We start from the raw sequence: 72,089 nt of genomic DNA on the forward strand, positions 1-72,089 counted from the left end.
CGCCACCCTAAATAGGACATAACAGATAGAGAAAACGAATTAATTAATTAATCAGTTAATTAAATTTATTTTTGTTTACAATGCAATTTATTCAATCTTATATTTTTCTGTCAACTCACGAGTGCCATTTATTTGTGATAATTTTATTTTCTCACATTACTTAAGAACTTTGTCTCCATGATAACGGTGTTCTTTCAAACAAATTGAAACCACCCGTCTGTGCTGAAAACGCCCCACTGCAGCCTACTCGAACAGGACAAAGAGTCAATCACGGAGCGCTTTGATTCACATGTTCAGTCTGAATGAGCCGCTCCGGAGCGAATCGTTGTTGCTCCAGCATGCAGTTGCAGCGTCATTGTGAGAGAGAGTGAAGTTGAACTTTCTGCTCATAAATAACACATTATAAGGGCGAAGCACAAATCCGAAGCACCTGCTTCACGTATTCAGAGCGCAGAGAAGCAGAACCATGCCCGTATTTACAGGTACGCCTTGTTTTTACTTAAGATTTTAAACTTTAGATATCATCCTGCTCGTCTTTTTGATTCATTCCGATGCTAACAATGCTAATGGCTAACAGCAAATCCATGTGACAAAATTCACAGATTTAATCTTTTATTACTAAGTGAAGGTGTGTATCTTGAAAAAATAGCTTATAATATGATGTTAAGCACTAAATATGTGATTAGTAACATAAATAAACTGCACTCCAGCCTAAAGTATCTTCTTATGGCCTGATATTCATGAACACCCTTTATTCCAGGTTTAATATTAATATTGTCGCGACACTGGTTATTTGACATTTTCTTTTGTCTGTGTTTACATACTAAGGATACGCTATTTGTATACTTTGTGCATAGCCAACAGTGAAACCCGTTATTGCTGAGAAGTCAGATATTTGGCCTTCTTGCTGAGGAGTATAAATATATATATTTCTCCGATTTTTTTCTTGATTTTTTTTTGTAGTTCATTTGAAATATAGCGATATATATAATTGTTCCCCTAGTCCACGACCTCTTCGTGTTATATAGACTAATATGATATTTCACCTACGTTTTAGCTTCTGTATTATGACAACTACTACCTGTTAATAATTATAATAAGTAATTGGAAATGAAAAACGAATGTATTTATAAACGCATACTCGTTTAAACTCTCGCTAAATGTAATATTTTTTTAATGTCATTATTTAGACTTTTTCCTAGTATGTACTGTTAATATAGCCATAATATAACGGACATATGTAAAAACATAAAATGATACACAACATTAATAATGCTAATACTGAACTGTGATTTGTTGATTGCCTTGAACATTCATTTAACTGGTATATTATAAAAATAAATATTCCTAGTGTTATAACTGATCAAAATGTATGTTTGTAAATCTACACAAATATAGAAATTGCCTCACACACTCCAGAACGTTAGGACTAAGAGATTTCTTTTACCACTGTTATATCATCACATCATACATACATACATCACATAAATTACACTTTCTAATCATCTGAGAACTGAGAATACTACTTTTTATTTATTTAGTGTTTTTTTTTTTTGGCCATTTTTGTTTGATGCAAGACTTCAGCTGGTCAGCAGTGTGTGGTCACCATTGTCTTATTTTCTTCTTCATGCTGTGCCATTGGAGAGAGATCTGGACTCCAGGCAGACCTGTTTCTATAACTGTCCATTCTCTCTTCTACATTGACCATACAGGAGGACTATGTAGTTCTACAAATGCAGAACTACATTATAGTCCATCCGTTGCTCAACCTTTATTTATTTTTAATAAACCTACCTTTTTTTTTTTGCTCTTTTTTTTTTTATCTTGATCTTCAATGGTCAGGACCACCAGTGGACAACTACAGAGCAGGTTGGCTGGCCATTTTCAGTGTTGCAGTGATATTGGTGGTGTGTTAGTGTGTGTTGCACTGGTACAAAGTCAGTCTCACACAGAAGGGCTGCTAGAATTCTTAAAGCCCTCAATGTCACTGGGTTACCAACTCAGTCCAAATAGTCCACCAACTCAAGATATCCATCCAACACTGATGAAAGCCTAGATAATTACAAACACATACTGAGCAGCAACAGATGAGTTACTGTCTCTGACTTTACATCTACAAGGTGGACCAACAGTGTCTAAAGTACATCAGGTCCGGATATATATTAAAGTTACCACATGAAGATGTAGACACATATATTCTCTGTCATATGCAGTCTCACAACAGTAAATGTTCTGTATACATACTTTAGGCATGAATTTACTGTGAATCCTCTGGAACATGTCCGGACATTATCCAGACTTTGTGCTAGGGGCCTGGCAGAATAAAGCATCTAATAATGTCTGGGACAAATTGACTAGACATTTACATTCCCATAAACAGCTCCTTGAGGTACTGGTTTACCATACATGTCTGAATGGGACTTTAATAGAGCGAATAGAGTGTACATAGTGTTTAGAAACCATTTTGTGCTTATTTTTTAGTGAATGTGAAATGGGGAAAGGAGAAGTTTGATGCGGTGGAGTTGAACACAGAAGAGCCGCCCATGGTGTTCAAAGCCCAGCTTTTTGCTCTAACAGGTGTTCAGCCAGAGAGACAGAAAGTGATGATTAAAGGAGGAACATTGAAGGTAAAAATTCACCCTCTGTATGATATGGATAACAGTATAACAATTATACTTTTACATCAATATGCCATGTGCTATGTTAAAGCCATATTAGCCAGTCTGCCTGCAATGAGCATGTGTTGCTTCAAGTTCTTGTTGTAAAATAAATGAAAACCACCCAATTCAAATTGTTTTATTCATTTTTGTCTCATTCTCATTTGAGCAACTGATCATGTATCCTCTTGGTTTTTTGGAATGGAAATCTACACTCAATTTCCCTCCCTCTTTGATGGAAATATTAAGATCACGTAGTTACAGATTGGCCTATGTTTTTGTGATCTAAATTTACATTGGTTGAATGAAGATCTGGGAAAACACACCTGTTAACTGAGTAGTATATCGGAACATTAGAGTAAAATTCGTTTATAATGCTTCCACTTTCTCTTGGATTTCTATTTTTTTTCCCCGAGATGATGTTGGGCATAGGTTTGCTGTGATTATCAAGGCTTGTGGACAGTAGGGCAAGGTTGCTGAAATGGACTGAACTTATATTCTATATTTTAACAGATATAGGTGTGATTTGCCAGACAGGGATTAATAAACTAATAATGAGTCTGCCCCCCAATGGTTTCCTCTTGAATACAGTAGAAACAAAACCTCGCTCTGTCTTCTGTCCAGAGATGGAACATTTCAGCTTTTAAAAAAAATCAATACAGAATAATATTTCACTTGACAGGAAAATTATTATTTTTTTTAATAAATCATATAGTTTAACAAAGGACAAGGAAAATGATGAATACATTAATACTGTTTCTGTGATCAGTCAGTCTCAGAATCAAGATTCTATCCATTCCATATTGCCTCTCACTTTGGTGTGTATTGATGTTCATCTTTATTTCCTTTAGGATGATGAGTGGGGAAATATCAAATTGAAAAATGTGAGTATGTCTTTATTTATTATTTATACCGACATTTGTGATTGAGTTTGTATTATAGGGCAGTAGGACAAATTTCCCTGGTTTGTAGCTCATAGCATTGGTGATCTGTTTGTAAAAGCAGAATCATGATCTAAGAATCATACTCTCTTCCTATAAACCAGTGGTTCTCAAACTTTTTCTATCATTCCCTATCTGAGACGAAGGGGAATTTCCGAGCCCCAACTGTCCTGTATTGCCCCCCAAAAATGGTAATATAATACACATGCAGCTTTACATTTCTCTAATTTATTCAAGTAACATTAACTTCTATCTCTAAATCAGTAGCTTAAAATTATAACACCAGATACATGAACATGAATGTTCACAAATTCAAAAATACAGAAAATTGGCCTAATATTTAAACCGTATTTCACAGTTGAAAAGTTTCTCACTTTTCAATCTGTGCAAAAATGAGCAAAGGCATGTGCTGGGCGTAGGAGTGAATTCGATACTGGTGAGGGACACCTGCTGAGTCAAAACCCAACCCATACCCAAAATATTACCTATAAGCTGATTCCTATGTAGATAAGGCTTTAAAATACTGCATTTATAATGATGTGGAACAGCATTTGATTAACATTTACATTAGAGACGCTGTGTCCCAAACAACACAATTTACATACTACACTACAGAAAGCACTGCTAAGGGTGGTAGCTATATAAGTATTTTCATACTATTCACAGCAGCAGTGCCCAGTTTGGGACAAGGCCAGAGACTAACGTCAACTTGCTGCATGTTTAGAGCGCTTTCTCACGACCTGAACACAACTAATATTAACGTTAACTAACTCTCAGATCCCCAAAAACACATGTTGGTAGGTGGATTGGCGACTCAAAAGTGTCCATAGGTGTGAGTGTGTGAGTGAATGTGTATATGTGTGTGTGTTGCCCTGTGAAGGACTGGCGCCCCCTCCAGGGTGTATTCCCGCCTTGCGCCCAATGATTCCAGGTAGGCTCTGGACCCACCGCGACCCTGAATTGGATAAGCGGTTACAGATAATGAATGAATGAACTCTCAGATCCTCCTCTGTTTCCCTAACAGTTATATACAAGCCTCTTTTATAACTATAATTATCCATCTGTTATCCGTTGTGCTCTCGTTACTGACCTCAAGCCCAGAGCTGGTAAAAGCTAATTTTATAAACCAGACTCTGATGGTGAATAGGGGTCCAGTGAAGATAATGATTTGAGCAGCTTTATATTTCAACAGGTGCCTTAATGAAGGCTTAAAGACAGGCTCATTATTAAAGAAATTGTCATTTCTTCAGGTTCTTTGTGCCTCACCTGCAATACTTACACACCCCACTAGTGGGCCATGCCCCACACTTTGAGAAATGCTGCCTTAATCTAATATTAATGTGTTATATATGTAGATTTTTTTAATGGTCAAACTGGCAAAAAAAAAAGTTTTCCCTCTGACGAGTTTCACCACATTGCCTATGCTAAATTGGCACATAAGTAAACTGGTTAGACTGTTTCATGCATTAAACATTCAAACTAATATCTGTGTAATAGTCTTTACAATCCCAATTTCCAGAAATGTTGAGGCACTTCCTAAAATGCAATAAAATTAAAAACTGTAATTGGTTAAATTGCTTTTACCTGCTGTGTTTTTACTGACAAACATAATTGTACTTTGTAAATATAAAAAAACCTCAATAGAATGTAATGCCTACTAGGGCTGCAACTAATGATTATTTTGATAATCGATTAATCTGTCGATTTATTTTTTTTCGATGAATCGATTATTAATCGGATAAAAAAGGAAGACAAGCCAAATTTGGTTTCCTGTCTGTTACTAGCATATTCAGGATACCATCAGTGAGAACAGCTGCTTGCTGTAGTGTGCAGATCTTCTTCAAAACATAGTCAGCAATGCTGGGCTGTTTTTATCTGAGGTGAGATAGAAAGTGTAGATATGAACATACACCTTTTTTAAGTTAATAACTACTGATCTAAAATGCAGACAACAATGCAGGCGAATTGAAATTACATAAATGGATATTGGGTGATGCTGCCATGTACTGAGAATAAAAGGGAAATTCAACTAACACATATGATTAGATATTGTTAAGATATTTAAGATTTTAGAGAACTAATGTTGTAATTGTATAAGGAAAACACAACCTACCATTATTAAAAATAAGCGTTTACATGAAGAATTAACCCAACCGTTACATTAATTATATATTTATCAATATTTAACAGTGTATGTAATGTAATATACACTTGGCTGTGATACTCAAACACTAACACGCAATGCCAGTCAGAAAAGACCTTGAAAAAGGCTTTAAATATATTATTTTAAAAAATGTTTGGATTTTTTTTAACTCTGAATGTAACTGCCGCCACATTTAAGGTGGAACGGAAAACTCGCTAAATACAAGAGTGATATAAATTTACTAAAAATGAGACATCTTGATTAACTACTCTAGCAGGCTCAAGTGACATTAAGTGAGAGAAAAACTAACGTCGCTTACGTTAGCTTGACTAAAACTACGGTTTGTTTTGGAACTGCTGGTCGAGCTGACACATTTAAGGTGGAAGAGAAAACTCGGGGGGATGCTAAGGCTTGTTCGCTAAACGCGAGTGTAATATCAATGTACTAAGAAAAACAAATGTTGTTTAACTAATCTAGCAGGCTCTAGTAACATTTTAGTGAGAGAAAAAGTAGAATTAACTTACTATACTTAATCTCTTTCACACATAGCTCCAACAGGCTTCATTTTCAATGTTCATGCAGTGATGTTGTGCCATGCGAGATCAGCTGTGCACATTTTGCACCTAACGCTGTTCCTTGAATGCGTTAATGTAAAGTGTTCCCATACTTTTGATGACTTGGGTCGTACATTTTTCTCTCTGATTGTGTTAACATTATCCTCTGCTGTGACCGCCTCCGCCATTTTTCAACCCCTTCTTCCAGAGTTCGTCACGTGTAGCAATTGTACCTATGTGTATAATAACTTAGACCCAACTAATCGATTATCAAATTAGTTGCCAACTATTTTAACAATCGATTTTAATCGATTAGTTGTTGCAGCCCTAATGCCTACAAAACATTCAAGTTATGTGACTGGGGCAAAATAAGAATGGAAAAACGTTATACAGTTAACATTGCTCAGGAAGGTTCCACAATTAGCAGTTTAACTAATAGCGGATATTTGCTTTTGCAAGCAAAGATGGGTCATGGTTCATCACATTGTAGCAATCTTTGTAAGAGAACTGTCAGTCAGTCAGTCCAAAGACTGTTTCTCAGTGAACAATTGCAAAGAGTTTAGGCTTTTCACCATGTACAGTTCATAATACCATGAAAAAAAGGGAGTAAGGAGAAATCTCTGCATTCTACCACAATGAACATAGTCACTAGGCCTCTGGAGTACAATGGAAAATCACTGTCACTTAACACAGTCCATCAAGAATTGCAGCCAGAAACTGTATTATGCAAAGAGTAAAGCGCATATTAATTTTGCTCAGAAACGCTGGCTAGGGTGCATCATTACCCAAGGCATGGGTGGTCTGTATTAGTGTTGCATGGTATACCGATGCTAGAAAAGTAACTCAATATTTTGTCATTTAAACAGTACAATACCCCCATATAATGCATATATGTGGAAGTACAATTGATGCATTGGTATTTTGACATCAAGCAACTCAAGTCTTGTTTACAGCATGAATGGACAAATTCCACATGAAATTCCAAAACTATTTAAAAAGAACAAATAAATGAAAAGGTTCAACATACTGGAACAGAGGCATCAATTTCTAAATTTGTTTCTATTTAACATGCAGAATTAAGTTGATTTTTTATGGTTAAATTTAACTTTGAAATCTAATTTGTTAATTCACTAAAGTTTTAATATTAATTATTATTAATATTAATTTATTAATTATTATTATTATATTTATTATATTTATTTTAAGAGAGTTTTCCTTTTTTCTGAAAATGGGATTTGTAGTTCTAAATGAAGATGATGTTATGGTTTGTGAGCATCTGTGTATTTTAAAACTGCCAAATTTATTTTTATTAAAGGTAGTTGTTTTGTTGCTGATAATAACCCTGGTGTTAACCACCTCTGTGTAGGGAATGACCTTCCTGATGATGGGTTCTGCAGATGCTTTGCCAGAGGAGCCGGCTGTAAGGCCGATGTTCGTGGAGGACATGACAGAGGAGCAGCTTGCCTCAGCCGTTAGTGATTCTGCTTTGGACCTATTATAGGATTTTTATTTTTATTTATTTATTTATTTATTTAGTGTGATATTATTGGGTTTCAAAACTGTTGGGTTTGTTTTTATGCTTTAGATGGAGTTGCCATGTGGACTGACAAACCTGGGCAACACGTGTTACATGAACGCCACAGTGCAGTGTCTCCGCTCCGTGCCTGAGCTTAAAGACTCTCTGAGGAGGTACAGCAAGCATCTCCAGCCAAATGTAAAGTTTTGGTTTAGAATAGGACACTGAATGATCACTGGACTACCTTGTGTCTACACTCATTTTCTATTTTATTCACTCCATTGAACATACTGGAGTAGTGGGTACAGTGTGTATGGGTAAGCAGTGATCGTTTAATGTAGAACTGCTCAAATAGTGTGTGTGGGGGGGATTTTGTTTTCCTATTACAAATGATTTTAAAATCATTGATGTGTAAAGCTTTGTGTTGATGTATTTTTTTTTTATATATCTTTGACTGCAGGTATTCAGGGGCACTGCGATCATCTGGAGCCAATGCACCTTCCCAGTACATCACAGCAGGTCAGCATAGTAAAAATCACTGGTATATGTAGCTTTCTTACCGATGTATTGACTAGATTTATCTACATGTCTAATGTGAATAATATGCTGTTGAAACTGCTTCATTGGTCCTTTTGGTACAGCTTTGCGTGACCTGTATGAGTCCATGGATAAAACCTCCTCTAGTATCCCTCCCATTATCCTGCTGCAATTTCTGCACATGGCCTTCCCCCAGTTTGCTGAAAAAGGAGAGCAGGGCCAGTATCTCCAACAGGTACCATTACTCTAAATCCGCTCGATGCCTCAGCATTTCCTAGGAACTTTAAGTTCATCAGGTATGTCAAGCTAAAATGATGTAGAATGTCCTGGAGGGCTTGGCCCTTCATTGTTTTGTGATATTTGTGCTGAAATGCAACTGATACAACTCATCAGTTAATTTCCAGGGTCAGCAGGTACCACAACCTAAACCATCAATCCAAGAGAGTTATCGGCTAAACTATATACCCATGACCCACCAGTTGCCTTACTTTAAATCCGAACTCTAGCATGGTCAGTAGGTTCAATAGGTAACTAAACTCTAATAATAGTAGCATCAACACTTGCAAGGAGTACAATAGGTATAATAGGTCCTCACACTCATTTGCCTTTCAGCAGGGATGGCTTAACATCTAGCCTTGTTTGTGTGGTAGTCTGAGAACCTAAATTCTAATAATAAATACATTCTTACGTATTTTTTATTTTAAAAAAATGTAAGAATGTATTTATTATGGACGATTTAATTGTCAAGTGTTTTAGGGGCCTTTGTACTTTTTTAAAGTACCTTCCATAGGTGCCTCCTGTGGTAATTTGGTTTATAAATATTTGGTTATAATAATCAGAATTTAATTTGAATAAAAGTTTAATATTTTAAGCTAACCCAGTGTATAAAAATATTAAAACTTAATTTCTGAAGATTTAGCATTCAGTAACACCATCTCTATGATTTTAGATATAATATTTTAAATAAACCTGTACAGTGGTTTAAAAGGTTTAGGGACCCCTGATAATTATCATGATTTTCCTTTATAAATCATTGATTGTTCAGATCAGCAATTTCAGTTAAATTTATCATATTGCAGAAGAACACAGTGATATTTGAGAAGCGAAATGAAGATTATAGGGTTTACAGAAAGCGTGCAATAATTGTTTAAACAAAATTAGGCAGATGCATAAATTTGGGAACTCCAACAGAAAAATTACATCAATATTTAGTAGATCCTCCTGTCGCGGAAATAACAGCCTCTAAACTCTTCCTATAGCTTCCAGTGAGAGTCTCGATTCTGGTTGAAGGCATTTTTCTTTACAAAACATCTCCAGTTCAGTCAGGTTTGATGATTTCCGAGCATGGACAGCCCACGTTAAATGTGGATTTTAGGCATGGACACCACAGACTTTCAATAATATTCAGGTCTGGGGACTGAGATGGCCGTTCCTCTGAATGAATGCCTTAGTAGATTTTGAGCCGTGTTTAGGGTCGTTGTCTTGTTGAAGTATCCAGTTCCCGGCGCAACTTCAACTTTGTCACTGATTCTTGAACATTGTTCTTAAGAATCTGCTGATACTGACTGGAATCCATGTGACCCTCAACTTTAGCAAGATTCCCAGTACCTGCACTGGCCACACAGCCCCACAGCATGATGGAACTGCCACCAAATTTTACCATGGGTAGCAAGTGTTTGTCTTGGAATGCTGTGTTTCCTCCATGCAGACTGCCCCTTATGTCCAAATAACTCAATTTTAGTTTCATCAGTCCACAGCAACTTGTTCCAAAATGAAGCTGGCTTATCCAAATGTGCTTTAGCATACCTCAAGCGACTCTGTTTGTGGTGTGTGTGCAGAAAAGGCTTCTTCTGCATTACTCTCCCATACAGCCTCTCCTTGTGCAGAGTGCACTGAATAGTTGAATGATGCACAGTGACACCATCTGCTGCAAGATGATGTTGTAGGTGTTTGGCGCTGGTCTGTGGATTGACTGTGACTGGCTTCACCATCCTTCACCTCTGCTTTTCTGAGATTTTTCTTGGCCTTCCACTTCTGGCCTTAACTAGAACTGTGCCTGTGGTCTTCCATTTCTTCACTATGTTCCTCACAGTGGAAGCTGACTGCTGAAATCTCTGAGATAGCTTTTTGTATCCTTCCCCTAAACTATGATGGAGAACAGTCTTTGTTTTCAGATCATTTGAGAGTTGTTTTGAGGCTCCTATGTTGCCACTCTTCAGAGAAGATGCAAAGAGGAAAAAAACTTGAAATTGGCTCCTTAACTCTTTCTCATCATTGGATTCACCTGTGTATGTAGGTCAAAGTTCAGTGAACTTACAAAACAATTTTGTGCTCCAATAATTAGTGCTAAAGTTACTCAAATCAATAAAACGACAAGGGTGCCCAAATTTATGCACATGCTTAATATTGATTAAGTAATTATTGCACACTTTCTATAAATCCTATAAACTCCATTTCACTTCTCAAATATCACTGTGTTTGTGTGCTGTGTGATTATATTTAGCTGAAATTGCTGATCTGAACGACCAATGATTTAAAAAGGAAAATCTTGATAATTATCAGGGGTGCCTAAACTTTTCATACCACTGTGTTTCTTGATGCGAATTGGGGGCAGCAAGGTGGTGCAATTAATAGTGTCACTGTAGCACTCATCTCCTCATTTCAAGTCACTGTCTAGGAATTGGTTTATTCTCCCTGTGTCTGCAAAATGATTTTTTTTTCCAAAATGATTGACCCCCTGTATCCAAAACTGGGTGGGTGTGGGTGGGTGTGTGTGTGTGGGTGTGTGACATGAATTACCGCCCTGTTAACAGGGGGCTCATACCTTTCACCTAGTAATTCTGGCTAGGCTCAATCCCACCATGACCAATATCAGGATAAATTGATCACACAAGATAAATGCATAAATGATGCACAATCATAAAAGAACAGCAGTAGTGAACAAAATATAAAACACTGAGGTAACAACTATAAATGGCTGGAGATTCTGTGCAGATTAGGTGATGTGAATGTGAGTATCAGTCTAAAAAAATATTAGCAGTTCTAGATCACACCATTTCTCTGTGCTCAGGATGCCAACGAGTGCTGGGTCCAAGTCATGCGGGTCCTCCAGCAAAAGTTAGAACCTCAAGAACCTGAAACCCCAATAGAGGTAAGAATGCAGACATGCAAGAGGCAGTTGTCACTGGTATGGAAAGCTCTTATTTTAATATTAGATTTGCTGGATTTTGCTTTTTGACACATTTGGTATCCAGCAAGAAATGAATTAATATACAGGGTGGGCCATTTATATGGATACACCTTAATAAAATGGGAATGGTTGGTGATATTAACTTCCTTTTTGTGGCACATTAGTATATGGGAGGGGGGACATTTTTTAAGATGGGTGGTGACCATGGTGGCCATTTTGAAGTCGGCCATTTTGGATCTAACATTTGTTTTTTCAATGGGAAGAGGGTCATGTGACCCATCAAACTTATTGGGAATTTCACAAAAAAACAATGGTTTTAACGTAACTTTATTCTTTCATGAGTTATCCACAAGTTTCTGACCACTTATAAAATGTGTTCAAAGTGCTGCCCATTGTGTTGGATTGTCAATGCAACCCTCTTCTCCCACTTTTCACACACTGATAGCAACAAGTATACATAGTATCCAGAACCCTGTATTTCCTGGCAAAGCATGAATAAATATATATGTAGCTGTATTTACTCATATATTTTGTTTTCTTGCCTTCATTGCCTCCAGACAAGTGATGGAGAGGGAGGAGCCATAGCTTCAACTACAAAGAAGAACTTCATTGATCAGTTTTTTGGAGTGGAGTTTGAGACTACGTATCCATTTGGCTTGGTTTGATCAGGGAACACAAGCAAAATACCTAAATACCCAAAGCTATGTTTTTTTTATTTGAGTTAGAGGGTAGAGTGTTAGATGGGCTAGTGCCCCCACACTCTTAAAAAATAAATGTGGGTTTTTCGAATGATGCCATAGAAGAACCACTTTTGGTTCCATATATATCCACACTGGTTTAAGAGATGTGAGTGTGAAAAACTTTCTAGAAAACTTTCTCTTTACTAGTGATGTCCCGATCAAGTTTTTTTGCCCCCAATCTGAGTAAACTTAGATCTTCCTACATAGTTACACAGTGCAAACTTAAAGTATGTGTATATATATATATATATATATATATATATATATAAAATATAGATAGATGGATAGGAGGTCCTTGGGTTACGTCAGTCCCAAGTTACGATGTTTCGTGGTTACGACATCTCCCATTTACTATATGAAGCCTTGTTTCGACTTAAGTGGTTTTGCATCGTAAACGTTGTAACATGAACTTCATGTTTGGTGTGCGCGGCGGAAGAATACACGGTTACGCAGCTCGGGACCGAGGTGTTTTTTGATAATTACTCTGTTAGGATAGGATTAGTACTTACAGTATGTTATTTACGTATGTTCGGACTTGCACCGAAAATCGGTTTACGACGCGACGTAGGAATGGATCAATATCGTAAGTTGAGGACCCTTGTATGTATGTATGTATGTATGTATATAAATGTGTGTGTGTGTGTGTGTGTGTGTATATATATATATATATATATATATATATGTGTGTGTGTATATATCTTGCTGTGTGTATTGGTGCATTGTCATCCTGATACACGGCATCGCCTTCAGGTGCAATGTTTGAACCAATGGATACACAGGCCAAACCATCACTGATCCAACTCCATGCTTCACTCTGGGCATGCAACAGTCTGGGTGGTAGGCTTCTTTGGTGCTTCTCCACACCGTAACTCTCCCGGATGTGGGGAAAACAGTAAAGAGAACAATACGTGTTTCACATTGTCCACAGCCCAAGATTTGTGCTCCTTGCACCATTGAAACTGACGTTTGGCATTGGCATGAGTGATCATTGTATCACTGTGTATATTGACCCTGTGGAGCGCCTGACGGACAGTTCTGGTGGAGAATTGAGGTGCACATTTAATTCTGCTGTGATTTGGGCAGCCGTGTTTTTTAGATACAATCTGGGTTAGCACCCGAACATCCCTTTCAGACAGCTTCCTCTTGCTTCCACAGTTAATTCTGTTGGATGTGTCTTTTCCTTCTTGGTGGTATGCTGACATTACCCTGGATACTGTGGCTCTTGATACATCACAAAGACTTGCTGTCTTGGTCACAGATGCGCCAGTAAGACGTGCACCAACAATTTGTCCTCTTTTGAACTCTGGTATGTCCCATAATGTTGTGTGCATTGCAATATTTTGAGCAAAACTGTGCTCTTACCCTGCTAATTGAACCTTCACACTCTGCTCTTACTGGTGCAATTAATGAAGATTGGCCACCAGGGGTGTGTGTGTGTGTGTGTGTGTGTGTGTGTGTGAGATCATACTTTTTGTTTATGCCTACCGCAACTGGTAAATGTAGCTCTTTGTTGTTCAGTAGCAACAGTTTGTGCGTTACAACTGCTTTACAATAAGTAGAATCATCTTACAACTTGTTCTGTGTTTGTCGTATATTATTATATATTCGTGCATTGCAAATAAAATCATCGGTCCATTGACAACACACAAAAAGGCGTTCATGCTCAGAACCTAATACATTCATTCGTCAAAAAAAAAACAATGATATTCATATTAAAATGCAACTGAAACAATGAAAACACATACTCTGTTGGCTGCATGTACTGTAACAAACTTTAATGGTTTTGTTATTTCTGTTAAGCATCTTGGAAATGGCTTCTTTGTTCAAAGAGTAACACAACAGGCAAATAACTATATCTGCATACTTCAGCTTGATCTTTAGCAAACAGAAATATACTTTTCACAAAAAATAAACAAACAAGAGATCACAGAGAGAACTGTGGAAAGCACATGCTCTGTATTGTAAGCAGCATGAATAAATGTCTCCCCTGAAACATACACCCCAAAACTTGTTCCACTTACTATCTCTACTAGAATAGTTAATGAGAGAACTAACTTATTAGTGTCAGCTACAGTCATTTTTACTGTAGTATTCAACCTTTTAAATAGTGCTTGTTAAGATCATAATCCCAGTATAAATCCATCATGTTTCTTCTAAAGTTTTGTTTTTTAAAGTCCTTTACACCTACCTGTCCAGTATGAAGTGCACAGAGGCAGAGAGTGAGGAGCCCACCAAAGGCTCTGAAAGTCATCTGCAGCTCAGCTGCTTCATCAACCAAGAGGTCAAATACCTGGCAACAGGCCTTAGATTGGTGAGTGCAACAGAAATGTCGTATTTTAAGGCTGTTTGAAAACGGCAAAATTTTGTTTATCCTTAGCAGTAACACAATTTTTTTTCATTTGCAATTATGGATGTAATACAGTATAAAAAAAGTGTGTGTGTGTGGTTCATTATTTTTCTTTCTTTTTTTCCAGCGACTACAAGAAGAAATAACAAAGTTTTCCCCATCCCTACAGAGAAATGCTCTGTATAATAAATCGGTATGGGATTGTAGATTATGTATGTAAAAAGACAATTTTAATTTTGGAAGATTTATAGATCTGTGTCAATGAATTTTCAATGAATACATTTAGGTTTTCTTTTTAAATGTGCAGTGGTATTTATTAACTCTGTTTCTCTCTGCAGTCTAAAATTTGTCGCCTGCCTGCTTACTTGACTGTTCAGATGGTTCGCTTCTTCTACAAAGAGAAAGAGTCTGTTAATGCCAAAGTTTTAAAGGTAGTACAAACACACACCAGTTGTTTTTTTTTTTTTTTTTTTTTTTTTTTACCAAAACAGTAAAAGAAAGCAATATAGAGTGAAAAAAAATGACAAACTATTTAAATTAATTGAAAGTCTTTATCATAATGTTGTTAAAATTGTTAAAACCATTGCTTAATATCCAACCATATGTGAACATGACGTGAATTAAAAGCATCAGGATACCAGACACTTAGGAAAAAATGTGTTTATACGCCGTACCTCATCTGTGGCCCCAGTCATTCCCATGCAGCAGCTCCTGGATATTTGGTGGGATTGATTCATCACAGAACTTTGCTAAAGCCCTCCACCATATATACAGACTCCAAGGCTGCTTCGGTCTGTAGTTTTAAATTAAAACTTTATTGTTAATCATTTCTTTGACAAGAGGGGGATGTGTCTCCAGCTTCGAGGGAGTTTATCCATGCCACTTTTGCCTTTGCCCTGCCAACCTTAATTTTGAATTGTGTTTTAATTCTCAGTTTCTGTGAAGCTGCCTTGTGACACTATTGGGTTGTACAAAGCACTATATCAATAAATTTGTCTGGACTACTCCAGCAGCACTGCATCTCTGAGACCGATCCACTACCCTAATCATGTCCTGACCATACAACAGAGCAAAGCAACAGGTGGACTAGAGTCTGTAATTGTAGAAACAGAGTGCTATTGTATGCTCAGTGGGGCTGAGAATGGAAGGTGAGGGTAGAAATCAAAGTAATTTCTTGATTGAGTTAATGTCACTGGTGTGATATACCAAAAGTCACAGCAGGTAGTGCAACTATCACACAGCTCCAGGGTACTGGGTTTGTGGGTTCTATGGGTGACTGTCTGTGAGGAGTGTGGTGTGTTCTCCCTGCGTCTGCGTGGGTTTCCTCCAGGTGACTGTCTTTGAGGAGTGTGGTGTATTCTCCCTGCGTCTGTGTGGGTTTCCTCCGGGTGACTGTCTTTGAGGAGTGTGGTGTGTTCTCCCTGTGTCTGCGTGGGTTTTCTCCGGGTGACTGTCAGTGAGGAGTGTGGTGTGTTCAAAAACACACGTTGGTAGGTGGATTGGCGACTCGAAAAGTGTCCATAGGTGTGAGTGAATGTGTGAGTGTGTGTCACCCTGTGAAGGACTACAGGGTGTCTTCCTGCACCCAATGGTTTCAGGTATGCTCCTGAACTGGATAAGTGGTTACAGACTATGAATGAATGAATGTCTATAATATTCTTCTTGTAATGTGTAAAGTCCTTTCTAATAACGAAAAAATGAATGGGAAAATGGTGAAAGCTGTGTGAAGTACCTCACTCTGCTATTTTGTTTGTGTGCACAGGATGTAAAGTTTCCCCTAATGCTGGATGTGTATGAACTATGCACTTCAGAACTACAGGAGAAAATGGTGTCAGTGAGGTCAAAATTTAAGGACATGGAGGACAAGAAGCTGGAGAATATGCAGCAGAAGGCAAGCTTTTAAATTTTCACACTTTCTCTCAGACACAACCCTCCCATTTAAGCTGGGTAGTGGATGGTGAAGACACTGAATTTACTCACACAAAGGAAATAAGAAAACATCAAGAGCGAGAGAGCTCCAGTGTGCAAGCGCAGAATGTTATTTCATTAATCAGTTTATGAAATGTTCATTAAAGGAACACTACATAATATATTTTTACCATATCAATTACATCTTCAGAATCACTGTGATGCTCCTGTAAATATGGAGAATGGAGCCTCTGTTTGCTCTCTAGGCTTTGCACTACAGAGACCGCACTATGTAAAGTGTGTAGGTAACCCCATCCTCCACTGATTTTAGTACAGCGCTGTAAAAATGAATTACACTAAGGGAGCCCCAGGAGCAAAAAACACCAACCTACCATCTAGTGATACTTTGAAACAAATCTGCCGACGAGGAGAAAGAATTTTGAGGAACATCTACAAAATAAACATGTAACTCCTTTTTTTTTTTCATTTTTAGTTTACTTCATCATTTAAACACAGCAACTGTCCTTCACAAAAGTTTATTATGAATTGACCAATAGAAATGCTCCAAAATTACTTGGTATAAAATCTTTTTACATTGACTTCCATTGAAATTTAGAAGTGCTTTTTTCCCCCTCTCCTATACTCTTGGACAGTGATGATATATTGCTTTTTATTGTTAAAATGTAATCTAGTCAGTGCCATAATCACAACTTTTTTTCTTGTGTAAACATGTTGCTTGAATGTCATTTCAGTTTTGTAGTCTGGTGTGAACAGTCAATAACAGGATTTCCCCTTTTACATGTGTATGTACATCACTACAGCAAGTTAAGCAGAGCTTTTTCCCCTAGCTTCAAAAAAAAAGAAAACATAAACATATCATCAGCCTTAAATAAATAAAAAGATGTCTTGTCAGGAACGTCACAGGCGCTCAGTGGGACATTCGACCTGTGTGTGTGTGTGTGAACACGCAGGCTTCTGCTGGCATAGCTGGGTGTGTACTCAGTGTACGGTGCTTATCTCAAGCAGCCAATGGCTGACTAGATCCCTCCCTCACATCAAAACAGGGCCAGAGCTCAGAAGCGAAGCTTTTTAAATGGGAAGCGAGACAGCGGAACTCAAAGGCAAGAAGGTCTGAATCTGAAAGTGAAAGCTTAACTGAGAAGAAACGCATGAAAATTACAAATTTAACAAGTAAATACAGAACAATGCATGGGTTGTGGGTATGTGCAAATGAGGGGTGAGAGGATGCCAGTGTGAGTATTGAGAAAGAAGGTAGCCCTCCAGATCTGATTAGTCAGCTAAAATGCACCTGCACTTGTACATAGAAATAGGGAAGGCTTCAAATCTCGAGAGTTGGACCCATTTTGCGCTTGAAGACTCCCAACTTCAGATAGCTAAACCATTATAGGATGGTTCAGCTGGCTCCTTTTGATACATCAAACCATTACACCACTACACCACTCTGGAGCCCAGTAAATCCATATTGTAATACCCAGATCCTCACAGCTTTAGCAGTGTGGCCAGAGGCAATGGGTAAAAAGCATTGATGTATCTTCCTGTCTATGCTCTAACAGATCAATAAGAAGCTTGAAGCCGTAAAAGATGTGAAATATGAACCCTTCTCATTTCCAGATGGTGAGTGTACAATCCCCAAGCTTTGGTTAGTCTTTAAGGCTTTATAATGACTGTACACACACATGACTTCCATTCGTGATATATCATTGATAAATGCATCTCTACATTGGAGGTCTACAGTTTACACAGAAAACTAATGTAAATCAGTTAATTGGCCTCATTCATGAAATGTGAGCAGAATGAATTTGCGTGTAAAACGTCCGTAAATCACTTTTTCGTAAATATCCGGGTTCATCAAAATGTTCATAGTCTCAACATGTTCGTATGTACAAACAAAACTTACACCTGCTCCTGAAAAGTGTGTGTATGTCCGAAAGACATGACTTTTTAAATAAAAGTTGGTAAAGATAATTAAAATGCAAAAACTAAATGAATAAATAATCAAACGAAATTTCACAAAACAGTCCTCTTCCTAATTCAGCCTGTTATTAAGAGCAATTTCCAGTAGCTAAAAAGTAATTGCTTGCTGAATTATTTTGTTACTCATGTTATCAGGCAGTTACTTAATATAGATCATTGAAATATAAATGTTTTTGGTCTGTAACCTGTGCCAGTAGCTGATTTTGTGCTGCTGCTGGATTTAACAGACAGCTCTGCACAGAGAACTTTTAACTTTTACTGGTTTATTAGCCAGTCCAAAAACACATGTTGGTAGGTGGATTGGTGACTCCAAAGTGTCCCTAGGTGTGTGTGTGTGTGAGTGAATGTGTGTGTGTGTCTGTGTTGCCCTGTGAAGGACTGGCGCCCCCTCCAGGGTGTATTCCCCGCCTTGCGCCCAATGATTCCAGGTAGGCTCTGGACCCACCGCGACCCTGAATTGGATAAGCGGTTACAGATAATGAATGAATGGTTTATTAGCTGAGTGATTTTAGATGGTATAATCCTTCTAATGCCTGGCTATACTTTCACATAAGTGAGCAAAAATATACATAGAACGAATCTAAAAAGTACAGACTTGATTACACTTTCATAAAATTAATTTCTACTCAGAACATTTGTTTTCTTTTGCCTTATAGTAGAGATTTTAAGGCTTTTTGCTGCAGCCCCTCAGTCTGAGCAGTTCTTTTATAAAGCGGTCATTTGAAATTCATGGGTGACGATTATGGAAATTATATGTTAATTGTAAAGAAATGTGCACGTCCACCCAATTTGCGAAGATCTGGTTTTCACTAATATACACGTTCTAGTAAAAATCTGTTGTATATGCAGTGTTCATGAATCTGGCAGACGTTTCGGGAATGTCCATTTGTTCGTACATTACGCGCAGTTTGCTTGTGTTTTTACGTAGGTTTTGTGAATGAGGCCCATCGTCTGTTTGTGTGCACTGTATATAGTCTTTCAAAAAGGTATGAACGAATGTGTTTTGTTAAATATTTCTAGGCAAAAATAAGTGTAAACTTTCTCTACTAAGAATACCCTCTGGAGTGTGTGTGTGTGTGTGTATATATATATATATATATATATATATATATATATATATATATATATATATATATATATATATTCAGATTACATAGCACAGTTTAAATCTGTCATCCTTCTCTTTCTTAGCTTCATAGATCACATGAACAAATGTGTTTCTGAGAGCACAAAGTCTAGTTAAATGGAGTAAAACAAACACAGAGAAATAACAGTACTGTTATAGTGAAAACAAGAATCCAGTGCTTTTGCTACTCGCTCCACACTCCTGAGCTCTCGTGCTGAATTTAGCTGTGGCTCACTCTCATTTAAAGGAACAGACCTGCATGGACAGGGGAGAACATGGCTAAAACCTGTAGCACCTTTTGTCTCTACGTTTTCTGTGTTCTATTGAATGAAGTTAAGGACAGTTGTCTTTGTGTGCATTTTTTTAGATCTAGGTTCCAACAACAGTGGCTATTATGACCTGCAGGCGGTTCTGACACATCAGGGCCGCTCCAGCTCCTCTGGACATTACGTGGCTTGGGTCAAAAGGAAAGAAGGTAAGATGCTACCTCTGACGCTTCTTTAACCCCATGATGACAGTAGACTTCGTGCTGCCACTCCTTTTTAAATCTGCTACACGAGTTACATCAGCTATAATTTCGCTAAATGCATTTTGCCTCATAATTCTTAAACGCTGGTAGCTAGAAACAACTTTTGCCACTTGGACCGCCTAATTTTCATTAAATGCAAAACCTACTCTTGTGAACTAGTCCCTGGATTTTGACCCAATATTCTACACAGCTCCGGCACGTTTTTACGTTTTATTTTATATATTTATTATTATTTTTAATATTTAACATGCATCCTTAGGGGGTGTGTGTATACAGTGAGGATGCATGTCAAATATGAACAAAATCCACCTGCAGCAGGTGCTACAATTGGTTAATAAATTGTTGCATGTGTTTTTGTGTTATAGCCCCACCAAGGAATGCAGTCACAACAGAATTTAATCATATCATCTGTTACTCATTTAGATCAAGCCTATGAATTTTTCTAATGTTTTGGGAAAGCATTCCTGAGTTACAGCTATATTTGTGTGCTTTGTTGAATACATGTTCAACCCATTATTGGGAGGGGCCTGTAAGCCACACAGTAATAATTATCAATAAAATGTTGGATTTTCATCAAAGTTCAAGTCTTTAAGATTCTGCTGAAACCACATATATCCATATTATGTAAAAAGAGTAGAGAGCAGTTTGCATTCAAATCTATGCATATTTGCATTTCTAGGCTGAATGCTTACAATTAATAATGTAATGTGATTATAATTATAATTGACAAGCCTGACACTTTTGCAAATACATGTCTGCTGTAAAAGTTGGTAGTTTTTGTTTATGAAAGTTTGAAAATTCCCCATTTTAAACAAAGTTTACCTGAGTTTTCACACATTATTTAATAAATCTTGAGAAAATATGGTTGAGTCTCAAAGTAAAATATTTATTGCATCTTTTCTTTGGCTGGAGTCCCTCAGTCAGTGCAGCGCTGTTGTAAATAACTGGTTCTATAACTTTTATTATGGATTTAACAATTGTGATCAAATTTAAATGTTTTCCTCAATGTCAACCTAAAACTGTATGTTAAATATATTTTCATTTTGTTTTAATGATAAAAATTTAATGTTTTTAGAAATACTTGCAAACCTGGGGATTGATTCCATATTACTTCACCATTTCAAGAGGCTCAGGATGTGCTAGGGATCCACAAGGCACTTGTGGCATAACACTAAAGCTGCTGCCTTCTTGGCCCATAAGTTCAGGGTTCAAACCCTGCGCTGGAACACAGATTAAAAAAAAAAAAAAAAAAGTGCTCATGGATGCCTGGGGAGTCTTATACACAGAGGCTGTTAAAGATTGTTAAACTATAAAAGAAGTATTTTAAAGTTCATAGTAATATTGCAAAATCTGGATGAATTAATCAAGTTTTAAAAAGCATGACATATGTTTAAACAATGGTGTGGAACATGCTGTTAGTACTGGAACCAGACGACCTGGGTTCGAGTCCAGTGGCTGTTTCATTTGGTGTGTAATGTTTGATTGTCTGCTGATCCCAATTCAAACGGTGTAAAGAAAGCACAAAAAGCCTTGTGCCACAGTTGGAGCATGTTGTTATTATTACAAGTTTAACATGGACGAAAGAATGAAGTACGTTTTGAGTAGATTACCACCCCCCCCCCCCCCACACACACACACACACCACACACACACATCCCGTTTGGAGGTGTTTAATGCGTAGTTGGCCCGAACTGCTAAAGGTGTGATTGTGCTTGACGTGCTATATTTAGGGTTCAAGCACTAGAGTGCGTAGAACCCTATTGTATTTGTTACGGTTTTTCTTATTATTATTCTTTTTCCCATTTCTCCTGTAAAAGTCATTGTGCGGAAGAGACCGTAGGTCGTACAGACTCCCCACTTGGAGGGTCGATGTAGTTTGTGTTCGTCTCGGAGGACAACAAAAATTACACTGATTGGCCCAATGGTGGTGCTATAGCGAAGTGAAACGCGTTTAGGTACATATCTCCTACACCGTGAGGCGTAGAGACAAAAATCTTTTTATCCCATATTCCTTGGGTCCTGACAAATCAAAAACGGGTAAGTCAAAATTATTTTTCGTACGTTATTTTCACGCGAATTTGCCAAACCTACTTTTGCGAACTAGTCCGGGGATTTTTTTTCCAATTCTCTTGAGCTAGGTGCCAAAATGTTTGCAGGAGTCTAATGGTTAATAATTATAAAAAAAAAAAGTTGAAATTTCGGTTCAATATGGCCACCATATGCAAATGAACCTCTTCGGCTTATCGTGTGTTTAACTTACAAATTTATAACCATTTCATACTTTACTTCAAATTTCATATTCTACTTCCAGATATGATTCTGAGGTAGCATGTCAAAGGAGGAGCCAATATTCATATAGGGGGCGCTGTAAATGCTACAAGTTTATATCTCAGCATCCGCAAGGCAGATCGGACCGCCGTTTGGCATGCTGCTTCTGTGGGCAAGGCTATAAGTGGAAAATTAAATTAAGGACAATTCGATTGGGGCAAAATTGTGATCGTCATCGGCCAATCAGATATCAGCAGATGTTTGACAACCTTAACAAGGTCCAATCATCATGGGATTTGAATGTTATGTCCTTGGTGGCACTTCCTAAGTGCATAAAAAGTTTTGTAACGATAACCTCTAGGTGGTGCTATATCAAGAAAATATGATATATCTCAGAGAAAATTAAGCGTATCGACACGCAGTTTACTTCTCTGTATACTCTGCAGAGGGCCTCACAACTTTGTAAGTGTTGTCAAAAAATGCATCGTATTTTCTCAATGACAATCACCAGTTGTTTAAAATTGAATCTTTTCGAACTAGTCCGTGGAATTTCGCTCTATTCCCAAACAATTGACTTTGTTAGAATCTGCAGAGTCTGTACGTCAATAACTATCAAAAAAAGTTCAACATTTGGACAAACTGTTGTTGTAATAAATCAATTAATCGAAGTGTGTGGAGCTTTAAACATTCTTTCAGCTGTAACTCAAACAAATTAAGCCCAATCAAGACCAAATTTGACAAACCTATGTATGGCCTTACTATGAAGAAGCATATACAATGACTCCAATCCACCAAAAGGGGGCGCTACAATTGGACAATAGCCGATTAAAATGGGCTATTTTTGTGTTATAGCGCCATCTAGGATTGCAGTGGCACCACAATTTAATCATGTCATCTGATCCTCATACTGATCAAGCATGTGCAGTTTTGAAATTTTTGGGGAAAGCGTTTTTGAATTATAGGTGCATTTGTGATTTCTAGAATTCATGCTGGATCTCTATTATTGGGAGAGGCCTGTGAGCCACATAGTGATGAAAGTTCAACATTTTATTGATAATTATTATATGTCAGGTCTTTAGGATTTGGCTGATAAAACATATGTCCATTTTAGGAAAATATCCATATAGTAGTACTCCCTTAAATAGTTCTGTAGGTGCATTTATACTATAACTGCTTAGCAACACTATGCTACAGTAGTATATTCTTTCACCACCAGATAGAACTACAAAACTAAATATTGTTTTGTTGATCTATATAGAGGTTAAGATCCTTTTCACCTGCGCACGTCAATGGTCATACCATATGAATATTTATCATAATTAAAAATTATAAAGTCACCTATACCTCTTCAAGTGGCCATTTACCCTCACTCAGTACATCAGAATAAAACAAAACATAAAGATATTTCCTGATATCTTATAATCATCAAATTAAAAGAAATAAACACTTGAGATATATCAGTCTGTGTGTAATAAATGAGTATAATACAAAAGTTTAACTCTTTGAATGGAATTACTGAAATAAATTAACTTTTTCATGATATTCTAATTTTATGATCAGCACCTGCAATATACAAGTTTATAGTATATATTGTATATAGTAATATACAATATTACTATTCTGAAGGAGTCTTTGATTTTTAAAGCATTGCTCACAAATTACATGCATCACACAAAGGCCCTCTGACATCACACAGAAACAAACACACCTCAGAGACAGTAGAACACACGTCACAAACACAAGCACCTATTACAAATAATCTGACACTGCACATACCTACTTGGCTCAATGTCTAACAATTTTGTCATAGCCACGAATGTCAATACATCCTCTCCTGATCAATTCATAGTACAGGAGTTGTCAGATTTGACTTGACTGTCATATTAAGCCAGTTAGTGCTTGAACCCACAGATAGTCGGTAGCGGCTCTAGTTATTATTATTATTCATGTTGCTATTCATTATTTTAGTCATTTTTAAAGATTTTTCACATAGCTAATCTTTAGCTATTGCAAAACCTTGATGACGCAACTAGCCACAAAACAGTAATAAAGATGCAGTATTTTATTCTGCGTTGTTACAAACATTAATTTTTAATATTTTTTTTGTATTATTATAAGATAACTGGTTGGAAGTATGAGGAGCAGAACCATGAAAAATCACTTTTTAGAATTGACATTAAAATAAATGTATCATTGGCTGTCATCCAATCATATCACAGTGCAGTTGCTACAAAAAGATTTTTTACAGGCTCTCTGAAATGTACAGAATTTTTATTAAAGTAATTATTGCTCTAACCACATACTCAGAAAATAATGCTATAAATACAAATTGATAGTGTCGCACACTTTAACCGAAATATTTCCCTTTTTGAATCTGTTTGTAGATGAGTGGGTGAAGTTTGATGATGATAAAGTGAGCGTGGTGACCCCTGAGGACATCCTGAAGCTGTCTGGAGGCGGAGACTGGCATATAGCGTATGTCCTGTTATACGGCCCTCGTCGCCTGGAATCTCTTGAGTAAAACCCTCAGCAGTAGCCTCAAACAAACGACCAAACCACCACACGTACATGAATACCATTTCAATGCACTGTCTGCATAGATGTGCAATAAAATCCCTGGTGTCTTTCAAATATCTGATCTTAGCTTATCTGCAGTCATCTTCATAACAGCTGCACAGAAGCCACTTGTCAGGTGGGGGCTGTGTTTTTTTTTTTTTTTTTTTTCGGTTCTTCATCCCGTGGATTTGAGGCAAAAAAAAAAAAAAAAAGTACTTGATCTTGGGCTTTCAGGAGGAGTATTTGGAAAAAGGTTATTTCCTAGCTTTCGTAAACATTTTATATCTTCATAAACATTTTATATTTTTAAAAGCATAAGACCAGGCGTTCATGCTTTACATGCCTTCAGCAGTCGTCAGTGAAAAGACTGGGTAATTGAATGCTGGTGGACTTATTAATCAAAACATGGGTTTTGTCATGCATTCTTTGAAAAACAAGACAAGACATGGACAGCTCAAACAAACCAAAAAACTCAAAAGTTTGGGCATCCTGAATGGGGGCTAAATATGTGCATTTTGAAGGTGGTGTTTTTTGTGTGCTTGATGTAACAATACCCATATTATAAGAAAAACAATGAACGCCTCTCACATTTATCAATCATCTGTCCACTGAGCTTCACCCACTCTTCATCTGTCCAGACCACCCTGCCACAACTGCAAGGAACAAAGTTTAAGTTATTGACTGCTGGCTTTTCATAATTGGTGATTAATAAAAGAATAAAATGATGCCAATGGTGTTTGTGTGGTATGTTTCAACACAGGACCTGAAATTATCAAAACACTATTCAGTTTATTTATGAACACATTAAACAATGGTGAAATATACCACCATATTCTGTGTAAAATACAAGAAAAAGAAAAAAGGTAGCTGAACAGAAAAATTCTTTTTTTTTTTTGGACCATTCTACTTAAGTTGCTCTGTTTTAGTCTTTTTTTAATTACTTGGTTTAGATTTGCCATTTAATGTCTGTCTGCAAAGGCTCTCACAACAACTGTTAGTTTAGATAAGGTTTACAGAGCACTAGCAAAACTTTCATGCTTCTCCAAATTTGGAGCCACATTGTTTTTCCAGTTTAAAATTGCTGAGCTAGCTTACCAAGATAAGGCTGGAAGTGACCAAATTATCTATAATGCTAATGATTAATTATACTTCAAAATGCATAGGATAAATGACTTCAAGTGAATAACACACAAATGTGAGTGCATTGACAAAAAGTTACTGGATTTAATTGGGATGATTTTACCAGTTTTCTGATAAAATAATTAGGAAACAACACATGTGATGGAACAAGGGTCTGTTCTAAATATGGGTGCACTAGCCCTGTGATAGGGTACTCCTTCTAGTAAATCATTTTTGGTTTTCAAATACTTGACAATATTGGGGCATTACAAGACAATAGTGAATAAAGTAAACGAAAAGTCTAACTATATGCATGATGGAGACTAATTTTTATGATAGAATTTAAGTTTTAAATTGAATTAAATCAGGAATGTAATGACTCCATTCCTGACATAATTCATCAAAGAAAGGCTCTTTGGCCTGCAGCCATACTTTAGAGAAATATCCAGATTGGCTAAAGGTAGTTATCTTCAACCCAAAGAGAGGAAACCCTAGTAAGAATGTACTTTATCTGTACTTTTTTGAACAAAATTTATTTTAAGCTTAATTTAACCTAAGGCTAAATGCTAAGTCTTGCTTTCTCAGCTAACAATGACCTGTTAGCATTACGCTTAACCAGTGACCCAAACTTCTACCCAAACTTTTAAGCATAAATGATCATCTGAAACTTGTCCTCAAGCACTGGTTTAGCCAAATTTTATAAATCCCCCCCCCCCCCCCCCCCTTGCACAAATGCAGATTGTCAAGACATGTTTGGGTTCTGTTGTTTTGCAGCTGAGCTATGAAGCTAATGAGTAATTGAAGCATTATCATGGTGGTATTTCTAAATCATTGCATTCTCATGAACATTACATTTACTTAACCACATGACACACCTAAAAACAGACTCAAGTACGTCAACCTCAACGTATTTTGCACAAATGTACATACAAAGTTCATGGTTCAGAGTGTTTCCTTGTACTGTTTTTAATTAGACCTTAAAACAAACAGTATTACAGAGTGCCTCTCTATAAAGGAAAACCTTTTAGGTAGCCTCGCTATTAGAGGGAAGAAAGAACAAAAAAAAATCAGCTGTTGCATTTTATTTTTAATTTATGATGAATGGTTATACAGAAATTGTTCAGATTATTTGGAAAATGTGTAATCTTTCATTAACATCATTTCATTTAAAGTTAAAATTGTTTTTATCAGGTTTCACATTTCTTTTTACTAAGGGTACAGTATGATTTTTTTGGGAGAACCATCACTGTAACTGTGTTCCGCTGAGACTGTCCGCAATGCTTGTAAATCCAGCAGAGTTTAGAGAAGCAATGAGGGCCTCCATTGTGGCCTGAGGCCCCTCACGGTCCTGCCAGGTCACCAGCAGCATCTTTGCCTGTGTGTCCACGTCCTCATTGTCTGACTCAATCTCACGGATCTCTGCTGCTTTCATATCCAGATGGTCTGCCAGTACCCGCCACTGACTGCCCAGCTTAGCTGCAATCTCATCCATCTGACTGTTCGATACAGTCTTGCTCTGAATACTGGGACCTGAGATAAAGAGAGAGGGGCATTTTTTTTTTCATAAGTTTGATGTGTAATTACGCAATAATACACGAGAGGGAGTGCTATAATGTGAGATATTGGCACTGTGTTATAATTGCATTAATACACTTGAGGTTCGATATTGAGCATAGTTCGTTATAGCTGTTAATTATTAGGTTTTAAGATAAAGAAGACAGTGAAAATTTGTTTGCTTGTTTATCAACCTTCTGCAAGGAAAAAAATTATTCCATTCCATTGCTCAAAAGCTGTGCTGCAGTGCTGGTGAAAAATTATGCTCCTCGACTCGAGTCAAACACAACCACAGACGTAGAAATTTACTGCTTTTTTTTTCTTTTTTTTAAATATTATTTATTTCCGATTTTATTAAATCAGAAAGCAGAGTCTATTGCACCATAACTCTTTACTCTGTTCAAAATAAGGTGCGTGATGGAAAATGAACCTTTTCCCCGTTGGGTGGAAAAAGTCCAGGCACAGCTCTGTGTCGTTGCTAGGTTACATGTATTTTGCAGAGAGATACCTGAAGAGCTTCGGTCAGAGTGCTATTATCATGCTATACTGGCACTCCTGGAATGTCTCTTAGCCAATCACATTGCAGGGTAGGAACTAACTGTGGTATAATAATGCATTAGAACACAACCCTGTGACTTACTGTCATTACTGGCTTTCAGTAAGTTATCTCCATTCTCATCCTCTTCCTCTCCAGTTTTTATCTCCTCAGACGGTAGATCTTTCTGTTGGTGTACGAGGAGAAAATAAACAAAAAAAATACAAAAATAAAGCTCCAAGTTTATAGCAAAGATCCAGATGTTTTTATAAATATGTGCCACATAATGCTAAAGTGGATAATATTAGTCTAAAAATAGGATCAATGTTCCAAGTATCAACGGAATTATGAATATTCTATTGCAAGATCTGCAGTGATTCCCATGATTAATAAACTGTCACTGTCCTAAGAAAACATGCATCTCCAAAAGATTAATTTATTAGGGGAAGGAAACAACCATCTTAACCTTCAATGAGTACAAAGAAAAAATAAAAACTAAATAATATTTCAAATGTATCTCAAGCATTTTTAGAGAAATTCCATTGGTCCACTCACAATGTGAAGGACAGCTGCTGTTTTCAAATGTTGTAAACTAAAAATGAAATAAATATATAACTGAGATTATTTTTTTCTTTGGACAGTAACAAAATGTTTAAAGACAAACCTCTGCCATTTAGAGGCACTGTACAGTAATAGTGAAGGTGATATGGTCACTCACGGGCAGTTCTTTAGCCAGCTTGATGACCATGTTCTCCAGGTACTCAGCAAGGCTTTTAAACAGCTGGTTTGTGGGCTGGAAGAAGTGGGGACTGCGGCGAGAGAGTAAGCGGAGTGCCCTCCAGCCGTAATTGGAGTTCCTCACCACTCTGATAACACGGACATATGATCAGTCATATAAATCAAATCTTTTGAATGTACACTGTACATCTGCTATGCATAAATGAATGTGTACAGTGCCTTTTTTTCCCCTCCACAGTGTGGTTATGGGTTCTAATGCAAAGACCCAAAATGGGTATTTAAGTTCATTTTATCAGCTAAATCAGTTTATTCATTAATTTTTTTAATGTATTACTTCAACACTATCCTTGTTTGGCAAGCTGGCCCTTGTTCTGACAAATGACAAATGTGAGCTCAGAGGTAATCTGGACCTGAACCTATTTGTACCAGCTAGGATACACATTCTGTTTGAACACTAAGCACTTTTGTGAGTCTGCTAAATGCTGTAAATGTAAGTTTGAATCCGCTAAATCTTTAAAAATCAAGTTTGATGCTTATAAGTGCTTTTCCTGTGTGCAATAGCTTGAGTTCTGATTCATGTTGTGATGCTGCAATGCTACTCGTCTGTTACGGTATTATTTAGCACTGCAAAATAAAAATCCAAATTTAATATTTTCATTTTTCAGACTTTTATAACTACTGGTTGAAATTTTAAGTTTAATATTAAAAAGGTTGCTGCATCCAGTTAAAACAGATGCTACACAAAAGTTATTATAAGAGTTATGCATTTTTTTTTAGGGAAGTAGGAGTCAGAACAAAAATACAGAATAAAAACCATTGCTATCCAAAGAATTTTATGCATCTCCATTTTTAGTATACTACATCATTTGATCACAGCAACAATTCTTCAAATTGTGTGAAAATTTCATGATGAATGGACCAAAACAAATGCTCCAAAATTTCTCTTTCTAAAATAAAGTCACTATTTTGGAGATTCATGTTTTTCTTTGGACAGAGACAATATTTAAAATCTTATTTAGCGTAAATATGTACGTACTTATACTCATCCTCCACCATGTTGGCTGGATCAGCCTGTTCAATGGCTTCCTCGAAAAACTCCTCCAGAGTGGGCATAAACTCCCTTCAGTTACAAAAGGAAAAAAAAAACGAAACAAATATAACATAAAAAGCTGAGCAGTATGAATAAGACTGAACTACACAAAATAAATAAGAACAACCTGGAAAGAAGTGTATAAATATATATTTTTTAATTTCAGTTTGGCATGAGTTCCTCAATAAATTAATCAGTGTTATATAACTAAAGTCAAATTTCATGCAAACAGTCACCTGCTCTCAGACTTGCAGGCCTCCATATTGTCCGGATTGAGATTCCAGAGTCTGGTCAGCTCATCACTGTAATACAAAAACAGAAATTCTAAACAAACATATAAATAAAAATTAATTAATTTCAATATTTAAATATGGCTGTTTTAAATTACTTCAATCCCACTTATAAGATGTTCTGACAGTACCAATAAGCTGAGCATCTCACAAACCCATCAGCATTCAGTAGCAGTAGTGCCAAACAATCAAGCCTTAGTAGGGGTAGTGCTAAATATCTAAAATCCTTTTTGCTGTGGTTTTTCCTTTTTGCTAGGAAAATCAAGACCTAATGGCAGGTTTTTTTTTTGTTTATTTAATGCAATCCTCCTTCTACTTTTCAAAACTATAATTAGTTCGAGTATAAATGACTAGAAGTGATATTTTGTTTGAATTCTGTTTTTTTTTATAAATTTTTTAAAGTTTAACTCATGTTTTTGGTTAAATGTGAGGAACTAAAAATGCCCATAGTCTACAACCCTAGTCAAGACAAACTGTTATACAACTATTTTTGTGCAGTAGTGAGTATAGTTTTCATGCTTACTTCCCCATGAAGATCTTTCGTTCAGGGCCTTTTCCCAAGAAGTCCTCTGGAGCTGGTCTCTTCCTGCTGGGACGAGAGGGTTTGGTTTCTGCAGACCTGAAGGAGATTGATTGATGTTTTCCATGGTTTGCAGATAATAGATTCATAGGTGTATAAACATTTGTAAAACATAGAACCCGGGACTACATCTTCCTGGATGAACATTACAGAACATGATATTTATTATTAACAGTGACAAAGTAATTAATTGATAAGTAAAATATGGGAATTTCTGTGTAGTAAGCCAGCTTGGCTAAACATTCTACTTTTCTGGAATAATAAAAAATAAAAAAATAAAATACAACAAATAAATAAATAAAAATTCTAGTTGATCACTATGTACCTTTCTTTGACAAAGCTCGGGCAGCCCTCATTCTTCCAGGAATTCCAGTTCTCTTCAGTGTTCAAGATGTGCTGTTGATTTAATCGAAAACAAATTAGGTCTGTAACAATTCTGATAAACTACATAACATATGATATACCATATGTAATATATAACAATACTGATACTAACACCACCACTAATAATAATAATAATAAAAATGATTCCAATTACAATGACTTACCTCAACCATATTGCCAAAATTATCACCATCTGGAGGCGTTTCTCTGAGTAACTTTGGGGATAAATAAATAAATAAATAAATAAATAAATAAATAAATAAATAAATAAATAAATAAATAGAGGGTAAATAGGGCTTGTATACCAATTAATATTATGTCCACCCTCGCTTGACAAGAAATCAAACTGAATATTTCCACAATTTATTCTACCTAGCTAATCAGTGTTAATCTTGCAGCTAGGAAGCTATTACAGCAGTAAAAGCCTATTTCAACTGTGCATTCCATATCAGTTCCAGAAACCACAATCAAGTCTTTTAGGGATTATTTAACAGCAAAAATCTTGTGGAAGGTCTGTGACAGAAATAATGATGTATAAGCTTTTATTACTTCTACTAGCTGCATTAGTCTCACAGATCCAGTGTTAAGCCAAAACAAGTAAGCTTCACACAACAGAACATGTCTTGGCTGAAAGTATCTTGGTTTGGGGTAAACAACAAAAACTCTGTGGGTTTTTTTTATTATTATTAATTACACTATGAAATTCAGCCTGTGAAGTCAGCAGTGTTCTAGTTATTTCACTTTTGTGCAGGGGGACCAACCTGATAGACGAGTTTTGTGGTGTCCTCCATCCAGGCAGTCTGATCATCATTAAGGACACAGTTGGAGCTATGAGAGAAGAGCAAGAGGAAAAACTAAAGAAACCATTCCAATAATAAAAAAAAAACCCTCTCTCAATAGTTTTGCAGGTTTACTTTGTGTGTATATATGCTTTAAACAATGTTACAGAGACCTAGGATGACAAGCATATATGAAAAAAGTTAAATCACAATGAAATAGATCATTATCATATACACGGATCAAACCTGACATTAAAAAACATCTTGTTTTAAGACTGACTCCATTTTGTCAGCTTCACTTTCCATACATGTTTTCTTAGTCTGTAACAGCAGAGCAACAGACTCCACAAAGTGCTGTGCATGCTCTGTTAGGCACTTTTCACACTTTTTCAAAGATCAGGACCCCTACCAAACAGCTACACACTGTTATTTGGGTAGAGGATTATTCTCAGCACTGATGTGATGTGGCTTGGTCTGGACATGTGATGCCCTGGTCAGACACAGCAGTGCTGCTCAGGGGGTAAAGCCGACTCATTGAGTGAATCGGTTCATGAAACGAGTGCAAATTCAAATCAATGATTCAAAACATTGCTTACAGGCATAGGCTGCACATGCTCTGACCTCGTGTACACACAGCCGCTGGGAAACTCAGAGACAACACACAGCTCGCCTTGAACACTGGATTATACTTCAGAACACGTGTTTGTCACTGGACATAGCCGCGCTCAAACACATCAGAAGCCTTGATAAGAAACTGAACGAATGGGGGGAGAGGGGTGGACGACATTGTCAAGGCAGCCACCCTAACTGTAAAGCACTGTAGGAAACCCTGCTGCTGGAGATTTTAAGCACATCAGTGTCAATGCTGGACTGAAAGGTAGGTGTGTCTAAAAGTGGGCAGTGTGTGGACAGAGTATATCAAAACAAATACGTAAACACATACTGAAACACCATCACCATCATTCATGAATTAATAATAAATTATTAATAATAATGATAAAAAATGTAGACCATCTCAAATGCTGTAATAAACTGTTACTCCTTGTCTGTGTGTTTGAATCACATGAGCTACAGGAAAAGTAATACAGAATAGAAAAGAAAACAAAATATAATGTCAGAGAAAAAAAACAACAACTAGTGTGTGAAAATGGTCACACAATAACAACTGCTTTATTTCTAATCTGCCATGTGTTAATTAAAACTTACCTTTTAAACTTTACCTGTCCTCTCAGGTACTGGAAGAGGATCAGATACTGTAGCAGTATGTGGCGCCTGAAGTTACTGTCACTCAGCTGAAGATCCATCAGCTACAAACAAAAAAACAAGGTATAATTTAGACCACTTTGAAACATTCCATAATAATTGGCCTTTGTATTTTCAAAGTGGTGTAACTTGGGCATTCCCTGAGCATTTTAGCCATATTTTGCATAATTACTTTGAGTGTATTGTTGGAATCTAGTAATAAATTTGTTTGTTTCATTGACCATTTATGTTGGTCAGCTGAAACATTGAAAATTACTTACTAATTTATCAGTAAAAGGTTCAAGAAAATGTGAAAATATAAGATTCATGTTTTTACTTGCATTTAACAAAACTCACCTCTTCCAAAAAATAGGCTTGTATTTCATAAAAAAAAGTTTATAAAAGACTTTTTTTTCTTATCAATGTGACTAAACAGATTAAATGGCTGGAGTAACTACCTACTCTCTTTGAAAGCGATTGAGCATTGTTGAAAAATAAAGAGTGACAACCTTCTCGCTGGTGAGAAACTTGGCGAAGTAGACATGTTCTCCTCCAGCTGTTCTCATCTCCTCCAGCTTCCTTTTGGAGGCCTGAGTATCATCCAGCTTATAACTCTTAAACACAGCTAAAGTCTCATCAGAGTACTGCACAAAGTGGAGGAGAAAACATGAGATAAGTGAGAGAATGCAAGACAGGAAAGAGGTTAAAAATATAAAGAAAGAATTCATAATTAGAGGTGTACACAAAATAAGAGAGACTGTCGCTGTTCTCTGTAGATGTCTGTGACCACTCTTCAACATGTTAGTATGTAGGCTACTTGGTTCCCTAAGGCTTTACCACAGTTTCAGTTAGTTGTAATCAATTTCTACTTTTCAAAACTTCTTCTAATCAGCCAAGTAATGCAAACTACAAATTTGGACTCATCCTTCCATAGTCTGTGGAGGTCATTCACATCTTAGACCTCCAGTTTTGATGTTCTGTTCGAGTGTTCTTTGTGTATCATGAAGTACAGAGTAGCCAGTGGAGGACAGCTGATTTCATTCTTACCTTAACAAATGTAATCCAGGAGAATTTATCATAGCATTGAACAGGGTTTCTAAAATAATCTTGCAATGTCCAGAACTTCCTGTACAGATTGTAGTCTATTGGAATGGAACTAAAATACACAAAAACAAATTAAATGTTTGTTAATAACTTTTTTGGCAAAAGTTGTACGAGATGTTGCAAATCAAAAAAACAAGGCTATTAAATTGTTCATACTAATACAGATTATATTAAAATATACAGGTGCATCTCAAATTAGAATACCATCAAAAAGTTTCAGTTATAAGTTTATTTCAATATAAGTGAAACTTGTATTATATACATTCACTACAAACAGAGTGATCTATTTCAAGCATTTATTTATTTTAATGTTGATGATTTTTTATTAGCTCAGAACATTAGAATATAAGACTAATTTGAAAAAAAAAAAAAAAAGACTTTTGCTACAGAAATGTTGGCCTAATGAAAATGTATTTACAGTATTTCCAATTAATACTTGGTCAGGGCTGCTTTTACATGAATAATTGTATCAATGTGGCACTACTGAGGTGTTATGGAAGCCCAGGTTGCTTTGATAGCAGCCTTCAGCTTGTCAGCATTGTCGAGTCTGGTGTCTCATCTTCTTCTTGACAATAACCCATAAATTCTCCATGGGGTTTAGGTCGGATGAGTTTGCTGGCCAATCAAGCACAGTGATACTGTTATTAAACAAGGTACTGGTACTTTTGGCAGTGTGGACAGGTGCCAAGTCCTGTTGGAAAATGAAATTGCCATCTAGTGATATAACACAGTGTACCAACACCAGCAGATGACATGGCTCCCCAAAACCATCACTGATTGTGGAAGCTTCACACTAGACTTGGATTGTGTGCCTCTCCACTCTTCCTCTAGACTCCGGGCCTTGATTTCCAAATGAAATGCAAAATTTACTTTCATCAGAAAACAAGACTTCGGACACTGAGCAACAGTCCATTCCTTCCTCCTTGGCCCAGGTAAGATGCTTCTGGTGTTGTCTCTGGGTCATGAGTGGCCTGACACAAGGAATGCGACAGTTGTAGCCCATGTTCTGGTTACGTCTGTGTGCGGTGTCTCTTGAAGCACTGACTTCAGCAGCAGTCCACTCCTTGTGAACCTCCCCCATATTTTTGAATGGCCTTTTCTCGACAACACTTTCAAGGCTCATGTTCTCCCTGTTGCTTGTGCACCTTTTTCTACAACATTTTTTCCTTCCACTCAACTTTCCATTAATATGCTTGGATATAGCAGGAGGGTGTCAATTACTGCCTTCTGGACATCTGTAAGGTCAACAGCCTTCCCCATGATTGCGTAGACTACTGAACCAGACTAAAAGGCTGATTTATATTTCTGTGTTGACTCGATGCAGGGCCTACACCGCAGGCTACGCAAAAGCCTTACATCGCAAACATCTTCCTCTACACTACGTAGTACATAATGCAGTGGTGTAGTAGAATTACTTTTATAAATATTTAAAGTGCACTATTTAGGAAGTAGATTGGGACAGAGCACAGTTTACATGAGGTGCCAGGAATGTTATTTTTTTCCCCCAGAGACCTCTGTATTTTTCCTTTGTTCAACATTTTTAATTCACCCCTGAAGCCCCTACCCACCATGTCTAAGGAAATCTCTCGCTATGAAGTTGCTGCTGTCTGTGGAAGAGAGGAGTTCAACTGTGTTTCATGTTCCTGTACTTCTTCGGTTTAGCATAAACAATATCTGCCCAACTTCGGATCAAGCACAGTCGTTGTAGTCTTGTAGTTACATTTCTAAGGCTAAGACGTAGGGTCCACATGGACGCGTTGCCTATAGCGAAGGTTCGACGCATGAGTATAAATTGAGCTTAAAGGCTTAGGAAACTTTTGCAAGTGTTTTGTGTTGATTATTCTAATTTTCTGAGATTTTTGACTTTCGGGTTATCAGGTTTGGCTGTAAGCCAACATAAACATTAAAAGAAATAAACACTTGAAATTGATCACTCTGTTTGTAATAAAGGTACATGAGTTTCAGTTTTTGGATTGAATTACTGAATTAAATTAATTTTGATTATATTGTAATATATTAAGATGCACCTGTATAATACACACAATATATTTACCTAAAATTTTCAGCCGTGTTTAACAGAGAGAACTTAAGGTGGTGTTAGTACACCGTCTGTTGTTTGTTCACCCATATTTCACATTGCAGTTCATGAACTAAATTTTGAACTGTTCAGTGCGTTTCCGACAATCTGGTTTTGCCAACAAGAAAAATTCTTTCACAGCTGGAACTAAAAACAGTAGGTTCTACAGCGTGAACTGTGGCTGAATAATAGAAAATAACACAGGGACATGCTCTGTTTGGCTTGGCGTTAGTGACATTTCTCCGCTGTTCACAAGCTCAGTATGATGGCTCAGAACTCACCAGACTTTACACACACATTATATCTCACAGAGAGAGGAGGACTGCTGAATTTGTCTTATTTTTCATGAGTGTGTCTGAGGTGGGGAAACATTTTGTGGCATTAGCATGTTTATAAAATTCCATATAGCTGCGCACAGCCACATTAAATTTCTTGTGATTTACTGTAACAAGTTACATTGAATAAATAAGTAATTCTTAAAATCAACAAAACATTCTTGTAGGGCTGTCACGATGAAAGAATTTCTCCTGCGGTGGTTTAGGGTGACTCAATACTGCGATATGCCTCATTAGCGCCATGCATTGTTTTTGCGAATTACATTTATCCTAATTTTGAGCTACATAAATAGGTTTTATTATTTTCACTGTTGTGCTACTATTAGATAAATTGTTTCTTTATAAATGACAAAGATGAAAGTTTTAAGAGAAATTAAATATTTCTTTATTGTCAAATGCACAACACAGAATTGCAATAAGAACGCAAGCCTCTTGTCCTTTATATATAAATTAAAAAAATATAACCCATTGCTAAATACGTTGTAAAAAGAAAAGGAATAAAGCTAATTGTTTACACTAAAATTTTTTAAGTTTACTTTGGAATGAGGTTTTTGAAAAATAAACTTTTCCTTATAGCATAAAATAAATAAATAAATAAAGTCCATAAAGTTAGACCTGGGTCGTCATGTCCTTGTTGCGGGCTAAGAAAACCAACATGTTCACCTTATGTGGTTTCAGAGAAGATCTGAGTGAGGTAACAATATTCCCTGTGGCACTAAAAATTTTCTCTGATGGTGTGCTCGCTGCATAAATGCACGTACTTGCGGGCCATTTTAGAAAGCAGAGGAAATCTAGCCTGTTTGTTACGCCACCAGGCCTGTAGATCTGTGTTTGTGCCTATGGACTCCTCCTGTAAGTAATGTATGAGTTCGGTATCAGCATGAATGCAAAGGATGTTTTCTGTGACTTCAGAAGATTTCCAAGTATCTTTTTTTTTTTCGCTTCAAGTGGCCCCTCTGCTTGCGCTGTGGACTTGTCTCCAGCCGCTGATGAACTGGCATAACAGCAGGCCTTTGTCAAAAGTTCTTGTAAGGCAGCTGTCTCATACTTCTCGAGAACACCGCACATCTTTAGATTGTCTATAGCGTGGTATTTCTAATTTGCAGTTATCGCCACAGCCCTACGTTCCTGGTCATCTTTGTTGTGTCCAATGACAAGGGTATGTATTTTGGGCTTTGCTGTTTTTGAAATGCCAGAAACACCTCTGTGACAATGGCTATATGGCTAATGGTGTTCCGGCAAAATTAGGCTTGCCTAGTTTCTCTTTGCTTTTGTTCTGACAAGACAAACATTAAATTTTTACTTCCCATGATGTGACTACAAATAGTTTTAAAATAGGTGAGGTTTGAAAAGATTTATAGAATTATATTTCAATATTCAATATTTCAATACAATTGCAGATTTTCTCACCATGGCGCAGGAGTGTCTTCATCCCCCATTTCCCCTTCCTCAACCTCCATCCCATCCTCCTTCACCTCAGCACTCTGTAAAAATCCCACAAACACAAAACAAAATTAAACAGAGTGAGAGTCTATGTTGATAAGGCTAGACAATTAGTGCAATAAAAATTATATTGGAACTTTGAACACATCATCTTCTAGTTTTAAAAAGTTAGTTGACATTAAAGATGCAATGATTGACATTTGCACAGCACTGTACATATGTTAATGTACATATAAATGTGCAAAGTATTGGCAGAAAGAGATAGACTTTTCGAGTGGACTTTGAGTGAAAGTATGTACCTGTTGTCCAAGGGTACTCTCTTGTTCGTTGTTGTTGAACACTGTGATGTTGTCCAAGTTAAACTGACTCTGCAGATTTAAACCTGAGAAGACAAAGAAACAAAACCCCCTTACTTTAGCAACTAAGAGATTTTCAAATCATTACCCATCTGCCTGAAGTGATTTTGCCTTTTAAGAAACTTTAAAATAATAGAACCCATGGATTAAGCACCAAAAATGATGATGATGTCACCCCTTACACTTCCTGTAAGGTACAAAAATTTGTTAGAATACTTATATGAATATCACATAGCAATATAGTGCAATTGTTAAATGAAAATATTTAACAAAATAATCACTGCCAAAAAAAGTATCATGATATCTAGTAGGGCAGCACGGTGGCGCAGCAGGTAGTGTCGCAGTCACACAGCTCCAGAGACCTGGAAGTTGTGGGTTCAAGTCCCATTACTGCCATATTTGTGTGTTTTATTTAATAAAACCAATATGATTTCAGAATTATTGTGATTCGTTACATATGCTACATTAACAATCATTATTAAACACAGACACTAAGTGTTACCTGATTTCTCAGAAAGAGGGAAAAGACGGGCAAGAAAAAGCTGTATCCTTCCACAAAACACTGTATTTTGAGATTTGGAGAGTCTTCTAAGGAGATCTAAGAGGATCAGGACAGGAAAAATAAGCCCAGTTCTCTTCCAGACACCATACTTCAAGCAATATTTGGATGAATCACATGCCTTAATCTTCACATACCTTCCTCAAACATGCTGAGCTGTCTTGTTTATAAATAATAGTGCATAATGTTCAAATATTTGAACACAGGCCACAAGTTATAATGCCAATGAATATTTATAAATACAGAATAAAAAAAATAAATGGAGTATTATTATTTACAGTGTCAGCAAATATAGCAAACAAATAAATAAAAAATATAGATGTAAAATTTTTATTTACATTTTGTCAAACAATCATTTTAATGGAAAGACTTTCACATAGAAAAGTTCCTACATCTGAGATTCGAATGATAAAGCCTTAAAGTATTGATTAAAATAATATATGACATTCTTACCATTGCACATCCTTAACAAGTAGTTCTTCCCAGCAGAATAGAATGAATTCTGGACAAATGAAAAATAATATTAGCATGAAGTGAGAAAACAAGCACTGATTATTTAGATCAGCATCAAGTGTGTATTACTAAACAGTTCCTAACTCACAGATTTCCACGTTGAAACATTCTCCTCCACAAATAAGAAAATCTTATCACACTGATCCAGCGGGAGGCAGTCCAGAACATCACCAAGCAACAAGAATGGAGTGGTCGCTGAACAGATGCCTACAGAGAGATAGGATAAATCATAATTTGTGTATTTATACAAGGAGCTAGCCAAGGGAGACCAAACTCTAGACAGTCATAAAACAGAGAGGTGGAGAACCAGATGGATGGAGAGATAGATAAATACATGGGTACAAAGATAAAAAAAAAAAAAACAAGACAGATAGATGTACACACACACACACACAAGGGGTGGAACAATGTACAAATTTGACAATAAGATAGTACTGTAATTTTGCAACATATGATACATATACATGATACAGATTTAGAAAAGAAATTTAAAAAAAAAAAAAAAAAAAAAAAAAAAAGACTGCTAGATAACTTGAGACATGAAATAAAATATAAAACAGTATAATAACTGCAAGCTCCAATGATGTTGCATGGGTGTTTCTGGAATGTATGTGTTTTTTTCTCACTATAAATATAAACTTAATAAAGGTAAATAAGCTGTAAACTGTAAGGATAACCCTCTAAACTTTATAAACTGAGCATTTCAACACATCAACTCAGCACTATATTCGAGGTAATGAAATTTATTCAGCTATTTTTAATCCACATTTGAAACAGATCTACTGGCACCTGTGAAAGGACACACCACTCCCTGTGTGATCTTAGATCTGTTACCTCACTCTGGCAATAAAATGGTTTGTTTGTTTATATATATATATATATATATATATATATATAAAAAGACGACATATTTGCGTATTAAGTATGCAAATAATTAAGTATGCAATAATACTTGCACTGAGCAATGTCAGCACATGGTCACTGTTCCCAAATAGTATTTTAATGTGTGGATGATTAGTTGTGGCTCAATATTTTTATTTCTCAGCTTTACTCACCTATGTAACTTGGATAATCGAACATTTGTGCTAATTAAACTGTGTTTGATTCACAGAACATATCGCCTGGGCACCCTCCTATCGAATGAAACAAATACTAACATGCAAATCATGACAGCCCATTTATTACACAGACAAACAGACACACACCCATGAGATGTATCTGTGAGGTAAAGACCACACAAACAAAATATTTGGTGCCCAGTCTTTTCTGTTCTCTTACCCTCAGTGACTCCACTGATGCTGATGTAAATCAAAGACAGATGATCCTCAACATTTGCATGTTTCACCTGAAATCAGATGAACCGTTATTCCTGATGTGTCTTTATGGACAAAGTTTAAAATTTTCACAAAAATGTGAAATGTTTTATTGTCATCACAAAAAAAAAAAAAAAAAGTATCTCTGAAAAGGCAGCTTTACAAGAAATAGAAAAAACATTCTTCACAAATGTAAAATACTAAGTAGATTAAATGTAACAATTCTATTGTCCTTCGCATAAAGAAAATATAAAAATAAATAAAGATACAAGGTTTTGTTCTGATAGAGACCATGTTTAAGAGCAACATTCAGAAACTCCATCAGTCACCAATGAGCAATGGTAAAAGAAAAACCTCACTATCTGTTCCTCCAGAACACCCCGTAGTGTCTGGTCCAGCGTGGATTTCTTGTCCGCCTCACTGCAAACAAGAGGATTAAAAGAAGTCTTTAAAAAGCTTACTACTGGTAGATAAAGGGAAACAAACAAACAAGCAATCAAAAAAATAATAATAATAAAATCACAGCTTAATAGTTGCTGTCAGAATTTTCCATTAAGCTGTAAATGAAATGGTCAGCCCAGATTCCTTATCTGGGTGCTGTTTTACACAGTTGGATTTTTCAGTTAGCCAGCTAAACTGATAATAAAATATATAAATCAACAATAAGAACAACAAAAGCAAAAATACTTACTTTCCTGGTATATGGCTAAACACACTGGTGAGAGGTTTACAGTTTCTGGAAGCCAAAGCATTTTTTGTAGCAGCCTGTAAAAGCCGAAAGTTAGCCCAAAACTTGAGCTTTTGTTTAAATTTTCCGTTCCACCTTACACGGTTTAAGGTGGAGCAGAATTTTCAAATAAGACAAACTCGATCTTATGACAAAGAAACTCAGCTAACGTTTGCACCACTTCATATAAATAATTCTACGACAATAAATTATTCCGTATTTCCATTTATTTAAAATGAACAAATAAATACTACTAATAACGACGATGATATAACCCCAACACATGAATGTATGCTAATTGTTCTATTCACTCTTCGTAAACAATGAACTACATGGGAGATACCGATAGCAATTTCACACTTAAACATTTAACTAACGTTACAATTTTACATTTAAAATAGGTTTTAAACACTATAATGTTGAGTTTTACCGTGAATTTCTCTCTGCTCTCCAGCAGGTTGAACACACCCGGAGACATGTTACTTGTACACCACTCTGGCGATTTCCATCCGGGTCATGATCACACTAAGTGTAATGACAACCACAGACCTGCAGGGGATGACACACTCACAAATTTCAATTAGAGCAGCGATCAGAATGATTCAGTTTACTACACCGACCACTTCCTTTCTTCTACTCACTTTTAATTCTCTCAGCTCCACTGACCATACAAGAGAACTTTGTAGTTCTACAGTTACAGACTACAGTCCATCTGTTGATCTGCATACTTGCTTAGTATACTTTTTCCGTTCTTCAGTTGTCTCGGTGGATCTTTCTCAGATCTGTAGTGACATCGACATGACATTCATCTGGTCCGATTCAATTCACAAGACTGTATATTTTGAGTGTTTATATTATATATAAATAAAGCACATATTTGGGTCGGATCACATTCTCATCACGAATGTACTCCTCCAGAGTTTGTTTGGGATCGGACCGACACCACCTCCTCTCAAGGGTCTGGGTGCGGTTGTTTTGGTCGCATCCGAGTGCGATTACTGCGTTCACACCTGCACAAACAAACCGCACCAAAGATGTAAACGAACCAGAGTCCGATTTTACGAAGTGCAGGCGTGAAAATGACCTAACATCCAGTCTGTTACAGAATGTTTTTAAAGTGATGCCGTTAGTTTATAAATCACTGAAGGTAGATAGATGGATATTCTTTCCTCATATTCTTTTCAAAGGTTTTCGATTGTTAACATGCAGTACAAGCTCTAGCCCTGACATCATCCTATCATCTTCCTTCTTATACTTTATTAATCAATTGTTGTAGTATGAAATCTCAAGGATTTACGACAGAACTCTAATTAGATTAGTTGTTTACATCTTTTCCTATAGCCTAGTGTGTCTTAGGCTGACCTAGAATAGGGTATAAAAGGGAGCAATTTACACTATTTTGTGATGAGCATGTTTCTGAAATAAATTATGAAATACACATACATTACTTATTAAAACTCTGAAAACAGGGCTTTTTTTTCATAGGAAACAGATCTGGAACAAATTCTTTAATGTATTTTTTGAGTCAGACATGCAGAAACCTTAGAGCAGTGCACAATCATTACTAGCCGCATGAAAAAGCATCAGAGCAGGTTAGGTTTCATTTAATTCAATTCCCCTCCAATGAATCCAATGGATGTGGCTGTATTCTGTGATTCATAGATTTCCAGAGTAAAACCATTTATCAGTTACACCATCTAGCAAAGATGACTGTAAGTCTTATAAAGAATCTGTTCCCTGCAGCGGCCGGCATGGTGGCGCAGCAGGTAGTGTCGCAGTCACACAGCTCCAGGAGCCTGGAGGTTGTGGGTTCGATTCCCGCTCCGGGTGACTGTCTGTGAGGAGTTGGTGTGTTCTCCCTGTGTCTGTGTGGGTTTCCTCCGGGGGCTCTGGTTTCCTCCCACAGTCCAAAAAACACACGTTGGTAGGTGGATTGGCAACTCCAAAGTGTCCGTAGGTGTGAGTGAGTGTGAGTGAATGTGTGCGTGTCAGTGTTGCCCTGTGAAGGACTGGCGCCCCCTCCAGGGTGTATTCCCGCCTTGCACCCAATGATTCCAGGTAGGCTCTGGACCCACCGCGACCCTGAACTGGATAAGTGGTTACAGATAATGAATGAATGAATGTTCCCTGCAGCAAAAATTAAGAATAATTTTCTTTCTGTTACCCTCATATTTTTATATCTATTTATGAAAATTATGTGCATATATGTACATACAATAATGGTAATTTATAGTAACGTGATCATTTTCCAACTTCGTTTTAACTGTCCTCATGTATTTGTATGTTTCAAATGCATTTCAGTTAAAATTGGGATATTTGGTAAAACACAAAAAACATTAATCTGTGATTTGCTAATACTTTTGAAATTGATTTACTTCACAAAAAGAAAAAAACTCCTGCCCAAGTTGACTGTATTTGAAAATTACATTTAAAATGCATGTTCAATATCACTGAAATACAAAGGTTGGGACATAGACATGGGACATACAACTGGGTTACATCTATTAATTATGCATTTAAATTATTTGGAAACTGAGGATATTAACTCTTGAAGTTTGGCAAGTGAATTTTTTGCCCTTTCTGCCTTGTCTACTTGTGTCTACAAAGCCACGCTCTGTAGGTCTAACTTACCAGGAAAAGATGTCACCTGTACGGCAGCACATATTTCTCTAAAATTCCAACAGACACCTTCAGATTCATGGTACCTTCACATATATACAAGTCACCCATAATGCCATAAACCATAAAGACCTCAACAGCCTTTCTGCTTAGAATTTTTTTAAGATCTTCTGGGTATTTTCTCAATATAATATATGGTAAATTGAATTGAACAATGGTCTTTTTCACAGTGTGGCACTATAGCAGTGTCTATTTATATTTCTGTTTACCTTTTTTTTAAATAATAAAAATACTTTTCAAACACCCTCAGTCATTTAAAGGGACCTGCAGCAACATTTTCCCACACCTACATATTTTTGATGTTGGTTGCTTTTCTGCTGCTCATGATCCAAGTGATCCCCAAAATAGTCTGATGTGTTCAGTGGAAAGAATCACTTGTGGAGTTTTCTTCGAAAACTGAATATATGAAGGAGTGCATCTCTGCCTTGTGCATTGTATTGTATATATAAATAGGTAGAAGTAAAGCAGAATGGGGTTATGGCCTTATATTCACATGAGAAATAAACATAAGCTTTGTAATTGAATTGACCTTTGACATCTAATTTTAGGTTCATTCATTGTCTGTAAGCGCTTATCCAGTTCAGGGTCACTGTGGGTCCAGAGCCTACCCGGAATCACTGGTCAGGAACACACCCTGGAGGGGGCAGCGGTCCTTTACAGGCCCACACACACTCATACATTCACTCACACCTATGGACACTTTGAAGTCGCCAATCCACCTATCAATGTGTTTTTGGACCGTAGGAGGAAAACAGAGCACCTGGAGGAAACCCACGTGGACACTGGGAGAACACACCAAACTCCTCACAGACAGTCACCCGGAGGAAACCCACGCAGACACAGGGAGAACACACCACACTCCTCACAGACAGTCACCCGGTAGAAAAAACCACGCAGACACAGGGAAAACACACCACACTCCTCACAGACAGTCACCCGGTAGAAAAAACCACGCAGACACAGGGAAAACACACCACCCTCCTCACAGACAGTCACCCGGAGGAAACCCACGCAGACACAGGGAGAACACACCACACTCCTCACAGACAGTCACCCGGAGGAAACCCACGCAGACACAGGGAGAACACACCACACTCCTCACAGACAGTCACCCGGAGGAAACCCACACAGACACAGGGAGAACACAACACACTCCTCACAGACAGTCACCCGGAAGAAACCCACGCAGACACAGAGAGAACACACCACGCTCCTCACAGACAGTCACCCGGAGGAAACCCATGCAGACACAGAGATAACACACCACGCTCCTCACAGACAGTCACCCGGTAGAAAAAACCACGCAGACACAGGGAAAACACACCACCCTCCTCACAGACAGTCACCCGGAGGAAACCCACGCAGACACAGGGAGAACACACCACACTCCTCACAGACAGTCACCCGGAGTGTGATTCGAACGCCCAACCCCAACAGTGGCACCCTCTGTATTTATGTTTTTATACATTTAATAAATGTAGCACCCTCTATTCAAGCAAGAAATATTTGCATTTTGAAAAATAATTTGAGAATGCATTGGAAAAGGTTCTATACATGTTTTGAAAATGTTTCTTTTATTATACAAGCTTGAAACAGTAGCAATAACAAAACCATTTTGGTGCAGCACAGAACTATTTACAACACATTCTCCATTTCACTATGAAAAGAATCATTTCTCTAAGTAAATGGTTCCATACAGAACTCATGGATCTAAATAGAACCATTCCAACTTACCAACTTTACCAACATACAACATACCAACTTTAATAAAGGGAAGGATATGATTTTAGGAGGATATTATTTATGTATTTGTCATCTCCACTTACTCCTCTGCAACTCACCTGCAGTGAGAAAGCAATGCCCTGCAATATATGGTATTTATATTAAAATGTTTAAAAAAAATCATATTATGGCATGAATATGTACATTCCTATACGTTTCATCCATCCATCCATCCATCCATCCATCCATTATCCACCGCTTATCTGGGTCCGGATCACAGGGGAAGCAGTCTGAGCAAAGAAACCCAGACCTCCCTCTCCCCAGCCACCGTCTCCAGCTCCTCCGGGGGTATACCGAGGCGTTCCCAGGCCAGTCGAGACATGTAGTCTCTCCAGCGTGTTCTTGGTCTGCCCTGGGGCCTCCTCCCCATTGGACATGCCTGGAACACCTCACAAGGAAGGCGTCCAGGAGGTATCCGGACCAGATGCCCGAGCCACCTCAACTGGCTCCTCTCGACGTGGAAGAGCAGCGGCTCCACTCTGAGTCTCTCTCGGATGTCCGAGCTCCTAACCCTGTCTCTAAGGGAGAGTCCAGACACCCTGCAGAGAAAACTCATTTCAGCCGCTTGTACCCGCGATCTTGTTCTTTCGGTCACTACCCAAAGCTTGTGACCATAGGTGAGGGTTGGGACGTAGATCGAATGGTAAATCAAGAGCTTTGCTTTTCTGCTCAGCTCTCTCTTCACCACAACGGACCGGTACAGAGCCCACATTACAGCTGATACTGCACCGATCCGCCTGTCAATCTCCCGGCCCATCTTTCCTCACTCATGAACAAGACCCCAAGGTATTTAAACTCCTCCACTTGAGGCAGGATCTCACTTCCAACCTCGAGAGAGCACTCCACCCTTTTCCGACTGAGCACCATGGACTCGGACTTCGAGGTGCTGATCCTCATCCCTACCGCTTCACACTCAGCTGCAAACTGATCCAGCAAGAGCCGGAGGTCCCGGCTCGATGAAGCCAGCAAGACCACATCATCCGCAAAAAGCAGACATGGAATCCTGAGACCACCAAACCGGACACCTTCTGCCACATGGCTATGCCGAGAAATTCTGTCCATAAAAATTATGAACAGAACCGGTGACAACGACGGAGTCCAACTCCGAATGGAAACCAGTCAGAACATATTGTCAGCCATAAGACTCAGACTCCTGCTCTGTTTATACAGGGACTGGATGGCTCGTAGCAAAAAGCCAGTACCCCATACTCCCAGAGCACCCCCCACAGAATATCCAGAGGGACACAGTCGAATGCCTTCTCCAGATCCACAAAACACACGTAGAATGGTGAGCAAACTCCCACGCACCCTCCAGGATCCTAGCGAGAGCTGGTCCTGTGTTCCATGACCGGGCGGAATCTGCATTGTTCCTCCTGGATCCGAGGTTCCACTATCAGTCGAACTCTCTTCTCCAGTACCCCCGCATAAACCTTACCACACCCTCCGATCCCCCTTTTTAAAAAGGGGAACCACCACTCCAGTCTGCCAGTCCAGAGGCACTGCCCCCGATGTCCACGCGATGTTGCAAAGACGTGTCAGCCAGGACAGCCCCACAATGTCCAGGATCTTGTGGAACCCGGGACGAACTTCATCCACCCCTGGGGCCCTACCGCCAAGGAGTTTTCCTGCCACCTCGGCCACCTCAGCCCCAGTGATAGACAAGCCCCCCTCTGGGGTCCCCAAACTCTACTTCCTCTGCAGAAGATGTGCTGGTGGGATTGAGAAGATCCTCGAAGCATTCCTTCCACCACCTAATGACGTCCCCAGTCACGGTCAACAGCTCCCCACCCCCACCATATACAGGGTTGGTGGAAAGTGCATTAAGTTGGAGTGCATTAAGAAGTAAGAAACCTAAGCAACCAAAACTTTTGCTTTTGCTTTTAACTGGCTCATAATCAGAAACTATGATAGTGTTATAAAATATACAAGGATTACAATTACAATATGTATTCACATACACCATGCTGAAATCTATCTTAACAATGCAGTTCAAGTGTTTCAGCTCCACTCATTGCTAAGTGCCATATAAAATCATATACATCAATATGTCACCATAATAATTGTTCATTAATTACGTTTGCAGATGATGTAGACTATGTCAGCCTTTTAATAGACAATGAACTAAATTACAGGACTGAGGTGGACTATTTTTATGAATGATGAAAATAAAACTCAACACTCATTTTAAACAATTTAAAAACAAAAGAAATGAGGATTGACTATAGAAAAAGGATCCCCTTGCAACCTGTTAATTAACAGGGCATAGCTTTTGAGATTGTGGAGGTGTATAAGTACTGTTGGGTACTATTGTTGACTCCAATCTCTCATGGCCTGCTAACACGCTACCAATATACACTCAAGCACAACAGCAGGATTATTTATGTTCTTTTACTTAGTGTGTGGATACAACAATACTGAAGGTGTTTTATATAACATTTATACAGAGTGTAGTGAGCTTTACCACGCAGTGTGTGTGTGTGTGTGTGTATGTGTGTGTGTGGTTTTAGTTACCGGATAGTTAAGAAACAGGCTCAGATTATGTATTTTTATAGTATTTAAATTATTGTGTTATTTGTCCTGGATGTTTTATGTTCTTAGACTTTGTTGGTGATATTTTATTTATTGTTGTTATGTGGCTTTTTGTGTGGAATACAAATTCCCTTCGGTGCAATAAAGGGTTTCAATAAATTAATGATCACATTAGTTCTGTACTATGGGTGATACACTGACTTAAGTCCTCATACATACCCACTTCAAAACACCAGAAATATCCCTTTAATAGGAATATGATGTTGAATAGTGTTCTCCCTGTTCTCTCCAGTTTCCACCCACGGTCCAAAGACACATGTTGGTAGGTGACTCTCAAAAGTGTCCATAAGTTTGAATGTGTGAAGTGTGTGTCGCCCTGTGAAGGACTGGCGCCCCCTCTAGGGTGTGTTCCCGCCTTGCGCATCTATGGATGTATATTGCCAACTTACAAGGACACCTGAAGGATTTGTGGGTCCCGTCACAATACCTTACAATGTGGGACAAATTTCAGTGTCCTGCGTGGGAGCGGGGGATTACTCAATCCAGTGACTGTGGGAGAGTGACAACATAAACCTGTAGAAAACCCTAACTCAAATTAACAAATTAAAACTCTATTTAAAAAAGATAAAATCATACAATAATTACCATGCATGATTTACATAAGACAAAATATCTAAGTAATCAAAAAAAGTAATAAACTATTTCTAAATATTTACAAAGTGAGCAATCACATGAACAGAAATGCTGCAGAGCCTGTAAAGGGTCAGTCGGTGATTGTGGGTGGGTGCAGGACAAACTTTAGGGGAAGTGGGAAATAAAAAATGAGTCAAGAAGCAACAAGCGGTGGTAGGCCAGATTACCTCGAATCTGCAAATGAAACATGTTCATGTGTAAACTATGTAATGTTTTAACAGTTTTCATTATAATCATACACAAGATAAGATGTAAAATATCCTATGCCAATCCATTAGATCTTCACATAGAGCCCACCACACTCTCTTCTACCTGCAGCCACCAAAATTCCTGTTGAATCCTACGCCTCAACAGTAAGTTTGCTGTGGCTGTTTATGATCCAATCAGCATCCAGCTATCCTTAACAACTACGGTTACTCATTGAGCCCAGCCCATGAACCCAAACCAGCCACTGCATCACTAGCTCTTCACAGGGATCATCAGGCAGGCACGTCCTCTCGTTGTTGTTTTGTTGAATTAAGCCCACAACACCTCCAGTCTCAACAGTGAAATCTGGCATTTGCTGTAACCGCTCCAAGACTTTGGAACAGTCTCCCACTCATCATAAAGCAATCCCCTACAATAGTGACTTTTAAGTCCAATTTTAAAACTTATTTATTTTCTCTGGCGTTTGGGTCCTTTTAAATTATTTTAGCCATTTGTTCTGTCTTGGTTTATGTTGTCTTGCCATCAGTATTTTCTCCACAATGTTTTATTGTTAGATTCTTTTACTTGTTTGTTTGTTAGTTGATATTTATTGTGCAGCACTTTGGCTGACATTCACTGTCTTTTAAATGTGCTTTATAAATAAATATGACTTGACTTGACTTGACTTGGCGTCCCAGACCCACCACCCTCCAAGCTTTACAGTTGTACCTTCCCCTGTACCATCAACAACCGTAAATCCACACTGGCCTCCCTGGTGACTAAGGCTGTACCTAGCCCCACTGGTACCATTAATGCATGCTCAGTGCCACCAGTTCCTTGTAAAATTTACATGCTACATCACCAACAATCCAAACAGCACCTCTACAGTGCATCTACAGTGCCCCAAGTAAATCAAAATTAAGCATTAATAAAATCCATTTGTGTTAAAATAAAAACAACAACAACAACAACAACATGGGCTAAGAATAAATAGGGAAGGGCTGAGCAGCGTTCCCGTTTCTTTTTTTTTGCCGGTAGTGAATGCGATCTCCCAGTATTTTGTGAAATCCATGTACATAAACCCAGTTTCAGCTTCTTACTGAATGTATGCAAAGGCTAGAGAGAGACATGAGCAATTTGGACTATTACAAATACAAATAGAGCAGAAGGAACAAGAAAACAAACTGAGAACAACCCAGTAAAATACTCCTAAGCCCAGAAGAACTAAATTTAAAGGCATGAAATAGAGAGTACACTTAACTGAAGTATATCAATGTGGCCAATTTCATTAGAGCCCTTAAACACTTTAACAGCTTGTCACCTCCTTCTCCTATTTATACAGGGGCTTGGAGAGGCTGGTAGTACTCGCTCCAAGAGCCATGCTGTTTTCACATATAGCCTAGTAAAACACATATAAATTCACCTTGTTCCTTGTTATTATTTCTCTCGAAATGCTTATTTCCCCAAAATTGTATATGATCTCATAAATGTAGGCCTGGTCATTTCATAGTATTCATAGGTGGTACTTGGAGGTTTTGGTTTGATAATAGGTGGTACTTGCTCTAGATAGTTTGAGAACCACTGGTCTATTGAGTTGGACTGCTCCCTAGTGATCAAAGCTGGTGCATCTAATTCTAATTAACACATAGATCCTCAGGATTTTGTCCCCCTGTTCCCCTGAAGCCTGGAGGGGTAGAAAGGAAAAAAAATCTGCTGTCCCCTGCTGGTAAAAAAAACAACTGGTGTAACGTGCTAAGTGTTAACTTTTTTTTAATGTTACCCTTCAGGCTCACCTCATTTGTAGAAAAAAATGAAAAAAAAATTATTCATGTTTATGGCCAAAATTGTACAGGTCATGCAAGAAATATTTTTTAACTGTTTTTTGTGTTATACAGGCAAAAACTATATTAATATTATATCTACAACATCAATATCAATATCTAAAATTTCCTTCAGGATCAACAAAATGTTATCTTATCTTATATTAATAATATGGAAATTAGTCCCAAGAACACACGTTTATCTTTTTATCCATAACTTTTCTATCATGACTGTGCCCCTGAGCACAAATTGAGGTCCGTAAAGTCATGGTTTGATGAGTCTGGTGTGGACTGACCACCACTGGAATGAATTGGAATACCGACTCTGTGCCAGATTTTCTTGCCTAGCATCATTTCCTGACATTACAAATACACATTTGTCTAAATGGGTGAAAATTCCCAAAGATGTATTCCCTAATCTTGTGAAAAGTATTTCTAGAACAGATGGGGTGAGGACAGTTATATGTGTTAGAAGCATGTTTAAATATGATAATCAGGTGTACACATACATTTGGCCTGTGCACATACTTGCCACCATATAGTGTGTTATATGTGTGTTAAGCACCGTCAGCATTAAGACAGGAAACTGACGGCTGAACTTTTGGTGTTATTCTCTCTAGCACTGGCGGTTAGCGCGTAATTCAGAGGCTGTTAAACGCTGCTCATCTTACACACTGTGGGGAAGTCAGGAAAGCTTAAACAAGCACAAATTTGAATGACATGTTCTTTTCACATCCTTCCTTAGCCGTGCAGCACTGTCTGAGGACAAAACACACAGTTTTGAGTTTCAACATTTTTTCCTTCAACATGCAAAATGAACAGAAGGTCAAATGATATATATTTTATCTTCCTAAAAAAAATAAAAATGATGAAATCATTCAATACTCCAAAATTTCAAAATAATAGTCCATATTGTATATGAGGATGTCTGACTGAGTACATTCGGTGCCACGGTTCTCTAGAGTTAAGCAGTCCTCATTAAATTAACCTGGTTTGAATCAACTAATTAGCAAAGCTTTCATGAACAACAATGCATCTCATGTATCTCACTGAGAAAAATGTGAATGTCTACAAAGCTGGCCTGACAAAAAACCCTGGTTTAACCTACTACCATACACGACAACTAATGTGCAAAAGCTGTTTGTCTGCATTCACCGCTTTGCTGTTGTCAGAAACCAAAACCATTGTATAGAGCCAGTCACCACAGAAAGAATTTAGAAGGAACTCAGCTGGACACCAGTGCAAGAATATTCCATCTGCAAGAATATTCCAGAAAAAAAACTGTTTTAAATGCATTGTTTCTGTGATGTCACAAACCCAGTTTTTGTGATTTCACAAACCAAAAATATCCTAGTTTGATTCCAATGCTATATATAGTTACCATCCAGTGAAAAATAAGTATGTCCATCATGGAATTTGTTAGATTTTGTTACTTGAACTCTGCAGTTGTCCTTTACTGTGGGTGAAAACTTGAATGGACTTTTTTAAAAAATTTAATTTAAAAAATTTAAGTTTTTTTCCTTATTCTGTTATGTTGCTATTTTAGAGATACATGTTAGGGTATAGGGCGGCACGGTGGCGCAGCAGATAGTGTCGCAGTCACACAGCTCCAGGGGCCTGGAGGTTGTGGGTTCGATTCCCGCTCCGGGTGACTGTCTGTGAGGAGTTGGTGTGTTCTCCCCGTGTCCGCGTGGGTTTCCTCCGGGGGCTCCGGTTTCCTCCCACAGTCCAAAAACACACGTTTCAGGTGGATTGGCGACTCGAAAGTGTCCGTAGGTATGAGTGTGTGAGTGAATGTGTGTGTGTCTGTGTTGCCCTGTGAAGGACTGGCGTCCCCTCCAGGGTGTATTCCCGCCTTGCGCCCAATGATTCCAGGTAGGCTCTGGACCCCCCGCGACCCTAAATTGGATAAGCGGTTACAGATAATGGATGGATGGATGGATGTTAGGGTATACACCTCCAGGGTGTATTCCCGCCTTGCGCCCAATGATTCCAAGTAGGCTCTGGACCCACTGTGACCCTGAATTGGATAAGCGGTTACAGATAATGAATGAATGAATGAATGAATGTTAGGGTATAGGGAACTATTGGCTAAAATGCAAATGTATAGGATAGAAACAGAGTGCAAAAATGTGTTCTTCTGTTTCTATTCTATACATTTGCATATCTTTATTGATTACACTTTATTTTGCATTTCATTTTATTACTTTTCTGGCAACAGAACAGAATGTTTCATCAGAAATGACACACCAGTAATACACACATTTCCATATACTGTACGTACATATTCATCTGTGGCCCATAAGAAGTTAATAACTAATTTGCATTTGATATATCAATCTTAAAAGCTACATAATATGTATTGTAACAAGGATATTTTGTAATAAAAGTGTGAGTTACAAATGTTCAAAAGATCCAGCATGAAAGAAGAAGAACAAAGGATTTGCATTCCTTAGCAACAATGCTAAGCAACAGTGCCAACAATTAGCACTGTTGCTTAGACAATGAATTTGGACTAGAGACTGAATTTGTGTGTGAATGCACTGGGGCAGATAAATGGCAAAACATCCCACATACATGCATGCATATACACACACACAATCCTACGCATATGCATCACACAGAGGCCACTCTTTTCCCATCAGATCTGCTTTTCTCATGAGAAGGGAGGAAGGTGGACAATAGAAGCACCTCTACATAGATACATTCCACTCCTATAGGATGGCGCTGATTGACGTCAAAGAAAAAAGTCCTTATGACTTTTCCACTTATGGCTACAGTGATAGCTATCACATCTTTCCCCCAAAATCTCCAAACAAAAGTTGATTAGTGTTTAATTTAGATTAACATATGAGTTTAAATATCAAGACGATCTGCACTCTTACAAATAAAGGTGCTACAATGGGTCCTTTGAGCAATGACATCTCAATCCTGCTCCATCCTGGTCGTGGAGATCTACCAGGCTGGCCAAGTCTGACTAGACCACTTAGTTTGTGTACTGACACTGAGGCTTTGTAAACACACAAACAGACCAGAGAGCTAACAAATGGTGAGGAAATATCTTTTAAATTTTATGAAATGTGTTTTTTATTACAGTCGTGAACGTTGCCTTTAACCAAAAGTGGTTCTTCAAAGAATCCTTTATAGCACCTTTATTTTTAAAGAGTGTGGAACTAATCATCCTACATCAGCACTTGACCTAGCTAATAATCTTGTCACTGAATTCCAACAAATTCTCGTATAAATATTCTATATTAATATATGTATAAATATTCTATTTAATTTAAAGCCATCCCAGAAGAGCAGAACCTATTACTTCAATATGTTAGACAAACTACCTGTTAATACCTTATAGCCCAGAAGAAACTCAGGGTGCCCACAGAGATGTGTAAAAGGCCAACATATTTAAGTCATTTTAGAAGAGTTGTTACTGCAGCAAAGAGGGAACTACTTATGAATATACTTTATTTCAGAAGAAACCCGGGATAAGCAAATGTCTACAAACCTTTGAACATCTAATGTGTTATAGTTTTATCAGTATCTGATATTTAAATAAAATGTCTCTGTATCATCAGATTAATATGCACATTAATTTCTATTTTAAAATCTTTTGGGTGGTGAGAGGAAGTAGCTGCTCTATTACTGTTTACTGATATTATGTTGTGTGTTGGACTTACATAACCAAGCAGGGTGTGTGTGTGTGTGTGTGTGTGCATGGGGGGGGGTCTCTACAAAAACACAAATACATGTATTTTAACAAGTTGTGTTCAATGCCTATATCCATAACAAACAGGAAATAAGATCTTCACTTATCAACTCCCTGCCAAGAACAGCATTTTTCCCCCACCTTGTTTGTGTTTGATTTCTTCCGCAGGAAACTGGATAGGAGCCAGATATTGTACAATAGGTTGTGGTTGTGACCTGCAAAGTTCTGGCAATGGACTAAGGCTGAAATGGTATTTCAGGCCACACTAGAACGAAATACTTTTTTGTTGTAATTATTAAAAGAGCTGTAGAAGATGTTAAAGGTACAGAGAAAGCTGTAGAACAGGGGTAATTAATTAAAAATCATTAAGGTCCAGTTAGAGAAAATGTTCTCAAGCCAAGGTGTGGACATTCAATTAAAAATGTCCTTTTTTCATTTCAAGTAAAATTTACAAACAAAACAATGATTTCCCGCAAGGCGGGAATACACCCTGGAGGGTGCATACTTGCAACACACATCACATATTTTATTTACACTTTTTCTCTTAGCTCCACTGACTATATATGAGCACTTAGTAGATCTAAAATGACAAATTGTAGTCCATCTATTGCTCTGCATACATTTTTAGCCTCCTACCTAGAGCAGGTATGATTTAGGTGAGAGATCAATCTCAGCGCTGCAGTGACATGGCATGGTGGTGGTGTGTTAGTGTGTGTTGTGCTGGTGCCAGTGGATCAGATACAGCAGTGCTGCTCATGTTTTTAACCCCCTCAGTGTCACTGCTGGACTGAGAATAATCCACCAACCAAAAATATCCAGCTGAGAGTGTCCAGTGGGCAGCACCCTTTGTCTGCTGATAAAGAGCTATAGGATGACCAACACAAACTGTGCAGCAACAGATGAACAAGGTGGACCTTCGAAGTAGGCATGTCTAACTGTGGACAGTGCATGAACACATTTTTCAAAAACACAAGCACCACTGCTGTGCCCACTCATACCAGTGCAATGCACCACCACATCAGTGTCTCTACAGCACTGAGAATAACCTACCACCCGAATCATACCTGCTTCTTAGGGGTCCTGGCCATTGAATGAAAGGTCGAAAGGGGGCAAACAATGTATGCAGAGGAATAGATGGACTACAATCTGTAATTGCAGAACTACTACATTCATTCATTCATTGTCTGTAACTGCTTATCCAGACGCGGTGGGTCCAGAGACTACCTGGAATCACTGGGCACAAGGCAGGAACACACCCTGGAGGGGGTGCCAGTCCATCACAGGGTGACACACACATTCACTCAAACACTCACACCTATGGACCTCATTTAATTTGATGTGTAATTTGCATTGTTGCTCAATTTAAACCACTGTCCCACACATGTACCTCATTGGTCCACCTTGTAGATGTAAAGCCAGAAAGAGTAACTCATCTGTTGTGGAACAGTTTGTGTTGATAGTCCTTTATTCCTTCATAAGTGGACATAGGATGCTGCACACAAGACACTGCTGGTTGAATGGTTTTGGTTGGTGGACTATTCTCAGTCCAGCAGCAACACTGAAGACTATGAAAACTCCATAGGGCACTCCTGTGTCTGATCTACTTAAACCAGCACAACACACATTAACATATCACTACCATATTAGTGGCATTACAATGCTGAAATGGTCCACCACCCAAATAATACCTGTTTGTGGTGCTCCTGACTATTGAAGAGGAGGGTGAAATAGAGGATAAAAATGATGAATCAGTATGTACAGCGCCCTCAATAATTATTGGCACCCCTGGTTAAGAAGAATTCTTTGGCTTCTAATAAATTCTTTTTTAAATATATAATATAGGATAACAATGCAAAAAAGAGAAAAATGTAAGCTTTAATTCAAGTGCTTTTATTTGGTGGGGAAAAAAATCACACAAAATAACACCCCTGGTGTTAGTACTTTGTACAACCACCTTTTGCCCAAGTGGTGTTCCGAAAATCAAGTGGGCTTTATAGACAATTGGTTACGTTTTGAGGGCAAGCCTGGTCTTATAGGTAGGGATGGTATCCACCCCATGCGGGAGGGTGCTGCCTTACTTTCTTGCAGTATAGCACATAGTCTTTTAGTTAGTCAGCAGAGTAGTGTAGATAGCTGCTGACAATCCAGAGCCGGGACCAGGCCGCAGACAGACAGGCTAAACCGACCGTCTGCGAACTGTCTTGAGGCATCACCCAGGTTCAACTGTATTGAGACTGTGTCTTTCCCCCGAACTAAATGTAAAAGTAGAAAAACAAAATCAGCCTGTTTCAGCAACCTAATCAATATTAAATCATACACAACACCTAGCAGCAACACCTCAGAACTAAAATTTGGGTTACTCAACATAAGATCACTAAACTCAAAAGCACTCATCGTAAATGATATTATAAGTGATCATAAATTCAATGTTTTCTGTCTCACGGAAACATGGGTTAAACCAAATGAATATTTAGCACTAAATGAAGCCACCCCCCTAGGCTATAATTATGCACATAGCCCAAGAATATCAGGCAAAGGAGGTGGAGTATGTGTAATTTACCAAAATACCCTAGAAATTAGTCTTAAACAATGTGACACCTTCTCTTCTTTTGAGGTTCTCTCCACTATTATTACAAATCCGGTCACAAAAAAGGACGCATTTTTATTATGCAACATTTACAGACCACCAGGGCCTTACTTAGAATTTCTGAAAGAATTTAGCGATTTTGCTACAAACCTAGCGGTGTGCAATCATAAAGTTATAATTGTAGGAGATTTCAATATCCATTTTGAGAAGGAAAGTGACCCACTAAAAAAGGCATTTACCTCAATCTTAGACTCTATTGGTATTACTCAAAATGTAACAGGGCCTACACACTACTGCAGCCACACTTTAGACTTAGTTCTGACACTAGGTCTTAACATTGACAAAATTAATATCTTACCGCAATCCTTAGCAATCTCCGATCATTACTTAATTTCATATGAGCTACGTTTTATCCATAATATATGTAAGAACCCTCGCTATTCTACAAGGCGTATAATAAAACCATCTACCGCCCTACAATTTATAGAAAACCTACCAGAACTATCAACCCCAGTTCCAACTCCATCAGACCCAATGGACCTAGATGTGCTAACTGATTACCTAGAAAATACCTGTCGATCTACTTTAGAAAAGGTAGCACCACTTAAACATAAAAGTATAAGACAGAAAAAGCTCGCACCATGGTATAACGATAAGACCCGTACTTTAAAACAAACATTACGAAAACTAGAGCGGAAATGGCGATCAACCAAGCTTGAAGTGTTCCATTCTGCCTGGAAGGACAGCCTTATAGAGTATAGAAATGCCCTCACTAAAGCTCGCTCAGCATATCTGGCCTCGCTGATCTCCCATAATAAAAATAATCCGAGAGCACTGTTTAGTGTCTTTTCTAGAATTACAAAAAATCAAGCAGGTTCTGAACAACTAATTCCAGCAACTCTCACCAGTAAAGATTTTATGGACTTTTTTAATAATAAAATTGAGAATATTAGACAACAAACTCTAGCCACAGGATCAAATCCATCCTGGCTGCCACCCGATGTGAATGAAATAAAACATAATATAACTGTAAAAGAAAGACTTGAAACCTTTTACCCACTCCCACAATTAGAACTAGAGAAGATTATCACCTCCGCAAACTGTACAACTTGCACACTTGATGCAATTCCCACAAAGTTGCTCAAAGAAGTACTACCAGCTATTATTGATCCTCTTTTAACTATAGTAAACTCATCGCTTAGTCTGGGCCATGTACCCAAAGCTTTTAAACTAGCAGTTATTAAACCTATGATCAAGAAACCAAATCTTGATGCTAGTACACTGTCTAATTACAGGCCTATTTCTAATTTGCCATTTCTGTCTAAGATCTTAGAAAGAGCTGTGGCCCAACAACTTAGTTCATATCTACATAAGAATCATATATATGAAAAATTCCAATCTGGATTCAGGCAACATCATAGTACAGAGACAGCTCTAGTCAAGATAACAAATGATCTTCTTCTTGCCTCTGATCAAGGCCACGTATCCCTGTTGGTGCTTCTTGACCTAAGCGCAGCCTTCGATACAATAGACCACAATATTCTCATAGAAAGGTTAGAAAACATGGTTGGAATCACAGGGACAGCCCTATTATGGTTCAAATCTTACTTAACGGAACGTTATCAATTCGTAAAAGTAAACAATCTAAATTCAAATTATTCTAAAGTAAGATTTGGAATTCCACAAGGCTCTATTTTAGGACCATTATTATTTACATTATACATGTTACCGCTAGGCACAGTTATAAGAAACCATGACATTAACTTTCACTGTTACGCAGACGACACACAACTGTATATTTCAGCCAAGCCCGATGACAAACACAGATTAAAGAAAATAGAGGACTGTGTAAAAGACGTGAAAGGCTGGATGTTGCGTAACTTCCTCCTTCTAAACAGCAACAAAACAGAGGTCCTGCTTTTGGGTCCAAAAGTGACAAGAAATAAATTATCAGATTTAATTTTAAATCTAGCTAACTCTCCAGTTAAACCTGGTTCAGCAGCAAAAAATCTTGGTGTCATAATTGACCCGGATTTATCATTTGATCAACCTATAGGTAGTATCACTAGGACAGCTTTTTTACATCTTCGCAATATTGCTAAGATTAGAAATGCCTTATCCCTCCAGGACGCAGAAACATTAGTACATGCCTTTATTACTTCAAGGCTTGACTACTGTAACGCACTACTGTCAGGATGCACCAGCAGCAATTTAAGAAAACTTCAACTAGTTCAAAATGCTGCAGCTAGGGTCCTCACTAAAACTAGAATATTTGAACATATCAGCCCAGTTTTATCATCACTTCATTGGCTGCCTGTTAAATTCCGCATTGACTACAAAATTTTGTTATTAACATATACAGCTCTACATGGGCTTGCTCCTGAATATCTTCAAGATACAATTTCCTATTATGAGCCTCCACGTTCACTCAGATCACAGAATGCTGGATTTTTAAATGTTCCCAGAATTCAGAAGGCCTCAGCTGGGGGAAGAGCCTTTTCTTATAAAGCCCCCCAACTCTGGATCTGATTTCTGATCTTCCAGACAATGTTCGGGACTCAGACACAGTCGCAATCTTCAAATGTAGGCTAAAAACTCATTTGTTTAGTTTATCATTTGGTAGCTAATGCTCCCCCATAGATAAAGGCGGCAGATCCGGGGGGTCCATGGACACAGGGAATTATAGTATACTGAGACGCTGGTGCTGTCGTCCCGCCGCTTCTCGCGATCACTCAGGTTTGTTGACGGTGGAGCGGAGGGATGCCAGTGTTTCAGGATGCTCCCGTGTCTGTGTGTCCTCCTGGTTCTCTCCTTTTAGTTAATGCTGTCATAGTCAGATCTGCCGGAGTCATTAGCCACACTCTGGAAATTTTCATATTTTCTACTTTACAAACACAAAACAGTTCAAAACTAATTCCATCCCTTTACATCTTTCCGAGTAAACGACTGCCCACCTGTCTGTCTGGACACTGATGGATGACTGTCGAGATCCTCCTCCACGCTTCAGACCAGCTGCCCATGCTCCAGCAACCACCAAGTGCCTTGAAGCTGTCCCTACACTGAAGTTCTCATGGACTACTAACTATCATCACCAGTAGATTGACCAGAGGAGGATGGGTCACCCCTTGTGAGCCTTGGTTCCTCCCAAGGTTTCTTCCTCAGCTGGGGGAGTTTTTCCTTGCCACTGTCGCCCCTGGCTTGCTCACTTGAGGGTTTTACATTTGTCTTTACATTTCATGTCAAATCTTGTCTTACTGGAATTCTGTGAAGCTGCTTTGTGACAACATCAGTTGTGAAAAGCGCTATATAAATAAATTTGATTTGATTTGATTTGATTTTGCCAATAAGACAAGCACTTAATATTCTCCTATAACTCTTCACAAGATGGGAGAATACAGAAAGAGGAATTTTCGACCACTCCTCTTTGCACAACCTCTCTAAATCTTCCAGTAAGATGAGCCATCTTCAGCTTTCGGGCAGAGGCCACCAGATTGTGATTAAAAATGTCATGATACTTCAAAAAGTTCATGATCCCATGTGTCCTTACAAGGTTCCCAGGTGCTTTGGAGGAGAAACTGGCCCACAGCATCACCGATCCTCCCCCAAACTTAACAGTGGGCATGAGGTGTTTATCTGCGTACTCATCCTTGGTATTACGCAGGTGAGTGGCTATTTTCTTGTAGCCATTGCCTGATTTATGAAGGTTGACACACATCTGCTTTACTTGAATAGTGTGTTCGCTTGTCTTTCCCATGTTTAAGAGTGAGTAAGAGGAGTAGGCCTCTGTGTAACAACATATTTATACCCCAGGGAAACAGGAAGTGATGAACTACTAATTAAATGTTCCAAGATACTTTGATCCACTTTATACACTACAGTAGAAATGGCATAAATGGTTCAAATACATTTATTTCCAAGAAATAGTTAAGGGTGTCAATAATCATTTTATGGGAAATAATTATTTCTCAGTCTGGATTTTTTCTTTTTTTTCCACTTGAGTTGAAGGTTGCTTTTTTCTAAATGTTTTCAGTGTGAGATTGTGCTTCTGCAGTAAGAACATGAATTTATTTTAAGGCTTTTAACACATTTTAACTAGGGGTGCCAATAATTACGGAGGGTGCTGTAACTGTAGAACTGCAAAGTGCTTCTGTGTGGTCAGTATAGCTGATAAAATGGACAATATGTGTAGGTGCTAATCCAGTGATTGTTTACTGTATTTATCCCAATAGCATGACAGGTTCTGCTGTCTGAGGACTTGAAGTTTAAACATATTTAAGAGTGGCATGACAGATGCTGACATTCAAATGTGGTGGGATACATCAGTTTTAAATGAACTGAGAATATTCTGAATATGATTAATCTTCACAATATTATGTATAACAGATGCTGAGAGACGTTACTCTTTGCTTTCTTTAATTCAGAAATTTTCCTTTTGAACTCTTTAACAATTATCTCCTTAACTATAGCACAAAGTGGTGAGCCACTTTGACCCACTTACTACACACATTTGCTTGTAATAGCTGAGCTTTAGTGGACGCTGATAATAGTAAGCTTCAAAACAGTTTTTTTTTTTTTTACTTTTGTCTGTGCCAACTTATTTGGAGTGTGTTGTTGGAATAATTTCCTAATACTGTTTATATTTACAAAGTAAACTCAAGATAATTGAAAACTTAAAAACTTAAAAAATATCAGGGATATTTGTTTTTTATTGATGTTTAGAAATGTCCCAACTTTTGCATAAATTAGGTTGTACTTTATTTTTCTTTGGTTCAATAAAGTGTTCCCTTTTCTGTAATACAACTCATTTCAGAAGAACTGTTGGATGTTATAGTGCTTATGAACGTTTGACCTGATAGAGTAGTTTGAAAAGGGTTCTGTCTCTGTGAGGAAGGACCGTTAGAAAAAAAGGCTGTGTGCTCAAAGCTGAGACTTGAGGCAGCAAATTTTTCATCAAGCTACCACATTTCTCAGGAGTTACTCACACTAGATGTAGTTTTAATATGGAACTTATCACCTCCTCAACAAAAGCCAAGCTCTATGCCCACTAAACTACATTAAGCTTTCAGAGCATAATTGTTTAAAAAGGTGAAATTAAACAAATGAGAACAATGAGACCAGGAAGGCATGATGTAGGAAATCTACATTTAATGCATCTTATATGAAGACAAAAAAGAATCAGTTTAAATCAGCCATCTAAAACAAACACTCAGTGTAACAATAAAATTTGAGTTAATTGATTTTGTTAGAATTTCTTTACTCCTAGTGCTGGAGTAGAAGTTTAATGTAGCTAACAGGTAATGGAAACAAATGCCTAACCATGTAAGCATAATGCAAATGACATCACAAACTCACATCAAAAGTTACCTAAAACAAACAAACAACCTATAATTGGTACATAAATTTCATGAAACTGATTTGTATTAAATCAGTTTTAATGATCAGAAATATGCTTCCACAATCTCCTATGCAGAGTGATTCTGTCATCATTATGGTTGCTGCTGGTGTATTTAGCTATGCTAAAGTACATTAAACTATAAATAACATGGTCAGACACCACATTAGCGAGCTACTGCTTATTATACCTGTTAGTTGTCTAATAGACATTTCAGGAGTACCAATATTGCAGGATAATGGCACTCTCACAGAAGCCCTTCTGGTAATACCAACGGGGAACTGGTTCAGTTTCCACATTTTTTTAAAAATTATTTTTAAACAGAATAAAGAGCCATAGCAAAACGAAATCATTATCAGCTTTGTGGCTTGCAAACAAAAGAATTTCAAAAGAGTCAATTTATTATTTTTCACTGCTGCTCTCATTCATTAAATCAACAGGACAACTCTGGGGCCATACTCCTAAATACTCACTTTTAAAGAGTGACAACTTATAATATAATTTACACTACCAATACGATCTGCAGTCACTGTAAACAATGGATATACCAGGATATTTTACTGACTCTATTCATTTGTCTCTGGCTCTGGTTTCTGTCCTGGTACAGACCAAGAGCATCTCTGAATAACGGAGCCTTGATTCCCATCCAAACTGGTGTAAACATGGCTAGGCTTGCTGGAGAGGACCAGAAATTCTTAACAGAAACATTTAAAGATCCAGAGTTGAAAAGGGCAGGGGGAAATGTGTGCTGCAATGGAATTCTTACCCCATGAAATATTAACCAAAAATATCTCAATAATAAATAGTGGTATAATCGCAATAATATATTTGAGGTTCATTTTATAATGTGAGATATTAGCACTGATGTAGTCGCACACTGCCAGAATTTCTAGGGAGAGTCTGGTACATTTTGCCGCTCAACATGGCCAAGAGGCACTTACTTACTGCAGGAAAGGACTTTGGAAAAGGTCACACAAAAGGATCAATCACATTTTGGCATGATGTTTAGAAGGCAGATTACCAATCAGAATGCAACTGGCAGAATCCTAACAGTGAGGTCAGGTTAACTGAAAATATCAAACCCTCCATTAGTTTGTGGGTGTAGTATCTGAGTCTAGCACTGGTGTACTAATCTTCAGGACTCGTCACCAGTGCCAATATCTCATGTTATAGCACTCCTTCTCGTGTATTATTGCTTAAACAAGTGTTTTTCAATGCTGGTCCTAGAGTACCACTGCTCTAAATATTTTAGAGAATCCCTTGTTTCAAACACATTTGAGGCAATGACCTATTACCAACCCCTATCTGAGTTGAACTGTGAGTTTTAGAGCAGGGAGAACATTACAACATTCAGGTCAGTGGTAATTCAGGACCAGGATTTAGAACCACTGGCATAAGAAACTCAACACTGAGCGAGGCAAGTGTCTGATGACATTAATAAGCTGGTTATAAGTGGTAAAGTTTAAGCTTCCATGACTTGTTAGCTACATTCACATTTAGGCTATAAAGTAAAACAAAAGAAGCCAACTTCAGATATCAAACACTGTTTACATTTGTATATTTTGTGGAGTTAGCGTCTGGGCCACTGGGATGTCCCTTGTCCAGATTCTGCTGTTTCTGCTTCTACATTTCCTTTCAGGACTCTGGCGCGTTTGCTGTAAGGTTCGCTATAGGGCTGCAAGGCAAAGTCATACAGCAGAGCAGCAGCCACACCTGCCAACATAGGCCCCACCCAGTACACCTAAACAAACACACACAATATTCAAGCTGTCATTCCACATTATGTGAGATATTAGCACAGGAGTAATCAATCAATTCTACCGCCAACACATAGCAAACTGTATTGATGAAAGTGATTATTCAATATTTTAAATTATTATTTAATAACATTTAACATTATTTCTCTGGTTTAGTGTAGAATACTTGATACATGCCACTCAATATCAGTATAATGGCTGTTTTATAATGTGACAAAGGAAATAAAAACCATAGCACACCAACACCAATATTTCCCAACCTCAATATTTAAAAGATTTAGTCATTTGCAATGTACTGTTGTGTTGTGTAATGAATTGTTGTGAGCGAAAAGGTATATAATTTTTAATTGAATTTTTGAAATTATATTAACTTTGATAAGCATTAACATGTGAATTTATGCCTTCTACCAACAGTCTTACTGAATGGTGACTTCAGCACTTATTGCCCAGTCTGAACATATCCTGGAGGATGATGGTCCTTAAGGATAATGGTTTTTCATTGCATATGATGGTATTTATGAGAGAATTGTCTTTATTAGGAATGATTTTTGTATTTTTTTTTCAAGGTTTCAATGTTTCATACATGTTAGAAAATGTTGATTTATTTGGTCTAAATTTGGTATAAAGAGGGGTGACTCACCCAGTGGTTCTCAAAAGATTTCATAATGAGTGCAGGTCCAAAGGAGCGTGCAGGGTTAATACCACAGCCAGTGTAACTGATCTGCAGAGGGCAAGATAAAAATGACACAAACAGGAACTATCAATTCCTTTGCTTCCAATGTGCTATTGCTTATTTTAAATAAAATTCTTCAACAATGCATATTTAAACATTAGTACTTGCCATTCCTAGTTGATTTATTCAATATTGAAGCATTTCATAAAGAGGTTAGTGATAGACATAGATAATAGATTTTAACATTATATAAAGATTATAATATAAATATCATTTATATCCTGCCTCAAGATTTATTATATTTATTTATATTTGTTGAGACTTGCTGGTTGTTATTTCTAATAAATTATGTAAATTTATTTATTTAAGCTCATTATTTTTACATATTATGATTTTTCTCAAACCCACTTCATCCCAGATTAGGTAACATCAGTACTGTTATCTGTACCAGAATTGGTTATATGAAATATGGATTGCAGAGTTTATAGCACCTGCAGTACAGGTTTTTCAAACCTTTGACTATACAGATTAACCAAACCAGCACATTTTGATTTTGCAGTATAAAATATTATTTGATATTCATGATTTGCTTTTCTTTTACAATAGGTCTGTATGGACAAACATGTGCATGGTTCTTACCGCAGCCAAGTGTCCCAAACCCACAGAAAGTCCAATAGCAAGCGGTGCTGATCCCTTCACGTCATCTCGACGGTTGTCAGTCGTGGCTAAGACACAAAACACCAGCTGGAAAGTTGCCAGAAACTCAATTCCTAAACCCTGTACTGGAGTCAAATTTGTAGCCAGCTGACGGAGAAAAAGCAAATTAATGCAACATTCAGTAAATTCATTTTTTAAATATAAATATTATACTAAACTGCATGGGAAAATGTATGCCATGTAATATTTGAAGCTGAAACAGTCACAGCAGAGCCTGCATTGCTGGAGTATAGTTGAGCACTTTGAAGTTTTTACATTAAGACTTTTACATGACATTCACTTAAACATTAATAAATAATCCTTCCAGGGGTTCAGATGATCGGGTGTTAGTCAGATAAACGAAAATAAATAAATAAATATATATATATATATATATATATATATATATATATAAAAAAGGACTAAGACTAGGACTTTTCTTAGAAATGTGTCACTGAGATGCTCTGAAACTACTACAATGGTTTCCAGACTTGGTCCCAGAGAATCACTATTCTCTGCATTTATTTTTCTATCATTTATATATTTATATGACTTGGTTTGGCAATTAACAAGGTCTTCATAAGTTTGATCAGATGTAATGAACACTGAATAAACTGAAATTTACAGACCATGGAATTCTCCATGACCAAGACTAGACAGCTGGTCAGTATCTAATGGTATCTCAACAAGTTAAATAACATTTATGATGATTCCCAGTCTTGGCACTGCACAATTTGACACTCTTCTCTAGGTCTAACACTCCTGATCCAACAAATCAATAAACAAGATTTTTGGGCCTTTACTCCCTTCATGAGTTGAAGAACATGGAATATAAAATATATATGCCAGCTGCAAGGTCAGGAGGTTATTTTACAAAGCATGGTCTCAGTGAGATAGCTTAAGACCAATGTTTACGTTTGTTCATTAGAAATTATTCTTTGTACCTTTCCTAGTGTATATGTTTAAATTTGGTTTAAGATCTCTTGAAAAAAAAAAAAAAAAAAAGAGTTTTGTGAAATTACACTCAAAACAGAAAATGACAATATTTCAAAGCAAATCTTGAAGTCATGTCAACTGAAGTAACTCACAGTGTTGATTCCAAGTGTTGTTTCGCCTGGGGTGAGTTTGGACATGATGCCACTGGCTACTACTGCACCTAGCATCTGGGCTAGGATGTAGAAAGCAGCTTTCAGTGCACTAATCTGGCAGCTGACCACCATTCCCAGAGTAATGGCAGGGTTCAGGTGGGCTCCACTGACATGGCCAAGACTCTGAGCCAGCGTTGCAATGGCCAGACCAAAAGCCAAGGCCACTTTCACCTCCTGGTCAGGGTCTTCATTGTTCTGGTTGCCCACAGCAGATGCTAGACCAATAAAAATAAAGAGGGTCATTCCAATGAACTCTGCCATCACAGCCCGCCAAAACACAGCAGACCTAAACTCCTGAGCCATTGTGCCTTTACTTGTCACAGCTATTACTAAATGATCAGCAGTGCTAGCTAAAGAAACACTTAAAAACCCCAGCTGTGGTAGGTGGGAATAACAGGAAACTAGACAACTGTGGCTGTTCAGAAGCTGTGAAGTTAAGCAAACTTAATTCACTTAAATGTAATAAATAAAAGTTAGACCCTTTCCCTTTGGGATCAATGAATCACATTGACATCAGGGTTGACTGAACATTTTATTTTGCACATAGCCTTACATAATGGGACCCTAACTGCCAATACTAAATGACACCACCAGAACACATGCATTTAACAAAAACATTGGCTCACCTGGCAGTGCAAGTCTTCCTCAGCAGAAGTGATGTGCATGCAGTCTCAAAAAAAAAAAATATAACTGTACATATTCAGCCCCTTTGTGCCTCATTCTATAACAATTGTAGGTTTTAAATTTTGTTTCATAATGTTAAGTAAAAGCTTATCAATAATACACCCCTACATTTTCTCCAGGGGTGGAGGGAAACCCAAAAAAAACCCTTGAACATTGTACCTTTAACAAAGTAGATTTACACCAACATAGCTCCCACCCAGAGAGTCAGTGAAAGAAAGAACACATTTAATCAAATGAGAGATTTCCACAACTAATTATTGCTCAGACAAAAGAAAACTGCAGGTCTGACTCAAAAGGACAAGTTGTTTATTGGGCCCAGCAGAGAGGCATCAGCTGCAAATCAAGTGACTCATCTATACTATTTTTCAGGCTGATCTCCAGCAGCTCCCTCTAGCAGTGGTTCAGTCTCACCATCCAGTACCGCCACGCCCTGGCACCAGATCTTGACTCGTCCAGCAAAGTTTGAACCTCTTGGGCAGAGGAGGAAGTCATAAAGGAGTGCAGCTACAATGCCACCACACAGAGGCCCAGCCCAGAACACCTTTTAAAAAAGGAGAAAAAAATAAAAGTCAACAGATCAAAAGTGTAGCAAAGGACAGGTATGTGTTTGTGATTAAAAAGAAACCTTGCAGGCCAAATTTACACCAACTATTAAATTCCTAGTAAATAAAACAAGCTTTCCAGTTGTCAAAGCAACTTTCCCAGAAGTTTTAGCAAGCTCCCTCAGAACCCACCCTTCCCTCAGGCAGACAATATGCAAAATTTCACATTTCTTTAAAATTGGAGTGACAAATTACCTATATTTCAATTTAAAAACAGAAATGAAGCCTGCCAAAAATATTCCAACCTACCCAGTGGTTTTCAAAGTCCACCGTGACCAAAGCTGGACCAAAAGACCGTGCAGGGTTCATTCCACACCCAGTGTAACTAACCTATGGGGGGGGGGGGGGGGGGGGAGAGAAGAAGAATATAGTTTAAGTTTAATAATCTTGGTGTGTACTACATATTCTGAAAGAGCAACCAAGACAAAGGCTCCAAAGCAGTGTTTCATGTCTGTTGTGCTTAAGTACAATATTTTTCTAGAAGAGTAAAAAAAAAATAAAAAAATTAAGTGGTACTGCACACATTCCCACATGAATTGACAACTTGAACCCGTACACCAGCAAAGTGTCCCAGAGCCACTGAGAGTCCAACAGCAAATGACGCTGAATCAGCAACACTTCGCTTTTTATCTGTAGTTGCTAGGAAGCACAGCACAAGTTGGAGTGTGAGGAGAAACTCTATCCCAAAGGCTTGTGCTGGGCTGACTCCATTCAGCTAGAGAACAAATGAAGGCAGCAATGTAGTTAGCATGTTAATGAATAAGGGCATTTGAAAAGAACTTTTCCCTTGCTAAAGTGGTGCAACCAGAATATGACAGTTCAAAGATCTCCTCAGAGCTAGGACATGACATTTCTAACTTGACATATTTCTGTACTTCCCCACCCACTTTATATTGACCACAAAGGTGGTATATTAAAACAACTTGAACAAATAATGCATTATATCTAAAGCTAAAACCATTACAGAGATTCAGGTTTAGACAACTGACCATCTGAGGCTGTAGTTAAATAGCTTCAAATTTATGAGTTGCTTGATACTTAAACCCACCTTGTTTAAACCAATTGAATCAACAGCTGCAGGCCTCACTCCCAGCACAATTCCACTAGCTAGCACTGCTCCCACAGTCTGGGCTAAGATGTACCACACTGCCCTACACACACTAATCTGGCAGCTAACCAACATGCCCAGGGTCACAGCTGGGTTCAAGTTAGCTCCACTGATGTGGATCAAACTCTGACACATTACAGCCATGGCTAGCCCAAAAGCCAGGGCCACCTTTACTTCCTGGTCTGGGTAGCTGTTGTTTCCATTCCCAATTGAAGCAGAGATGCCAAGAAAAACAAATACTGTTGTTCCAAAAGTCTCTGCAAGAACAGCCCTCCAGAAGCTCAAAGTCTTTAACTCCCTCACCATGGTCTTGAATAGCAGCTAACACAACTCAGAAAGAACAACTTCAGATTAACTACAAATCATACAACAGGCTATTGCTAGCTAAGCATCTTACCAGGAGATGTAACTACTTATTGCTCTTTTAAAGCTCATTCCTAATAGGTCTCTCAGTCTGATTGGCTGATCAAATTGAAGTCATTTATGAGTGCAATTAGGCACCTTAGTTAAAGGCCCTGTCCCAAGTTCTAAGGCCTGCTTTTAAGTGCACACTTTGGTGATATTGTTGAAGAGTGAACAGCAGGATTATTAAAGTTGTGTTCTGATATACACTTGCAAGAGTGCCAATTGAATTGTCATATGAGTCCTTGTAAGCAGTCTTGTTGGGAAACATTAACAGAACAGCCTATGACACCTTGGACACCTAAATGGATACTTGCTGCCTATGGATGTAATTGTGGGTTGTGGGAAATCGCTAGAGCTAGACAATCAGGTCCCAGGTGTTTCCTTTTAGCTTTTGCAGATAATTGTAGCTCTTCCCAAATAGCTGACGGGAGACAGATCCTTATTCATGTTTGACAAGGACTAGCAAGGTGGCCTTTTTCTATTCTTATACAGGGTGTAAAGCAGAAACACACCCTGGAGGGGGCGCAAGTTCTTCACAGGATGACACACACTCAACACACTCACACAGTCACACATTCACTCACACCTACAGACGCTTTTGAGCCATGGTCACACACGTTTGGCCACCTACCAACATGTGTGACCGTGGGAGGAAACCACAGCAGGACTTGAACCCACAGCTTCCAGGTCACTGGAGCTGTGTGACTGTGATACTACTTGCTGTGCCACCAATACACACATTGTCAGAGTATTTTTTAAAACACAGTTTACATTTTTATATAACATAGTACATGAATGTAACAATTCTAATTAATTCTGAAATATACTGTTACATGTAAAATTCACTAACAGTGGTATCATAGAGACCTTTCTTCTAACTTATTCTTAACAGCCTATGTGGACAAAAGCCAATCTCTAACAGACTGTTTTAGGTGGTTTCTATGTACAAACATGGACAAAGGTATATTAGAATTAATTAAGCCTTTAGCTGAGTAAAGATTATAGATAACACTATGCAATTCAGGTCAGACCACACATGATAAATGCTGGAGGTTGGGAATGAATACGTATATTAACTGAATACAATACTGTTATTTTTCCCCCTCACATATATTAGTAATTAAAGAAATCTTTATATTATACAGTTACATTTTACACATTTGTATTTATTTGTATTTACTCATTTTTTGTTTGTGTTTTATTATCTATTATTGGTGAGCGTCTTTGTGACTGGGTAACAACACTAATTTTGAAAAATAGAAGAATACAACCACTGAGACTTCAGTTCCTGTGCTGAAAGATGCTGGATGTCCAAGGAATTCCTGATGGATGTTTGTTTTTTTAAAAAGAATTTGCAATTCTTTGTGGTCAGTGGTTACCCAGGAAGTTTTGCTAATGCTCATTAGGTCTTTGTTCGCCTATGCAGTTTCAGAAGTGAGTGGTGATGGATTTATTGCTTAGTTAAGATGATCTAATGTAACCACTCAGGAGGGCAAACCAACTCTTCTGAACAATGACGCAGCAGTTTGCTAAGAGTCAATGGTCAAAAATTCAGTCCTCCACATTCCTCCACAAGAGTCTAAAATCAGCCCTCCACATCCCTGGGGGGTTTGGGGCACATGACCTTAGTGAACATACCTTTAATCATAATAATAATGTTGACCATCATAAACCCACACCCAAAATTAAAACAATACACTGCAGAAGCTGACTTCACTTTACAAACAATGTTTAATATTTAAACCATTTTTGTACCTTGTGAGCACTGTCAGGGCGGCACAGTGACACAGCAGGTGGTGTCGCTGTCACATACCTCCAGGGTCCTTGGGCTGGAGTTGTGGATTAAAGTCCTGTTCTGTGTGACTGTGAGGAGTTCAGTGTGTTCTCCCCATGTCTG

General features: G+C 37.8%; 4 protein-coding genes across 6 annotated transcripts; 1 reads left to right on the top strand and 3 right to left on the bottom strand.

The window, feature by feature from the left end:
* The first annotated feature begins 253 nt into the window (after positions 1-253).
* usp14 (ubiquitin specific peptidase 14 (tRNA-guanine transglycosylase)) lies at positions 254-25,710 on the top strand. 2 transcript variants are annotated; one of them, XM_066682162.1, is made up of 16 exons: positions 254-482; positions 2,482-2,627; positions 3,509-3,541; positions 7,662-7,766; positions 7,881-7,984; positions 8,272-8,330; positions 8,453-8,583; positions 11,419-11,499; positions 12,096-12,181; positions 14,475-14,589; positions 14,753-14,818; positions 14,964-15,056; positions 16,388-16,516; positions 18,108-18,168; positions 20,022-20,129; positions 20,549-20,967. In XM_066682162.1, exons 1-16 carry the CDS (start codon positions 467-469, stop codon positions 20,617-20,619), a joined length of 1,404 nt encoding a protein of 467 aa, XP_066538259.1. In that variant the 5' UTR covers positions 254-466; the 3' UTR covers positions 20,620-20,967. The 2 variants fall into 2 exon arrangements, with proteins under 2 accessions (XP_066538259.1, XP_066538258.1); XM_066682161.1 differs by lacking the exon at positions 20,549-20,967 and adding an exon at positions 24,836-25,710 and having other exon boundaries at positions 256-482.
* Positions 25,711-27,106: 1,396 nt separating this feature from the next.
* Positions 27,107-42,304, bottom strand: thoc1 (THO complex 1). Its single transcript, XM_066681445.1, has 21 exons — positions 42,176-42,304; positions 41,710-41,783; positions 41,378-41,438; positions 40,984-41,050; positions 39,794-39,912; positions 39,646-39,694; positions 39,136-39,231; positions 38,577-38,659; positions 38,245-38,318; positions 34,366-34,474; positions 33,828-33,962; positions 33,283-33,383; positions 32,059-32,125; positions 31,462-31,512; positions 31,239-31,309; positions 30,857-30,952; positions 30,280-30,345; positions 29,990-30,073; positions 28,934-29,081; positions 28,321-28,402; positions 27,107-27,656 (listed from the first exon to the last, which is right to left on the bottom strand). The coding sequence occupies exons 1-21, from the start codon at positions 42,221-42,223 to the stop codon at positions 27,370-27,372; spliced, it is 1,968 nt and encodes a 655-aa protein (XP_066537542.1). The 5' UTR covers positions 42,224-42,304; the 3' UTR covers positions 27,107-27,369.
* A 20,607-nt stretch (positions 42,305-62,911) lies between these two features.
* aqp1a.2 (aquaporin 1a (Colton blood group), tandem duplicate 2) lies at positions 62,912-67,696 on the bottom strand. The gene is made up of 4 exons (XM_066682025.1): positions 67,334-67,696; positions 66,189-66,353; positions 65,517-65,597; positions 62,912-64,860 (listed from the first exon to the last, which is right to left on the bottom strand). The coding sequence occupies exons 1-4, from the start codon at positions 67,694-67,696 to the stop codon at positions 64,690-64,692; spliced, it is 780 nt and encodes a 259-aa protein (XP_066538122.1). The 3' UTR covers positions 62,912-64,689.
* Positions 67,697-68,362: 666 nt separating this feature from the next.
* LOC136707772 (aquaporin-1-like) lies at positions 68,363-70,191 on the bottom strand. Of its 2 annotated transcripts, none has more exons than XM_066682024.1 (4): positions 69,728-70,191; positions 69,236-69,394; positions 68,929-69,009; positions 68,363-68,618 (listed from the first exon to the last, which is right to left on the bottom strand). In XM_066682024.1, exons 1-4 carry the CDS (start codon positions 70,091-70,093, stop codon positions 68,436-68,438), a joined length of 789 nt encoding a protein of 262 aa, XP_066538121.1. In that variant the 5' UTR covers positions 70,094-70,191; the 3' UTR covers positions 68,363-68,435. The 2 variants fall into 2 exon arrangements, with proteins under 2 accessions (XP_066538121.1, XP_066538120.1); XM_066682023.1 differs by having other exon boundaries at positions 69,203-69,394.
* Between the last annotated feature and the right edge of the window lie 1,898 nt (positions 70,192-72,089).

This window comes from Hoplias malabaricus, chromosome 9, assembly GCF_029633855.1.
Source record: "Hoplias malabaricus isolate fHopMal1 chromosome 9, fHopMal1.hap1, whole genome shotgun sequence".
Taxonomy (NCBI): Eukaryota; Metazoa; Chordata; class Actinopteri; order Characiformes; family Erythrinidae; genus Hoplias; species Hoplias malabaricus.

Bases quoted from the DNA above. Each gene is read 5' to 3' on its own strand.
- usp14 (XM_066682161.1), top strand. The intron at 3,542-7,661 runs GTGAGTATGTCT...ACCTCTGTGTAG, and splicing joins GAAATATCAAATTGAAAAAT to GGAATGACCTTCCTGATGAT. The intron at 7,767-7,880 runs GTTAGTGATTCT...TTTATGCTTTAG, and splicing joins AGGAGCAGCTTGCCTCAGCC to ATGGAGTTGCCATGTGGACT.
- thoc1 (XM_066681445.1), bottom strand. From the start codon at position 42,223: ATGTCTCCGGGTGTGTTCAACCTGCTGGAGAGCAGAGAGAAATTCACG. The intron at 39,232-39,645 runs GTAAGAATGTCA...TGATCCTCTTAG, and splicing joins CTTGTTAAGGATGTGCAATG to ATCTCCTTAGAAGACTCTCC. The intron at 29,082-29,989 runs GTACGTACATAT...CCGTGTTATCAG, and splicing joins ATGGTGGAGGATGAGTATAA to AGTGGTGAGGAACTCCAATT.
- aqp1a.2 (XM_066682025.1), bottom strand. From the start codon at position 67,696: ATGGCTCAGGAGTTTAGGTCTGCTGTGTTTTGGCGGGCTGTGATGGCA. The intron at 66,354-67,333 runs GTGAGTTACTTC...TTTCTCCGTCAG, and splicing joins CAACACTTGGAATCAACACT to CTGGCTACAAATTTGACTCC. The intron at 65,598-66,188 runs GTAAGAACCATG...TGCCCTCTGCAG, and splicing joins GTTTGGGACACTTGGCTGCG to ATCAGTTACACTGGCTGTGG.
- LOC136707772 (XM_066682023.1), bottom strand. From the start codon at position 70,093: ATGGTGAGGGAGTTAAAGACTTTGAGCTTCTGGAGGGCTGTTCTTGCA. The intron at 69,010-69,202 runs GTGTGCAGTACC...CCCCCCCCATAG, and splicing joins TTGTCAATTCATGTGGGAAT to GTTAGTTACACTGGGTGTGG. The intron at 68,619-68,928 runs GTAGGTTGGAAT...CTTTTTTAAAAG, and splicing joins TGGACTTTGAAAACCACTGG to GTGTTCTGGGCTGGGCCTCT.